Raw genomic sequence first — 72,089 nt, 5'->3', positions numbered from 1 at the left:
ATAAATCCAACAATATGGTATTGGTGAATTTCTCCTAAAGTGGACAGGCAAGAAGTTATAAGAATTTCTTGTCGGTAAGCCAAAATGCAGCCTTCCAGTGGTCTGTCCTGATTGGTCAGAGTTAAGGTGATTAGCCAGACTCCTTTGAGGTGATACATAGCCCCTGGGGTTAGTCAGCTCTTCTGGGAGGGCAAGGTTCCACCACATGGGAATGCAAGAGCAGGGGCAGGGGTCGAAAACCGTATTCTTCAATGGAAGGAGGAGATAGGCAGAAGAAGTCAGCCTCATTTACACCTCTCCTCTTTGAACCCAGCCTAATGGTGGGATTAAGGAAGGAATGAGCAGATGCAAGGGGAAGAGTCTATGGAGATTAACCATCCTGGGGGGGTGTTTAGCCAGCTCTTCTCTACATGCTGTAAACTTAGCTATGAAGAATTTTAGAGAAATGGTGCTCTCTGGGAGAAAATAGTGCCACACTTTGGAGGGCGTGGTCATACCCTTGGATGTTGCCCTGCACCTCATTGGACAGGAGTGCCCTCCTGCTTGACCCAGACAACTTGAAATATGTATCTGAGAGGGGCAGAGTCTCTCAGGTCTGCTACTTGAAAGTTAAGAGAGGAGACAGGTCCATGGTGAGAAGTTTGATTAGCACCAACCAGGCCCTGTACTCTGAAGCCGGCGCCTGCTGCGCAATCCAGAACTACAGCCCCTTGGACTACCTTGCTTCAAAAGGATTAAAGAGTGAACTCCCTGCATGCTACAAGTTAACAGAGCTCACCTGGTATATCACCACCAAGAAGTAGCCTGGCATACTATCAATGGATATGTTAGGGTTTTGTCCAAGTGGATTGCGAGAACTGAAGTTTCAAACTTTCAAGGACAATCTTGGAGCTTCCAGACCCTTGGGGTGAGTTTTGGACACTTTGAGGCCCTTTGGGGAACTTCAGGAAGAAGTTCTAGAAGTTTGGAGAAGTTTGGAGCAACTTTGGAAAAAAGCTCCATAAGTAGACCGACTCAACCTAGCCAGCCAAGTGGCAACCCTCAACCATAAACCAGCATGCCGTTCAGGTTCATCCTATTGAAAAGCTCCAGAGGGTCGACTTCTAGAGTTTGATCGGGAGTAAGCGGAACCTCAGTCCGGCGAACCCTCACCAAATCCAGCCTGGTGAAGAGCATTGAGGGTCCCCTGCAGAAAAAGCTCTGCAAAAGATTCTAAGTCAGAACGTAGAAAAGGTGACTGGGAATGCCGTGAGAGCTAAGCCACCCACCTTTAACTGCAAGCCAGCCTGGATCCCTGGTTCATCCCGCTGGAAAGCTCCGGAGGTCAGACTTCCACAAGTTTGCCCGGGAGCTTATCGCAGACCAAGCCGGCAAACCCTCACCAAATTTGGACTGGCTAACAGCTTCGAGGGACCCCGGGAAGAAAAGCTCCAGAAAAGTTTCTAGGTGAGAAGGTTAATATTTTGACTGAGACCTAACACGAGGGGTAGCCGCGCAGGGCTCCATCGCAGTCAGGCTGAAACTTTGCGCCAGGCTAGCACGACCAGGGGCCATATTACACATTATCACTGTTTGCGCCCGGCGCACCTTTCAAAAGGTGCACCGGGTGCAAACAGTGATAATGCGCCCCATTACGGTTTATGCGCTGCCCCTAGGGCAACTTGTTCATGTGAAAATAGGGGTCAGCTGCTCTGTGTTTTCACAGTGAAGGCGGCGTCTGCCTTGCACTTTCGAAGGGGTTTAGAGATCCCCTTGCAGGCGGGTGCAGTCAGTGACTTCACCCACCTGCCAGGGGATGTCTGGTGTCCATAGGACCCCCTTTACAACCTGTAGAGGGCTGCTGTCAGAAGTCGCACTAACAGTGCACCACCTTTTAAATGGCGCACTGTCAGCGGCCAGCTGAGGGCTTCTTTGACTTTGCTCCCATGTCTGTAATACGGTGCAGGCAGAGAGTCAAAAGAAATTTCCTCATTTGCATAAGGCATGGCCGTATACAAATGAGGGAACACCCTCTGTTGATAGCGCTGGTGCTTTAAATGCGCCAGCGATATTGATATTATAGAAGGGGCTGCACAAGCGTCTGCATCCCCTTCTATAATACCCTGGAGGCGTGCCAAGCAGGCACAAATGCCCATTGCACCCCCGGGGCTCCATCTGTAATATTGCCCCAGATGTCCCAATAGGTGTGTTCTCTGGTCCCCTCCCAGGGCCTGCAGCTGACCCTTGCTTCTAGTAGTTAAGGACGTACTGTAGGAGCAGCTAGGTTTGTTTGGGCGTATTTTATTAATGTTATAGAAAAGGTCCGAACAGAGGCTACTGAAACCTCCAGTCAAAATTAAATGAACAAAGAAACGAAACTAAAGTCCTCCAGGAAGGTAAGTGGGCGAAGCCCCAGGTCCGGTGGTCACTTCCTCGGATCCCTCTCCTCCCGTCCGCTTTACGTCAGCTTCTTAGGGGTTCTCTTGTAAAGGAGGCGTCCCCGGGAGACAAAGGAAACAAAAAAAACAACCTCCCGTCAGTAATAGGTCTTTCATGGGATGTGATAAACCCTCCACCTGCTTGTGCTATCACCACGATTTGTGAGGGCGGGGAGTCGTGAGGGACAGGCCGGTCCTGACTAGTGCCCTGATTCTGGTGTCCTCCCTGCTTTCCCCCTCCCAGTCAAGCGCTTCAAGTAACTCAGGAAAGGCACTGACCTGAAGCTACAGTCCTCCAGGACTGTAGCATGGGGTGTCTCGGCGTCCTGATTCTCCCTGGGACGACTGGACACGAGAGCGGTGTCTGCTGGAGCCCCACGGCCCTTCTGCTCTTCCTCTCCGGTGCTCCCTCGCTGCTGCCTGTTACACTGGATTCTCCCTGGGTCTGCTCCGCGTCCTCCTGCTTCCCTCGATATCTTCCTCGCTTCGTCCGCGCTCGTCTCTCTTGTCCCTGCGCGTGACGTCAGCTCCGCACTGGCCGGGAGGACTAGAGCGCTTCCCTCCTCAGGGTGGGACTCCGACGCCGCCATCTTGAAGGGCACGGAAGACGAGTCTTCTGCATCGCCAGTATTACAAGGTGCTATAATTTTCTATATGCTATATAGTGCTAAATATTTTAAAAAAAATCATATCTCTGGTTCCCTATATTCTTTTCTTTTCTCGTTTTGATGTGATTTTCAAGGTAAACATATTTCCTATTTTTATACATTGGTATTGAATTTTTATTGTGAGTCGTGCCTTAATTATTTACTGAATTGGTGTTTTTAAATGCTTTACATACCTTTTTTTGAAGTTAAGCCTGCCTGCTAGCAGCCAAGCTACCAAGGATTTGCATGGGAATAATTTTATAAGACCTGTTTCAAGCCCTACATTGTGTTAGTGGCCTTATTGCCAGTGGTAGATATATATTTACTGCTGCTAATAACCCACTTTCCAACAATCAGGAATAACTAGAGTAGGAATAGAGTGAGAAACAGGCATATTAGCTTCTATTGTGTTGCAGCAGGCAAAGGAGTGGGCACAATAGAAAGGCCCAGCAAGTCTAATCCCAACTTCATTTGAATTTCACAGGCAGAGCACTGACTCCTCTGAGCAGGAAACAAGTACTGCCAGACAAAAGTTACCTCCTTTTAACTTTGTAATTTCAAGAAATGCCCTTCTTTATGATTCAAACCATGGTCATCTCAAAACCTGGCCATTATTGTCTGTATCATCATTTCCTGTCACTGGCTGACTACTACTTCTTTTTATCACCTCCTTTTTTCTTGTTTCCCCCCCCTCTCTGTTCATTCTTTCTTCTGTGCTTATCTGTCGCCCTTCTTTAGTCTTTCTCTGTTTATCCTCCTTTATCATTCCTGTCATCAATCTCATTGACCTACCTTCTTTTGCTTGCTCATTCTATGTAGCGTAGCTCTCGTCTATTTGCATTTATCGCTTTTTAAATCATTTAACTCCATATCTGGTAAGGATCCTGAAAGGATTTCTCTTCCTGGTTTTGTCTATTAAATTGCTTTTAATTTCAACTATTTCTCACCTATTCAGAGGCTTAGATGTGCTCTGCAAACCTACAAGACATGCAAAAGGCTCTCAACAGATATAGTGCAAAGTGAGCATGACCAAATGGTATCAAGTACAGAAAGGTGCACATCCAAGACACTTGGTCTTGCCACTCGAGGTTATTGTCCAAGTCTGGATTGTCAGATCCAGCAATTCCAGGCCCAGCAAATAACCACAGGCAGGGCTACTGGTTACAGGCCTAGCCTTAAGTGCATGAGCAATAAATTTGAGGGTGCTGTGATATTCTATTCATCATAAAGTGAGCATTTTCAAAGTCACATGAAAATGATGTGATAAAATTAATTACTTTCTCTTCATAGCTCGTGGCTGTTGCATATGGATTTTAACCAATGAGAAGCCTAAAGACAATTATCATATATTACAAATCATATCGTATTCAGGACTTATTGCTAGTGGTGGTGTGTTCTGAAAGAAAAAAGGGCCTTTTTACGATGGCGTTGGACGAGCGTCTGACCGCCATAGCAGCTGGAGTGGGACCGAGTAGTCGGAGTTCCCACCCACCAAATTATGATGCAACCGCCATGTAGGCAGTCGGAAACATGGCTTTTTCTATTGTGGCTTGTGCTGTGGCCCGGAAATGGGCCGCAGCATGAGCCGCAATAGAAAGAGGGATGTTTTTAAACCTCCATGCACCAACTGCCAGGCACCATATGGTGCCTGGCACATGGTGCATGGATGTTTGGGGCCCACCACATTTGCCCCCCCAACCACATACCAGAAGCCCATGGGGGCCTTGCTAGGGGCCCCCAAAGTCCCTTTCCAACAGCCTTTCCATGGGACCGCCGTGAAAAGGCTGTGGGAAATGGACACAGTAATCCCTACGGCGGTGCCTGGGCAGGCACCACTTTCATGATAGGGATTACAGTCCGACCGCTGCCCTGATGGGCTCCTTGAGCCTGCAGGGGGTGGCAGTCTGTTCCTATGACCGGTGCAGTCCAACTGACTGCATTGTTATATGACGGTCAGACCGCTATTCTAGATGTCGGTAGGAGCGTCACCAACAGCCTGTCACTGGCGGTCCCACCGACATCATAATAAGACCCAAAGTTATTTTGAGTGAGCATCTGAGAAACTTGAGATGTGAGATGTTCATGGTTTTTTACAGCTCAAGTAGGAGGCCCTCACACATAAGACATCCTGGTTCTCTTGTTGAAAAGATCACTCTTTTGAGCTTTTCTGAGCAACCTGGTATTGATCTGGGGCAGTTGGGGTTTCGTTTCACATTGGCCAAGTTTAGTAAGGAAAGTTCTTCAAGATTTCCAGGATGAATCAGTTGGACATAATACTACTATGTCTTCACTAGACCTAATAATCAGCTAACTTGCAGCTGCATTTTTCCTGTTCTGTAAATTTAGTGCAATTTCACTCCTATCATTTTTGGTGTCTGAATGCAACTGAAACTGCATCTTCGTCACCTCAAAGGTTCAAAACCACACTTGAAGCTTACTACAGCTGTATAAATTTGCCACAGCAACGCCATCCCCATTCTCACTTTCATTTCTCTAGCATGATTGGCATCCTAGCTTGAACCTTGGTAAAGTGAAATTCTTCACAAGCAGTGCACAATCGCAACAAAACGGTTTTTTTTAAAAACAAACTATTTTTCAAATCTTAGCATGACACTTGTGTGGTATGGCATCCTGTACTAAATATCATTCTCTGTAGTTGTTATGATGCTGGTTCTTTTGGTCATGTCATATACTAGCATAACATTCACATCTGGGGATCCAGAACGGGAGAAAGAGCCTTCTCCTGCATCACAGCCTAGCCCTGGAACAAACTCCCCCTCAACATCAGACAAACCCCCACACTCAGGGCCGGACTGGCCGTAGCGGGCACCGGTAATCCCCCGGTGCGCCGCACGGGTGGGGCCGTATTTGGGCCCCCTGGGGCCATTTTACTACAGGGCCGGTTTTGCAGCATAGCTGCAAAATCGTCCCTGTAACAAAATCGGCCCAAAACCGGCCCTGGCAAAGAGCTCGGAGGCATCCCCCGCCCCCGGGGGGGGGAGAGACGGCCGAGCTCTTTGCCAGGGCCGGTTGTGGTTCCCAGTCCGGCCCTGCCCACACTGCAAGCATTCAGGAAGAGCCGCAAAACCTGGCTCTTCGGATGACGTGGAGCTGCCCGATATCCTGCCCCCCAGTGCCTTGAGACCCTCACGGGTGAGCAGTGCGCTACATGAATCCCTGATTGATTGATTGATTGATTGATTGATTGAGCATGCTCAATTAAATTTTGGTTGAGGATAACTATGGAACTCTTTTATCTCCCAGCTTCAGGAAAAGTTTCCAATAAGAGACAGGAATGGAGCAAGTATAATTTGCTCCACCGACAACTTTTTTTTGGTTTTTCACTCCTCAATAGGACCTTATTTGCAGCTCACCAGAGTGATATGGCACTCTTTGATGTCTGCTCCTAATGGTGCAATAAGGCAGGCAGTAGTGCTTCACTTATGATGCTTTTGAATGAACTCATTATAGGTCCCTAGAAAACTTTTAAGTAATTCACCAATACTCACAACATGTGAGATGATTTCATGCATTATTTGGGAAAAGGTATGGTTTACATAGTGCTATTTTTTGTATTAGAAAGGCAATTCAGCTTATTATTTTCAGTATTTTAACATTTTCCTTATTTTGATATTGTAGGCTGTATCCACTCTAACACTAACTTTCATTGACACATTGTTTTTGATTAAAGAAGTATTAAGGGTCAGGTGTACAAAAATTAGGAATTGTGATTTCTTACTGAATCACAATTGGGATATCGCAATTCCTAATATATGAAAACTTTGTACTATTAAATAGTGATGCCTAGTGGGCCGCAAATCACCGTACTTCATGAATATTATGAGGTAGGTCTCAGTATGCGACCGATAAAGAATGATAGATATCAAACGGATAGTAGCCTGCTGGGGTCAGCATACCACCATGTCTGAGATTATTTTTAAATAAAGCAATCTTTTCTTTTTAGGTGCAGCCCATTTTCCTCCAAGGAAAACGAGATGCATTTAAAAGAAAAGACAATGGCACTTGTAAGTTTCATTTTTTAAGAGCAGGCAGTCGTCGATGTGACCACTGCCTGCACTTAAAAAATATTTTTCTTTACATTCTCCAAAGGGAAGGGGTTTCTTGGGAACCCCTTCTTATTTGCGAATGGGTTACTACATCTTTGTAAGAGGTAGTAAAATATTAATGTTTTTTTTTTTTTTTTTTTTTTTTAAGTTCAAAAGAGTTTTATTGAGCAATGAAAAGGTAAATGCAATACAAGATATCAATTGGGGAGATAGGGAGGGCAAAAAAAAAAGGGGGAGGAAGGAGGAGGGGAGTGGGATTACAAATGAAACATATAAGAGAAATTGCATATGGAAACAATGAACATGGGCATTGAAAGAAATAAAGAAATTGTGTCAATCCTGATCAAACAGTAAATTACAAAGAGCATGAAAATGAAACAACAAGGTAAAATATGCAGAACATGTGAAAGGGTATCATGGGGGCTTGGGAACTTCTTGTTGGGCAGGCAATGGAAGGGAAGAACGAGCAGCACATTTATCTAAATATAGCGTAATGGGGAGCCATAAGTCTGCACGTTTAGCTGCCAAGTGAATAGGGAAGACAAATGCATTATCAAGTCTATGATTATAACAGACATTGTACCACCACGCTTTAAAGGAAATGTTAGATGCATTTTTCCAATTGACAGTAATCTGTTGAAAAGCAACAGCCAATAGCAGATCAACAATGCGAGCAGATGTGTCTACATTATCCCAGCTAGTAGACAAACTGCCCAGGAAAAGATGAACAAGGGAAAAGGGGATGCTGGTGTGAAAAATAACATTGATTTGGGCCCACACCTGTAACCAAAAGTCATGTACATGCTTGCAGAGAAATAGCATGTGTGGTAGGGTAGCATTAGGAGCATCACAAGACCAACACTTGTCTGGGGTAGTGGGAAATCGCTTATGTAGTGTAGAAGGGGTGTGAAGTAGCCTGTTATAAATAAAAAACAGGGATTGTGTCAACGAAGCCGCTCTGGAAGTTTTGCGCAATTTTGTCCAAATTTTGTCCCATAAGGAAATCGGCCAATCCATCCCAAGGTCATCTTCCCACTGAAGTTCAACCTTGGATTTAGGCCTGAGTGACTCGGGTGTATGAAGGTATTTATAAAGAAGAGATGCCTTGGGGGCAGTGCGGAGGAGAGAGTGAAGTCGAACAGCAGGGGTGATAGGGATAGGGGGAGGAGAAGGAGAAGCCGAAAGTGGTAGATAAATCTCCAAAACAGCAGCCTTGAGGAGAAGATACTTAGAGAAAAAGGATTTGGGTAAGCAAAAGGAGGAACACAGGTCAGAGAAAGAAACAAAAGTGGAACCAGAAAAGAGTTGCGAAATCCAAATCAAACCACGGGATCTCCATGATTTCCAGTAAAAGGGCTTATTACCAATTAGGAGATATTTATTATGCCAGATAGTGGAAGAGATAAAATCAGCCACGGTCACAGGGGGGCCGGGAGCAGCAGATAATAGAAGCTTAAGAGTGTACTTGTGGATAGGAGTGGGAGTCGACGAAGGCTTACGAGAAAAAGTAAGATATTCTGCAAAAGAGAAGGGGGAAAGTAAAGTACGCTCAACCTTAAGCCACAGGGGGCAAGGGGAGGTGGAATCTTGTAACCAAAGGGAAGCTTGACGCAATAAAAAGGCCTTCTGGTATGCAGGGAAGTCGGGAAAATTAACACCACCTTCAGAAGCTGGACGTATGAGCCTAGCCCGAGACATTCTTGGTTTTTTGGAATTCCATAAAAACGAAGATAATGTTGAGTTAATCTTAGTAAAAAATTTCACTGGGATAGGGAGTGGAATATTGGAGAGTGTATATAGAATAATAGGAGATATCATCATTTTGATAGTGTCGAGGCGTCCCCACCAGGAGAGGTATAAAGGATGCTATCTTGTCGTGAGGTCTGCAATTTTCTGTGAGCATTTGGACATACACATAGAGATAGTGTCTGAAATTGAGGGAGTAATATATAAACCTAGATATTTAATGTGGGACGGACTCCAGGTGAATCGAGATTCAATAGATTCTTGTTTGAAAGTAAATTTGGTTAGGGGAAGGATCTCACATTTATCGTGGTTAAGTTTATATCCAGAGATAGAGGAAAACGTTCTTACTTCAGTCATGAAAGCAGGGATGGATTCTGCAGGTTTAGAAAGAAAGAGTAATATGTCATCTGCATATGCAGCGAGTTTAACATGCAAATCTGCAATCTGGAAGCCATGAATGGCAGGGTTTTGACGCAACCTGGAAAGGAAGGGCTCCAAAGCAAGGTTGAAAAGAAAAGGGGATAAAGGGCAGCCTTGGCGAACGCCTCTGCCTAGGTCAAAAAAAGGTGAGATTTGACCATTAGCAAAGACTGCTGCTTTAGGATGAGAATATAACAGGGAAACTAAAGAGATAAATCTAGGACCGAAACCAAACCAAGTGAGGGTGTGGAAGAGATAGCACCATTCAACACGATCAAAAGCCTTTTCGGCGTCAAGGGCAATCGCTGCAAGTGAGTGCTGATATCGGGAGGACTTTGATAGGATATTAAATAAGAGTCTAGTATTGTCCGTAATGTACCGGCCCTTAACAAACCCAGATTGCTCCTCTCCTAGTAGTTCGGGGAGAAGGTGGTCCAATCGAATCGCCAATGTTTTAGCGAAGAGTTTGTAATCAATATTGACTAGAGATATGGGCCTGTAATTTTTGCAGTGTTGGGTATCCTTTCCGGGTTTAGGTATGAGGCAAATATGGGCATCAGCGAAAGTTCCTGAGGAGGCACCACGAGAAATAAAAGTACGCAATAAAGAGTGAAGTCGTGGGATTAGGAGTTTAGAGAAGTGAAGGTAGAATTCGACAGTAAAACCATCAGGCCCTGGGGCCTTGTTGGGTTTGAGGTGTTGCAATGCAGTGAGTAGTTCCTGTTGTGTGACTTCTGATTCTAAGGAGGAAAGATCTGGAGGGAAGTCAGCTGGTGTATGAATGGTGGAGAAGAAATGGTCAAGGGAGCTAGGGGTGGGTTGGGTTTCAGAGGTATACAAAGTTTCATAGAAACGTGAAAATTCAGCAAGAATATCAACATCAGTATGCTTTAAATTATCATCAGAGTCATAGATAGATTCAATATTTAGCTTATTGTGCTTAATCTTCAAATAATTAGCTAGGAGCTTTCCAGCCTTGTTCCTACCCCCGTAGAATTTAGCAGTAGATTTCAGCAGGCACAAAGAGGCATCTTCTGTAGACTTCTCATTAAACTTGATTTTTGCTGCAATGAGGGCTGTCAAGCTATCAGGAGAGTGTGAGGTAAAATACGCATGTTCCAGTGTTTTAATGTCGGAAAGGAGATTTTTGGTAAATCTTCGGGCGTTTTTACGTTTGTTCGCAACATAACTTATAATAAAGTCACGTGCTGCTGCTTTAAAAACATCCCAAATAGTATGATCAGGGAGGGTATCATCATCATTGAGGAGGAAAAATTCATCAAAAAAGGAAGTAAAGGTGGCTGTAAATTTGGGATCTGTGAGGAGGGAATTATTGAAACGCCATCTCCTAGGGCCAATAGTTTTAGGGAGTACATCAACACTAGTGAGGACGGGGGCATGGTCAGAGAGCAAAATCGGGACTATCTCAGAGTGTAGGAGTGACTGAGCGAGGTTATGGGAAAGAAAGATGTAGTCAAGTCGTGACTGGGAACGGTGACAGGGAGAATAAAAAGTATACTCCCGCAGCTTTGGATTGGAGAGGCGCCAGGAATCTACAAGTTTGTGTTGTGAAATCGCATGGCTAAACAGCTTGTGGGGCTTGTTGGGGACATAAGGGGCTTTGGACTCTCTATCGATAAAGGGATCAAGGGGTTGATTACAATCCCTCGCCAGGATAAAGTTGTGATCCATAAATTTAGTTAGAAGTGGAGAAAAATCAGCCCAAAAAGAAGGTTCGCCTGTGGTAGGACCATATACATTGAGAAGAGAGACTTGAACACCTCTAAGGGACAACTTAGCGTAGACCCAACGACCAGAGGTATCCGACTCATGAGTGATGACCTGTAGGGGAAGAGACTTACGACAAAGGACTGCCACACCATTGCGCTTGCCATCGCCTTGTGAGAAAAACAATTCACCCACCCAACCACGCTTAAGCTTAACAGATTCAACCTCAGTTAAATGCATTTCTTGAAGGAATGCAATATCGACATTCAATTTGGCAAGATGTGTCAGAATCCGTTGACGCTTAATCGGAGAGTTAATACCCTTCACATTCCATGACATAATATTCAATGACATGTTATCAACTTATTTATAAAAAATGTACATGACAAATCCAATGAAAAATAAGCCCATAAAGAGTAGAAAGTCGAGAAGGAGAAAAAAAGAAGAGTTGGTAGAAACATAGTGAAGACAAGAGAAGCAAACAAGTGACCATAAATATGAGCCATATCAAGAAAAGGAGAATAGAATGCAACAACGTCGTACGTGACCCAGAAAGCTAGGAGTAAAAAAGAAGTAGAGAGAAACATGGAAGCAGGAGGACAGGAGATGCAATTCCTATAAAAGTGCAAAAGCAGTAGCAGAAGACAAAGAGTATAAAAGGAAAACAGAGATACTGAAATAAGGAGCTAGAAAGGGGAAGTAGATTGAAAAGCGAGTATAGCGAGAGAAAAGAAGAATGCAATCCTCAAAAGAGCAACGAGTATCGTTCAATAATAATAAATCAACGTGAAAATATGTGGACAGAAAAACAAACGTAAGAGGAGATAAAGGGGAAGGGAAAGGAGAAAAACCAACAGATATGCCGGAAGGGTAAATAAGGAGATGGAGGAAAAACATACCTACATAGAGAAGATACGAGAAAGGGTGGAGGGAGGAAGGAACCACAAAGGTGAGGCAGCACATCAAGGAGTAACGAGGCTGGGGTCGGGAGACATCTTCAAAACACGGGGATAAACTCCTGTAAGACGAAAAAAGGAAAACAAAGGGTTAAAATGTGCAGGAAGTCAAGATGGAACTATGACTGAACCCGAAGATCAGGGAGCAGCCATAATGTTAAGCAATAAAAGGAACCTTAACGTCGCCATCTGAAGACGCAGAGAAATACAGGCGAGCTATAGCAACAGGATAATCTAAGGAAAAACAACATAACATGCAAAGCCATATAAGAATTATAAAAACAATATTCATCCGAAGGCAGAGGATGACAGTCTGGAGGCATCCATAGCAGAGGAGCGGTGTGCATTGATGAAACTTTGTAGGCGCACTGGGTCCTCATAGGTTGTAGTCTTGTTGTTGTGGGTGACCTTGAATAGACACGGGTGATAGAGGCCATACCGCGCCCCCATCGCCCGCAAATCAGCTCTTAAATTCAGAAAAGCCTTTCACCGAGCAGCAGTTGCCTTGGCATAATCCTGTGCGAAGAACAGGGACGAACCAGACCAGGTTAAATTCGGAAGGGATTTGGCCGCCGCTAAGACCAGCAGAAGATCAGTGTACTCCAGAAAATAGATGATAACCCCTCTAGGTTTCTGAGCGGGGGATGTAGAAGAAGGCGGTCGGCCCAACCTGTGAGCACGTTGAATGTTAAGGGTCTTATCTTGTGCCAAGTGTAAGAGTTTGGGAAGGAACGACTTGAAGAAGGCGATTGGGTCAGACCCTTCAAGCCCTTCAGCCAGGCCATAAATGCGAAGGTTGTTGCGCCGATTCCTGTTTTCTAACTGCTCCACTTGCTGTTGAAGATCTGTGACCTGTGACCTCAGGTGGGAAACTACAGAGGATGTCTCTTGGAACGACTGAACAGACTTTTCAATCGACGTTACCCTCGTTTCCATTTGCGACCAGTTATCCGTAAGAACCTGGAGTTTGGTATTGGTCTCTTCCATGAAGGGGCGTAAGGATCTTATCTCGTCTAACAATAATTCCATGGAAACTGGCCCGGAGTGCTTTGGAGGTGAGAGAGAACTTGACTTGAGTCTTTTCGTGTTAGACTTAGAGTTATCATGTGGGTTCCTGGGGGGATCCATTGATGCCTCTGAGCCAGATGAATTAAGAAAATCTTCCAGTTGTGAGAAAGCAGAAAAAACTCTAGAATTTTTCACAATTTGAGGTTTGGTAGGACGAGGCATGCGTGGCGATGATGTAAGTCTACTCAGGTAGCAGAGCCGTGGAATATTGACAAAGTGCAGGCCACAAGAAGCAAGGATGAGGGCAATATATGATGTAGCGAGACAAGAGCACGCTGATAACAGACTACTTCGAGCAGGGAATGTAGCCAACATCACAGCATCACAGATGACAGAACTCAAACGCCCGTTCAAAGAATATTAAAAAAGCGGAAAATCAGCAACCGCTTATTACACAGCATGAAGTGAGTCAGTCAAATTGAAGAAACCACAGTTAATGATTATGCTGACAGCAGAGAGCCACCTGGCAAATTCCAATGGAACTAGGCGTTAAATAGAAGGGAAGCCAAAAAGAATTCCATACAGGCAAGGCTATGTCTTGAAAAAATGGCATAGAAGCATGAAAGTACAAGTAAAGGCATTTCATCTGGTCTGTAACTGTGCTTTTTCCTTTTTGTTGAGAGGACGAGCGTTTAAGGATGCCAAGGTCACACACGAGAGTAATAAAGTGAAAAAACGGGTGAAACATGAGCCATTGTGATTTATGGACGCCAGGCAACAAAGCGCTGAGTAATTAGCAGAGAAATCACAGCGTAGAAGTCACAGCGTAGCGCGCGTCATTTGGCGGCTCAAAATGGCGGCCGCACCGGAAAAGTTCCAGTCAGGACTTACGGAAGCCAGTGCATCGATGTAAGGCCACAAAAAACACTTCCTCAGCGACGCGCGTAGTCAAGACATCTTCCAACACATCTGCAGCTAAGTGTCTTCAGGAAAAACGAGCGGGAACCGGCTCGTCTCCCAAAACAGCCCCGGAGCCTCACATCAGCGCCGCCGTCACCCGCGGGCGCCAAGCCACGCCCCAAATATTAATGTTTTAAAAGTGGAATTTTGTCATAAAACATTAATGCATATCACTGCGATTCGGTGTTTGGAAGGGGTGCGCTAAACACACCCCTTCCAAATACTGAATCGCATAACCAAATTGCAATTCGGTAACAACTAACTGGAACGCAATTTGGCATTTGTACATTAAAAAAAGGCTTTTTTGCAGTCTCAAATAGCCCGATTCTCAAAATCAGGCCATTTGCAACCTCAAAAATATATTTGTTCATATGACAGATAATTTTATATTGTAAGTGCATTTAAATAGCGCTTACCATCCCTGATGAGATGTTAAAGGGCTTTAGGGTGAATAGTTCTACTTCTGGAAACCAAGCATAACGGTTATTCAAGTGGAATATTGGTAATTACGTTTAATCCATTAGCAGAGATTCTGGCGCTTGCTATATTCGATTTTGTTATTTAACAGCATTGTCATTTTCAAGTTGACTGCCATCAAATTGCTGAACCCATTTTGTTAATTCCAGAAGGATGAAAGACTGGGATGTTTCTGAGGGATTTGGAAGGCACAATAGTGGTCATTATACTAATACCATATACACAAACATGCACTTATGGATTATAGGTGGGAAAGCCACTAAAAGCTTGAGCTATGCTCGAACCTGAAGCCTGGTTCTGGCTCAGCTCCAGATGATTTTGGAACCTCGAGCCCATAACGAGCCAAGTTTTCATGTGCTTCTGCTTCAATCCCTCCACCCAGGACGGGTGTTATTCCAATGCTGACTAGGGATGTCAGGAAATAGGTTCGAATCTCGGCATCGGTTCAACATCATCTGATTCTAGGCAAATCACTTAATCTCCCCATGCCTGTAAACTATGCATGTGACCTTGTGCAATGTTACTGGTAGTCACGTAAAGCACTCCAATATTCTTGGGTCGAGTTTGCGCTATATTTTACAGACTGTAGAAGGAAGCACTAAGAGGTAAAAACAAAGCCTTATCGTAAGGAATGATTTGTACAGAGTGAAACCAGAAGACCTGGATAAATCACAGCTATCCTGAATAAATTGTGTGATCTTATGAGAATATTCTATTTCACCAAATCTTTTTTCCTCATTATTGTGTGTGAAAGCACTTTTGAATATGTTAGTTCAGACTACCAGTTGTACAAAACTATTACTTTTAATAAATGCTTTTCAGTGCAGTAGTATAATGTGCCCTAACAATGTCAAAGCATTCACGTGATTAAAAAAATCACTTTTTTCAACTTTGAATATACGTTATAATAGTTTTTGTGTTTTTTTTTGCATTATTTCCAAAAAGCCTAGTTTTAGGGCTCAGCTCATATACGGGCTCTAAGATCGTAGCTAGGCCCTTGGCTCAAATCTGGCTCTGCTCTCCTTGCTAATTGGTTGGCTGGCCCATCGCTAGTATGCAGGAACACAAACGTGCATGTTCAGTAATAGAAAGGCTGATAGAAAAGTCTTTGAGAACAGCAAGTTAGAATGCAACATTTGTTGTATTATATTATGATATGGATGGACTCACAGCACTGATTAAACAAGCATTAGCATAGCCAATAGGTCTCGCTTTTGGGACCTTATAAGTATTTAGTTATGCAGCACAATATCCTTGGTGCAACAACATCAACTGTTGCATGGCTAAACACTTATAAGCTCCCAAAGGCGAGACCTATTGGCTATGCCAATGCTTGTTTTTTTTTGTTACACTTGTTCATCTCTAGTCTGATGGTTTCCTTTCTGCGGGTGTGAGCCACCGGGAGTCATATAGGAGGGGTACCATTCGTGATAGCTTTAGCATCACAGCACTGTCTGAAGCCTCCGCAGACCTTGTCTTACGTTTGCAACTTATGCAGATGTCCCCCTCGTTACACTTTATCCAGAATCCCCATGCACATGCACAGTAAATGTGTGATTGTCACAGACTGCCTGTTAGATGCACATAGTCCAAAACACTGCTAGCGTGAAACGTCATCAAGGAAAATCTATGGTGTAGCCTTAAGTTAAATCCCCTTTTTTCCTGAAATAGAACACAATTTACATGGCAAGACTTATTTTTCTCAGACCCACTTACAATAGGTTTGGCGGGTGGCCCGCACTCGCAAAAGAAAGTTCACGTCATCACACAAACAGAAGCACAAGAAGGTGCACAAAAACAGAAACTGGCACACACAGAAACAAGGAAGCAAGCAGGGGGGTAGTGGAACATATAAATAAGCACACACAATGACAGACACACAGGAACGGACACAAGAACACATGTAGACACAAACGGGGAATGAACACAGGAAAATAAACTTACATTCATAAACAGGGACACATCCACACACAATCATGAACAAAGTCATAGATGAAAACGCACATACACAAACAAGCAAGGACACTTACACAGGGGCAAACAACACTGCAGAGACGCTCGCAAGCACAACCAAATTATCCAATAATAGGGACATCAGTACATACACAAACACACAGCAGGAAAATAGGGATGGACAAAAGAAGAAACAGCCACACACCGGATGGACACGGACAAATAAGGGTACCAGCAAACAAGAAATCAGACAATGGCACATACCTACAGACACAGACAGGTGCATTGAAGGAGACACGCAATGAATGCACACAGAGACAAGAACACACACAATAAGAGCGACACAGAGGGATGCACACATGCACACACAGGGACAGGCTTGTGCACAGAAAGAAATTACATAAGGATCAATACATATAGAAACGCACGCACAGACATGCAAACAGGACAAGAACACACACAGTAACAGACACACAGGCGGATGCACTCAGTAACCTTCAATTGCAGGAAATACACACCCTTTCAGAGAAGAATGTTTCAGGCTTAAAAAAGTAAACAAGTGGGAGGGGTGGGGGAGTGTGCGCTAAAAGTAAAACAAAATGCACCGCCGCGAGACGCGCTCTGTGGTGGGGGAGGGGCGGGTGCAGTGTACCTGGCTGAAGCGTTAGTGGCAGCATTTTACCAGCTGTGTTTTAGCCGGAAGCACTAGGGCCGTGCGGACTCCTCGCCTGCGGACGTTGGCCAGCAAGTTGCTGCTAGTGGGCGCTGTTGCCATGCACAAATACAGCAGAGCCAAGTCGCAGCCGCGAGGACAAGTGGCGTGTAACAATTGCAAGCAAAACAATTTAGGAACATTGATTCTAATATAGTGGACCTGAAAAGCATACAAAAAAATGTGTGTACATATACTGATAGGTACAAAAATATATATTTATTTTATTAATTATTAAATATGATTTCATATATTTTATCAAAAGACATGATCATTTTTTCTAAACACGAAGAGCATTTAAATTCTGGCTTCAATCTCTGTTTGGTTCTTAGAAAACAATATATTCATATATACATGGTTCTGTAATTGTTGAATCCAAACATGAAGAGCATTTAAATTCTGGCTTCAATCTCTGTTTGATTCTTAGAAAACGATATATTCATGGCTCTATAATTGTTGAATCCTACGCGCGTTTCGGCTTGGAGCCTTCATCAGGATGCCATGTATCTCATGTAACCTAAACAGATATAGATATAGATATATATAGATATAGATATAGATACAGATATAGATATATCTCATGTAACCTAAACAAAGTATATGTAAACAAATGTAAATATCAAAGTTGCAGATAGGTCCTATTTACAAAGATATTCCCAAAATTTGGGGAGTTGGCGAAATAGCTCATAATTATATATAACAATTAATATACAATTTAAAAAACACTAGTCCATCAATTGCACAGACACCAAAAATAATTATTTAGTTTAAACATCTTTGGATAAGTGGATGTGACTTAGACACCTTATAACCATCACCCCATGTGAAATTTCATGAAAAAAGGAAAAATGTGAAATATAGATAGCTGAAAACCTCAGCTTGGTTTTCAGAACCACCCAAAAACATGTAAGATGTACCTTTTCTAACATGTTCAGAACTTGCAACTTCTAAACCATGAGGATAGTAGCAAGATAGTGGTTTATCAACGATGCTAAAAACATTATAGAGTAAAAGATAAAATTAGACAAATTAGTAAAGGTATAGGAAAAATCCTAAAAAATGTTCCTGAAATATATTGTCCGTTAACTTTTTTCCAAATGAGAGGAAAGGTATGTCAATTATGTATGACAATGGATATGATTTAGACCCTGGATGTATGTTCTGATCAAAATTTGTTAAGCTCCCTGCAGAAACAGCAACAATGTATAGAAACACTCAAAATGACGAGGAGAGCACTATATTAGTTTCAAAAGGATGCCAATGAGATGGTCCAATGTTGGAATAAAGAAATCCTGCCACTCAAATTCATGTTATAACAGGTCGTGCTCGATGGGGGTATATATATACAAAAGTATGCTAGAAATCGTTTATCTATCCTATATTTAGGTTAGTATGGAGAATGCCAAATAACGGAGGGACGTGTTGACCTGTATGTCTAAACTATAAGTTGTTGGGGGGACATGTTGATCGAGCTGATCAAAAGAAGGGGTGAACTGTACCTCAGATGTTAGACAGCAATGTGTTCCCCTCTGGCATCTGCTTACAAAAAGTGTTTGATGTTGTAAAATCACGTTAAACTAGAAGAAAAAGAATAGACAAACATCCTGTATGACTATGTCGGTAATGATCTAACGAATAGTTGTTGTACGTAATAAAACAAAACGCTTACCCGCTATTATGTTTGTAGCAACCAGATTTAAAGAAATGTGGCCCCAAAGCAAGTGTGGGCTTCATCAATTAAGAGCGGAGGGCATTGGCCTACAATATGTTAAAAAACGAAAAAAAACGGAAAAAAAATTGATATGAGAAGCTGCTGTACCTATGTAATAGAAAGTTGTGGCTTAATTGATGCATATATATATATATCTAGAGCAGAGCCTTGAACTTACTTGGTAGCGGCAAGAGGAAGACCTTCAAAAAGAGGGGGGACAAGATATAGGTGGACGGAGAGTTCGTCTGGCTATAATCTCTGCTCGTTCGAACTAGCAATGAATGCACATAAAATCAGTTCTATTTATACTGCCTGTTAAAGACTAAGATTGTGCCTGTGTTGGAAAACGAGGCAGCATCTGTGAGGCCGGTACAAATAACATGACTACATTTGTCCTTCACTGGGAACCAAACACCCAATTGTAGCGCCTGACTCTCAGAGGGTAGCGTTGCAGAGCAGTCTGAGGCTTACTCAAGGGGGGTGGTGTGGGCTAGTAATCGCCATTTGCAGGTGCACAAAAATAACACTCAATAATTGATTGTCCAGTCTGTACTTTGCTTTATAAAAGTAAGAGTACATTTATTAAACACACACACTACTCAATACTATGCACCAATTTACAAATATACATAAGCTGTTGGAATTACTTTGTGACATTGCATAATGTGGGGTCTAGTACCACCACTCCCATGTATGCACATCAACTTGCCCCCAATGCAGATAGTTGAACATAACCTGGAGCGAGGGCCCTGCGCACTGGCACCATCCCAGTGGCGACCCACCCCATTACCTCAACAAGCATTAAAAAGGGGTAAACCTGCCTTGGTGACACATGACCCTGACTGAGCATCTCCTACTGACCATAAAGTATGCACCTCTATATCTTAAGGGCTAGCAGTCTGGGGTCTTCACCTAAGCGCAGCAGCAAGAATCCATGTTTACGCACACTTTAGAATGACAGTACTCATCACCTTGGTTGATCATTTGAATGCCTTGCAATTACAGCCCCTAAAGGCATCACAGATGAAATCACAGGATTACGCATATACAGCCAGACACCCTAGCAGGACTGTCTGGACACATAGCCCCACTTGGCTTATGACATCTCCTTACACATGTGACTTACAGTCCCTTCAAAAGAAGTACTCCTGGCAACTACACTTCTCCTGCAGTGCGCCTCTTCACTTTAAAAGGAATCACAGGTAAAAGCATGGGATTACATAAATACAGCCAGACCCCCTAGCAGGAAGGTCCAGCAACATAACTCCATTTAGCTTAACATCACCTTACACAGGTACTTCACTTTACACATGTGACTTTCAGTCCACCTAAAAATAAATAACCAATAGTAAATGCATTTCGGTGCAATTACACCACTTCACCTCCAGGGGATGCCCTTCTCCAGACATCCCAACTCAGCCCTTCACTCCATGATGCACTTCATAGTACACCCTCAGCTGTAGAACATACGTTCCAGCCTAGAAGGTGTTAAAGGCTGGCTGAGCCCTTGAGGGGTTATTCTTTCAGATGCCCCGTTAAACTTATGGGTGGACTGTTCTTCTTTATGCTGGGGGAGGCTGTGGTGCTCCTGCAGCCCTCCTGCACCCCTTTTCACACATGAGGGTGACCCCCTCCTCTGGGGGCCACCAGGCACCAAAACGGCAGATTTCTTCATGCTGGGGGGGGGAAAGACTGCGCTTCTCCAGCAGCTCCCCCAGCACCTTTTCACAAGTGAGGGTGACCCCCCTCCTCTGGGGGCCACAAAGCACCAAAACGGCAGATTTCCAAATGCCTGGCGAGGCATTATGGGGCGCTTAATGCTCCTCTTTACCAGCCCCAGCCACTGGGAACACTCTCCTCCGCCCTCGGGGTCTCTGACTCAGCAGGGTGCTGTCTTCACTGGCTCCCTGCGCCAGCCTTTCGCCTGGCTCTCCTCCGTGGCCTCTCTTCTCCCTGCGCAGAGGCCACTGCTCCTGCGCACCGGTCCTGGGCTCTTCTTCTGGTGCTGTTAGGGTTCTGGGGGCAGTCAGGGGGTCTCTCCTCCAACTGCCCATTGCGCCAGGCTCCAGCACCTTCAGTCTCAACAGACCACACCCCAGAGAGAGCTTCTCTTCCTGTGCAAGCACTGTTTAAAAGTTGAATAGGGGGCTGGCAGGAAGTCCCTGTTGGTCCTATCAAACAGCGACACATCACTTTCCTGCCCCTGCTCCCTCCTTCTTGTCCAGCCTCTGGGTTTGTTAAAAATGGCTTTGTCCAGTGTCTCTGGCCACATGGCCTCTGAAACCCAACTCCTTCCCTCCTTGGTGCAGCCTGGTGCCTGGCACCTAGTGATGGATGAGTCTGTAGCCCCACCCATCATCTCTTCATGGAGAGGAGGCCCTCGCTTGTGGAAGAAAGGTTATCAATCCATCCAGCTGAGGTCAGCCCTCAGCCTGGGTCTGGTCATGGCTGGCTCAGAGAAATATGACAGTTCTGGATGACCCAAAAGCAGTACAAATATGACTTTGGACTCTGCAGAATACTTATTTTCACATTCGCTACATTGGACTTAAGTGCGTGTCTGGAATCTGTAGGCCTAACGGAAGTTAATCTAGCCATGGGCCCCACATCCCCATAGGGGAATAATGAAGTGAAAACATAGTAAAACATACTGACTTTCCCTGGCATGTTTCTTTTCAGTGTATAAAGCCTATTCCATGTCACCACCCAATACTGCATAAGTCCTGCCACACCATTCACTTTGTAGCTGCTCCTGGACTGCGCACGATAGGAATCTCCCCTGCGCAGCCCGTACACATGTGCACACGCATGCACACATGTGTCAGCATGTAACCAGCCCGGTGTCCCTTACTCCAGCTGCTGCGCAGTGGCCTGGTCAAGCCAGGGGAACACCAGTAAAATCCCCATGCAGTCTCTTACATCCTGAGTTCACTGTGGGTGAGTCCCAACTTATGAGGCTCCCCCACAGTAAAAGCTCAACAATTAGGTGCTCAAAAAACAAAAAATCCGGGTGGCCTATAGTGTCAGAACCACCTTCTAACAGCCTGACATCCCGGAAGCGATCAATTTAATCCAGAAGTTTGAACTTTAGGGAATAATGTGCTCTCTCACCGAACTGATTTTATGTGCATTCATTGCCGCTACCAAGTAAGTTCAAGGCTCTGCTCTATATATATATGCATCAATTTATCCACAACTTTCTATTACATAGGTACAGCAGCTTCTCATATCTAATTTTTTTCCGTTTTGTTTTGTTTTTTAACATATTGTAGGCCAATGCCCTCCGCTCTTAATTGATGAAGCCCACACTTGCTTTGGGGCCACATTTCTTTAAATCCGGTTGCTAGAAACATAATAGCGGGTAAGCGTTTTGTTTTATTACGTACAACAACTATTCGTTAGATCATTACCGACATAGTCATACAGGATGTTTGTCTATTCTTTTTCTTCTAGTTTAACGTAATTTTACAACATCAAACACTTTTTGTAAGCAGATGCCAGAGGGGAACACATTGCTGCCTAACATCTGAGGTACAGTTCACCCCTTCTTTTGATCAGCTCGATCAACCTGTCCCCTCAACAACTTATAGTTTAGACATACAGGTCAACACGTCCCTCCGTTATTTGGCATTCTCCATACTAACCTAAATATAGGATAGATAAACGATTTCTAGCATACTTTTGTATATATATACCCCCATCGAGCACGACCTCAGTTATAACATGAATTTGAGTGGCAGGATTTCTACATTCCAACATTGGACCATCTCATTGGCATCCTTTTGAAACTAATATAGTGCTCTCCTCGTCATTTTGAGTGTTTCTATACATTGTTTCTGTTTCTGCAGGGAGCTTAACAAATTTTGATCAGAACATACATCCAGGGACTAAATCATATCCATTGTCATACATAATTGACATACCTTTCCTCTGATTTGGAAAATAATTTAAGGTAACGGACAATATATTTCAGGAACATTTTTTAGGATTTTTCCTATACCTTTACTAATTTGTCTAATTTTATCTTTTACTCTATAATGTTTTTAGCATCTTTGATAAACCACTATCTTGCTACTATCCTCATGGTTTAGAAGTTGCAAGTTCTGAACATGTTAGAAAAGGTACATCTTACATGTTTTTTGGTGGTTCTGAAAACCAAGCTGAGGTTTTCAGCTATCTATATTTCACATTTTTCCTTTTTTCATGAAATTTCACATGGGGTGATGGTTATAAGGTGTCCAAGTCACATCCACTTATCCAAAGATGTTTAAACTAAATAATTATTTTTGGTGTCTGTGCAATTGATGGACTAGTGTTTTTTAAATTGTATATTAATTGTTATATCTAATTATGAGCTATTTCGCCAACTCCCCAAATTTTGGGAAGTATCTTTGTAAATAGGACCCATCTGCAACTTTGATATTTACATTTGTTTACATATACTTTGTTTAGGTTACATGAGATATATACACATGGCGTCCTGATGAAGGCTGCAAGCCAAAACGCGCGTAGGATTCAACAATTATAGAGCCATGCATATATGAATATATCGTTTTCTAAGAATCAAACAGAGATTGAAGCCAGAATTTAAATGCTCTTCATGTTTGGATTCAACAATTACAGAACCATGTATATATGAATATATTGTTTTCTAAGAATCAAACAGAGATTGAAGGCAGAATTTAAATGCTCTTCATGTTTAGAAAACTTGATTATGCCTTTTGATAAAATATATGAAATCATATGTAATAGTTAATAAAATTAATACATATTTTTGTACCTATCAGTATATGTACACACATTTTTTTTATGCTTTTCAGGTCCACTATATTATAATCAATGTTCCTAAATTGTTTTGCTTGCAATTGTTAGATGCTCCCTGATTTTGGAATTTTTTCAGGGGTACCCTTATTTCTGATGGCGTGTAACGTCAGTGGCTGCCGCTTGGCTGTTACTCACTGGCAGGCATTCGGGAAGGTGGGGATCCCGGTCTCATAGAGCGCCACTCCACGTGGTAATGTCTCCGCTGCAAGAGATGGTCAGAGACCCCAGTAGGCAAGGAATCACAGGCGCACGCTGCGTCTCTTCACAATTATAGTCCGACACTAAAAGGATTGGTGGAGTGCGGGGGCAGGGGGTGATAAAGCACCACGCAGAAGCTTCACAGAGCGCACCATTCTGTGCAGGCAGCCAGAACACGTCCAATGTAGGTGTGTACACTATGAGCAGAGCACTCGTCTAGCTCCAAGTTCACAAGACATGTCCAGTGTACAGTTGCAAAACAGACACAAGCTTAAATCAAAGCAAACAAGATGTGCGGCCGCAAGACGCGTTCTGTGGTGGGGGAGGGGGAGGAGCCTTGAAGAGCGCGCTTGGGAGAGCAATCGAGAGGAAATCCAGATGGCGCCTGATCGAGCAATGCGAGAAATGCGCGTTACTGCGCGTGTAATCGCACACTCTAGGCCAGCAAAAGCTTGTGGTGGCATTTCTAAAGCCCACTCACTAAATATCTCGCCAGGGCAGCGCATGAGCTGGCTCAGGCGAGACCTAAAAGCGGCTAAGAATGATATAATTACATTATAATGTCATACATGTTTTGTTAAATGTCATTGAGAAGGCGATACTCCTATATACTGCTGTAAACTTGCATTCTTTATTGTGGTGTGACCTGTTGATTTCACACACATTTAGCTTGCTTTGGTGTTTTTCTTTTTAAACACAGATATCTTGATTAGGCAGAGAGATCCGTCGCTGAAGGGGAATGGGGTGCAATTCAAAGAGAAAATAAAGGGTGGATGAGCTGTAAACGGCCTCTAGAGGATAGGTCAGATTAGCTCCATAGGTGTGATTGTATTTGGTGTCTTGACTGCCAGGCTCAGCCCAGTCATGGGAGGCTCACAGGGGTCAGGGGGAATTGATGGGGACTAAATCCCTCTTGGCCCAATGGGTGTTATGTGCCCGTTGAATAGTAGGTTAATAAATTAGAATATTACGGCCTCTTCTTTAGATTACATCACAGCTAGTACCTCAACATGTAGGACAGAGAGTTGCCATTGGTGCCCCCACTTCTCTAAAAGAAATTCCTCAACTTTTCAATGATTCAGACTCAATGGCTTTCAGGCATTTACTTTGAATGGAGAGTGGATTTTCTGTTTTGTGGTACAGTTCCAAGCAGAGGGACTACGCTTACCCCCAAAGCAATGTGAACAATGCAATGACTGGTCTAAAGAGGCAGTACTGACTATATATTGAACTTCTGGGAAGAAGGCTAAAGGGCCCCTCTCCAGGCCAAGAAGGGATGCGTTGAGTCACCCATGTACCAATTGTACGGTTGATACAATGGTAACGCTCAGCTAGCCGCAGCCTCCAAATTTACAAACCATCACTCAAATGAAGACATTGCTGTCTAAATCTTATATTCTGTCTCAGCACCCTTGCTATTGTAGTGGTGACATTCTTGCTCAGATCTTTCATTTTGACTCTAGTCTGCCCAGTAGCAGCCTCTCCACTACAGGTTATTGACTGTTCTTTACAGTATGATGCATGGAAGTAGTAGGAATATATTAAATTAATGGCAATATCTGACAAACTAAAGTGGTGATAATAAACAAACCCTTCAAGAGCAATCATGGCACAACTTGAAATCACTGTTTGTTGCTGCAGTGTATGAAAGTTCACTGTGGCACTTGGCTCTGCCCTTATTGAAAGACGAAGACAACACTCAAAAATGCTCAACAACAAAGCAGTATCTTTTTTAAGAATAGGGTTGTGTGGTTCAAATGACTAGACGAAACTCATAATCCCTTTCTACTGTGCGGGCAACATAGAATTAGTGTTCATGTCCAGGATTTTACACTTACACTCAGAGACATAAACTCCTATTGATATCCACTGGAGTAAGCAAAGTTGTCCAAAAGTGAGCAACCTACGTTGCCAATAAGACTGCAAAATTAAGTACAATCTTACACTTTTCAGACGATACCTGCACAATCCCACTTTTGACATCTGTGAAATTTCGAAAATTATGGGCAACCATAGTTTTGATAGCAGCCACCATGACACGGTATCTGTCCCTGGCAAATGCTCAGGATCACAGGGGAAAGTACATTTGTTATAACACCTGATTTTGCTGCATTTTTGGCAAAGCTAAATAGGAAATAATATTCCATTATGGCTAGAACATAAAGGCTTATGCCACATTTCTCACCCTGACTCTGTCAGAGCAAGGTCAAAAAGATGAGTTTGGGAAAAGTGTGATACAGGACTTGAGTCATAATATCTAATATGTATTTCCTAGATCATGCACAGGGTGTTCTGGAAGTTCAGGCTAAACATGCCACCTGTAATCCCGATGGCTCACTTTAAGAACAATTGGTTCTTGCTTGAAAATCTACAATTATTTTAGGCTCCCCCAATCAACATACCAGTTCACCAGGATTTTCCATTGAATATAGGACAATGTAATACTAATTTGAACATAGAGAGGATTCTTTAGATGTGGGTATTCAAGCAAATACTTGGGAAAGCCTTCCTGTCCTCTGTGGAAGGATCACTGCTAAGGCATTTGAATTTGTTGATGGTGCTTTGAAATAAAGACTTTTTATATTTAGAGATTCTTAACCTTCCAAACTGCGTTTTTCTCAGATTGCCTGTATAAAGATTGCACAAGAACGAATTGTTACTGACAATTAATCCTTTGGCAAGTTCTTACTTTCCAGTACTTTCTCCTTGAAATTATACTTCTAACACAGATTGAAAGTTTCACAAGCTGACCGTAAAAGAGCTTTCTGTTCTTCCTGTGAAGTGGTTTAACTTTTACTGACCACAAAGTAACTATTTTATCATCGCAATGCAGAGCAAAAATTGATTGGAGGCGATGCCACACCTATACAGATTTTACATCACACAAATTATTTTTAAAATATTGCCAATGGAGATTTTTCAAGAGCCACTTTGCAATGTTAAAAGCACATTCCTGCCTTTTGTGGAAGAAGCAATACTACTAGATATGTGGGCAATGATAGATTTGGTTTTGTGTTGAGGTGGCAATCATGTATTGAGTTTGGTTAACATAATGTGGTCCATTAACACGGAAGAACTGTGTTGTGATGTTGCTATTGTTGTAACTTACTCTTTCCAAGAAAATGAATCGGAAATTACAGTAACTATCTAAACATTGCAAGTTTGCATGCTCCATGAACTGAACACAGTTGTCCTTCTGAGTTCGTGTTGGTCAAGAGAGACTTTGTGGCACTACAGGTTTATGATCTAATCTGCTTAATAGGAAATGGTCACTCTTCTTCCCTTTGGTGTTTTGGTACTTACCAACCATTAATAACAAAACATCCAGGAGCGTCCAAACTGAGGTGTAATGCTGGCTTGAACAGAGAATGTGGTGTAGTCCACCATCTTTGCCAACAGGCACAAGAGTCTTCTTCGTGTCCATTTATTCCTAAACCATGTGATGCGACTGTCCTTGTTTGTGTCCTGTGTCAATCAAGGCTTTTATCGTGAACCCTGTACTTTAGACAACCCATAGAATATTATTTTTAAATCCTGAACAGCAGGTAAATAGAACTAGCTTTCATATGTTACTTGCTGTATCACTGTTTTCATCAATTACTAATACAACAAGCAGGTGAACCTGAACCACATTGGCAAATGATTTCACTCTAATTCTTCGCACCTTCTCAAAGTACTCTCATTTATTTGAACTCAAGTGTTTTGAACTTTAAGACCTCAGATATTAAAGGAGGGATTGATTCATGCAGTCTATGTAACCCCTTTGAACACATTTCTGTTTTTTCGGACAAACGACAGACCATCTATGTGATAGTTTTTCATTTTATTTAGAAATAATAAAATAAGACATCATATATATATATTTATATATAAAAATCTGTACAATCCTTGATTTGTGCAGTACATTTAGGAAGACTTCGATACAAAAGGCTGCAAACAAGAAAAATAGAAATTTACAACAATTGTCGAAAGCCAAGATTGTTCACGATGCCAAACCTGCAAGCCAACATTGTAAGACTGATTTTGATTGGCTGTGAGATGTGGATGCTGTCCTATCCTACCATAAATGGTCGAAAGCAGCCATAGCTTCAAGACATTACAGTACATATTGTTTTGTCAAATTATAAACGAACCCATCCAAGCAAAATACCGTACAAACCCTTTGTCTTTACATTAGATATGTTATAGAAAATATCCAGAAACACAGCATAGGCGGAGTTTGTCACTTTACCACAAGCGCACAGCCACACACTGGAGTCATATATTATATAATTTATCAAACCATTGCATGTGCTGTACCTCATGCCCCAAAATTGGTGTTTATCAGAAGCAAGTGCAATAAACTTGTGATAGTCACAAAACTGACCTCACAAAAACTGGACTGTGATGTCACAAGATATTAAGGGGTGGGGATGGGTCATTCCGATTAAAGGAATATGTGTTTTTTTAGGATTAGTGCAGAGTAACAAACTAAACTGCATCTTATGCGGGTATGCTTTCGGCTGGTGGCGGGATGAACTGTAATTAACACACCTGAAGAGAAGCAACTTCCATTGCAAGAAGGAATATATTACTTGGCTGGGCAAAGCTTTTCCCTCAATTTCCACTGACAAGTAAACTTTGCCCAGGCTGGTCTCCACTCCCAGTTGTGCTAAGCATTGTACTATGATGAGTCTCACGGGTAATACAGACAAAATGTGTGGATAAACCTCAAAGGCAATAAAGAACCTGTCTAAAATTGACACAATAGACCTATTCCATAAGATTACAGAGAATCTGAAAAAGAGGTGAAGAGTAGGCACTAATGATCTGTTAGCCACAGCTACCTGAGAGTCACTGCCAAAAAAGCAACAGTCAAGGGAAACTAACAAAAAGACTTCTGTTGCAGAGAAGGGAGAAGGGCGGGTCAAAGGAAAACACAAGTTTGAAAAGTTCTATGTGCAGTGTTTTATTGTTCTGTCTAAGACATCATTAGAATGCTCCATTCAAGTATTTTCAGGAAGGACTGAAAAATGCATGTAGCCAGCTCCCTCCTCAATTACCATTCTGTTCGTTTTAACAATTTTGTTTCTAGAATAGCATCCCCTAAATATGATGTTGATGGTAGGAGGAAAGCCTCAGGCATCTTGTGCTTCACAAAGTCATTTTCAAAAAAAGGGCATGCAGGGAGCTAAGCAGGTACCATTAATCTGTTCAAAAGGCTGTAGGCCTCTGTCTTACTCAGAGGCTTAACTTCCTCATCCAGTAAGTGCAAATCTGCAAATTTAAGATGCGCTCAGTGAAGACAAAGGGTTGTGAAAGTCCTTTCGGTAGAGCGAAAAGGAATCTCTGTTGATAAGATTCCAACAATCCGAAAGCCAGTAATTGCTAACATGCCAAGAGCTACACACAAATAAACAATAAAAAAGACCATGCTCGAAATAAATAACCTATGTTTATAGCGGTGGGAGCCTTGCAAGGCTTGTAAATAGTTGCTAAAACCCTGCTACCCAGTAGCATCTAGGCGCTAGCCAAACTACTGTAATGAATTTATACTTTGTATGGCATTTTTTGTCTTTACATAATTATATTTACATTTGGCATTAAATACGAAAATATTTGCGCTGTATAAAAATGTACACTCGAAAATAACAGAGTTCTATAAACACGTTGATTGTCTGGAAAAGAGGTTTTGCACCACAAAATGTAGCTTGTTTCCTTCCCTTTAAAATGTCTGCCCTGCAACCAACCCGCCTACCATCCCACATCACTGTGCTCAGTGTTCAACAAGGTGCATTTTAGACGGTTTGAGATTCTCATCTCTTCCGCTCGCCCATGCACACATAATATTACTTTTTGCATGCCACTTGCTGAATACTCTTTGGTGTACAGTTAGTTATTATTCTTTTTGGAAACATGGCACCAGCAGTACATGTATTACCATTCAATTTAACCTTCACAAACACCGAGAGTCTGTCTGTATCTGGTTTTCACTTCATAACGCTCAATTGTAAACTAGGCTCTCTCAAGCTTTTGATTGGCCGAACACCATAATCTTTTCTAACCCAACTTTGAAAGTGTCAAGATACTGTGATCCATTTTCCAACATTACCAAATTGGTGGTGATTTCTAATCAATGAAGAATGCCACCAGGTGACTTCATTGCAGCATTGCTGATTCCCAACAGGCTCCAGACCCCAGGATTTAAGAAACCTCGTTTTAAGGTGGGCCACTGTGTTTGGTTTGCCCTGGAAAGGCACAAACTGCACTGCTGAGTATCAGCCCTTGTCTGAGGTCCACCATAGGAGATTAGTCATGCCCAAACTGGAATCCACATTTGTATTTGCTCAGTTTGCGGGGTCTCATGAGGTGTATGCCCTCTAAAGCGCCTGGGTGCCCTCTCATGTGATAAGCCACGGTATATAAATCTACAAACTTTAACTTTTAACATTTAAAAGGGTTCAAGCACTTAATGTAACCCACAGGACTCACCAATGCAAAGGTGTTGCTAATGAAGAGGTGGGGGCAACATTGGTCCCTTAGGACTCGGCCATGCCAGGTTTTGAAAATAAACACTATCCACGTAACGGATTCTCATTTCCATCCATTGTGTGGACATTGATATCAGGTGGATATTCCAAAAATGTGTCGTGGCTCTGGCACTGGTCAACCAACATTGGACACCCCAGAATGCAAAGTGCTGGAAATCAGCCTCCACAGCCTCCACTCAGGAACACAAATCACAGAACACCGAACCTGGAGTTGTTTTTTAGGAGAGCAGGTCATTGCACTTTTGCATTCAGCCACCCTATGTGCATTTTGCGGTGACAAAGAAAAACTCCAGTACAGACTGTAGTGTGATTCCTGTTATTATCAGACGGCGCCGCTATAACAACACACCCTTTAAATACAAGCATTTTCTACCATCGAGGCGGCTAGATGGCCCTGCGCCTTCACATGTTCCAAATCCAAAAGGTATTTGATTTGAACAAGCTGCTTTTTTAATGGCATATGGTGATCTAATACTGTAATAGAATTGTAGTTACATTATTTTTTCAACCTAACAAGAGGATTCTCAGGTAAAGAATCTGCAATGCAGGAAGGGACACTTCATTACTTAAGAAGAGAGGGTACTATTTTTATCAAGAAAAACTATAAATGTATTTATGTTGCCAAATTCACTTATGCAACCAGGAGGTGGCGGGCAGTTCATGACATTTTTTATTTTTTTATTTTATTCCAAGACTTTGGAATAGACATATATCCTTCAACCTTTCAACAAATACGAATTTGGGATTTAAGAACAAATCATTTGTTAATGAAAGTGCAAATTCGTTTACAGTATCACCTGCTAGAAAAGGCTTTTGTTTCAAATCAATGACTGGATCCAAAAGTATTGCACGGCCACATAATGATGATCGTGGGTGCAGAGTGATTGCTTGTGGTCTTCTTGCTCTTGTCTGTGCATGATTACCCAGACGCCCTAAAGCGTGATACACAGTATCAGCGTGGGGGCTCCTGGGCACGAGGACAGTGGTGGAGGGTGAGGCCAGAGCAGGGTGCACCCTTAATGGCTCAGTTTTCAGAGTGCTAACTTGGCTGCACGAAGGCACAAGTTGTAATATGTGTAGAGAGCTGGCCCGTGGCATTTTAGTCTCAATGCAGCTAAACATGATACTTCCTGTTGACAGGACACATTCTGAGTAATTCCTATTTTTAAAGCTTTTATGAGTAAGGTGCAAGTGAGGGCATGCATGTCCACGGTCTGTTTTCTGCAGTCCCTTTCAGAGGAGTAAAGCTTTTAGGTGCAAAAGTGTGCATTTTCTTTGGTATCTAGAAAGGTAGGTACATTTAAGCAGTACTCGATCAAATGCAGCGCTACAGGAAAAAATAATCTGTTTTCAAGGCTGTCGTTTGGCTTATGATTGCATAATGCCAGTCAGTAACCAAAAGAGGAATTAAGTTTAGCCGACAAACCACTACCCTGATGCATGCTGGTATCGCTGCCTTTTGCCACTGACTGGGTACAGCTCTGCCACTTTTAGTAATTTTCTGAATATGGCAGATATAAGTGCAACACTGACTTTTAAATATTTGACGTACAAATAAACCACAGCCAAAATACAAAGTCCAACCACTTAGCAGCAACTAGAGATTGAAGGCAATGCTTGTTGCCTTTGGTTATGCCATTAAAAAAAGCATCCTTGTTCCCTTCATGAAGTAATATTACAAAAATGAATAACCCAATCTTGCCTGCAAGTTCAAGTTTTGTCATTAAAATAGTAATGTTTATATGATTTGTTTTGTACATCATATTATGTGCCTTCTGGTCATGCTTAGTTCATTGTCTTCATTCTATGGTGTCTGTCCATTCATAACTCCCGGGATTCCGTCCAGGTAGTTCAAAACTTCTTACTAGGACACTTTTGGTACCACTGTCTGCAAACAGTGTAGGGCCCTTTTTGACCTCAATGTGCCACGGACCGACAAACTTTCAACAATAACAAATGGCAATAAGTCAGTCATATTTCGGACTCTCGTCGTAGGGGTCTAGAGGCAGGTTCGAGTGGAACTACTGCTTGATTATGAGGGTCCATGTCAAGATGCATGTGTGTACTAAGGCTCTCTGGGACACGCTGAACATTGTTCTCTTCCTCTTTGCTCGTGAGTGCCACCTCATTCTCATAACAAAAAGAGTTTCCATTGGAGAGAATATATTTCTTCTCAGCCAAGTCTCTTGCACTGCAGTGGGGCGTGTTGGGCACTTCGTAGGTTTTGTGGAACCTGGAATAGTCTACTTTGTAATAGCTCTTTTCTTCGAAGAGTACAGGCTCGTACCGATGCCCCCAAAGAATTTCGTCTGCTAGATACGAACTCCGACACTGGGTAGTCATTGCAGTGGCTTCTACCATCCCTTCCAATATAACCACAATTTCAAAGTCAGAGTTAGCTAAGTCTTGCTTGCTTAAGTCATACAATGGACTCTCTTCATCAATTTCATGGACTATTGTGATAGGTGAAACAAGAAATATTCTATCAAAGCCACTGTCAAAGCCAACGTTGATGTCGATCTGATCCAAGGGAATATATTCTCCTTCGGATGTGATTCTAGATTTCAGGAGCTGAGCCCGGACGTGGGCTTCCACCAGATGACTTTTTCTCAGGTTTCCCACACGCCACATTAAGCAAAGCTTGCCATCTCTCATGGCTATCACAGCATTGTCACTGAAAATTAAAGTCTCATTTCTCTTCTTTGGCTTTGCCATCTTAGCCATGACAGCACCAATGATGAAGGCGTCGATGATGCATCCGACTATAGACTGGAATACCACCATGAAAACAGCTATGGGACACTCGTCAGTGACGCATCTGAAGCCATACCCAATTGTTGTTTGTGTTTCAATGGAGAAGAGGAAAGCTGCAGTGAAGCTGCTGACTTGCGAAACACATGGTTTGTTGCTTTCTGGAGCATCCAGGTCCCCGTGTAATAGAGCAATGAGCCAAAATACACAGCCAAAAAATAGCCAAGAAAGGATAAAAGCGAGACAAAAGATAAGCAACATCCACCTCCAGCGAATGTCCACACACGTGGTGAAGATGTCTGACAAGTAGCGTTGACCTTTTTCGCTCACGTTGACAAAGTGGACGTTGCAGTGTCCATCCTTCTTTACAAAGCGGCTCCTACGCTGCTGTCTAGTATGTATCTTAGTCTTGCCATTCCCATAGCCATTGGCAACGGCCATGGTTGCCAGCTTCATGCCGTCCTCCTCAGATGATACAATACTGTAGCGGTTGGTTCGCACGCTGCCCATCACTACTGTTGTGGACTGCGGTGCTTCTGCTTTAGAAAACAGTCTGAGCTTCTGCCAAACCCGTTGGAGAAACAGTTTTGAAAGTTCACGAGAAACAATCAGACAAAAAAAAATGGAGATGGCAGTCTCCAACGGCCCTTGGGTTTTACCAAGGGAGGTCCTCTGGCACACACAACAGGGTTAGTGCGGTGTCATCTGTCATAGGTAAGACATGTCCTGCAATAAACCAAAAAGTAGACATCAGTTACAAGTTTATGCATCTAGTCATGTGCATTACAAATGTTCTTGTTACTTTCCCAAAAGTAAATACGCCCAGTGTGTTACTTTTTTTTAATATCTCCAAATATAACCATGTACCAATGAATCTAGAGTTGAAGAAAATGTAACATAACTGAGAGGATCCACTTGTGTTAATACGTTTTCTTGACTAATTTGCTTGAAAAAACAACATTATGAAGCAAGTGCAAACACATTGAACCCATGAAACACTTGAAAAGTGTGATACCTAAAAATAACACAAAAATGTATCTTATAATTTTCTGGCCATGAGTTCAAGGATGTGGGGACTTTACATTTGTTGATCTGTAACAGGTGGATTCTAACCAGACCATGGTAATGTAAAAAGTAATCTACTGCAGTCTGCAATACACTGGAAGCAACCCCGGTGATCTGTCTCCCACCACACATAAATCTATTCTGTTAAAATGTAAAGGGTATCCTTCCAATTAAGGGTTCCATTATACCAGTGTTTTTAGACAAACCCATTCAATTTAGTTTGTCTGCTGCAACAGGTTTTACAAAGTGTCCGTTAACAGCCGGTGAACTCACGAACCTGGTATTTCCAAAGCCTACATTTTGAACAGATGCTCAATGTCCTTGAGGGCTAATCCATGACAAAACTTTAGTATAACCAAAGAATCTGCAAACAACCCCTGCCTAAAACCCCTACGTGTAAATCTAACAAATATTCATTGTGGAAAATCTGAACCCCTAACTGGATTAAGCCCTTCACTACCTCCAGAGAGCACCCATTAAGTAAGCATCAGCTGTGGCACCCCGATAGATACCTGAATGCGATCCGGAATATTTCTGTAACAAAACAAAATATGTAAACTTCTGAGGTTACCGATGGGTGATGGAACAAGCCCTATCGGGATGTTGATGAACTACAAACATTTGTCTCCATTGACTTGCACTCACCAACACCCTTTCACCTGAGTATATCACTGCTCTAAACTTTCTATCGGAACACTCAATTTACAACAGCTAACCTTTAGGACACGCTTCCGCAAGACATCAACGTATGTCCATACCATGTAAATTCCACACAAAAACAATGATGAAATCAAATGTTAGATTAACAAGTGAAATTGAATTCCCCACCTTATTCATGGTTATGTAAATTGCATGTCATCTCTGATTGCCTGCACCTTCCACTCTCTTCCCCAAGGAGAAGACAACATTTAAAGACAAAGGAGTTAATTATACTATGGAACGGATGCCAAGGGATGCGCATTGTCCATTGCTTGACACCACCAGCATCACACAATTCAGTCTATCAAGCGAGTCCCCGTGTCACATTCACTAGCTGGCTCTTCCTGAATGTGCTATCTGCCACCTGATATTTCCTCCTTTGAGGACCACCCACAATCCCTCACACATCCACAGTGACATAATGATTGTTACAGCAGCATGTGCACTAGTATCAGGTGTGAGGGGGCCGACTGCATCCCATTTCTCGCTGTCCTTTACTACCCAAACAGATAGAAGGGAGGACTTTTGGGCCCATTACAGGAGGAGGGCAAAATTGTGCATTAAGGCTACATTTTGCAAAAATTACACCTATTACGTAAATTATACTTGGCGGTCATCTGTTTGAAAATTGTAAGTGAGATCCTCTTATGCAAAATTCAGAACAGGTACTTGCTAAATGTACTTCCCATACAATTTCTAAATTTAGGAAGCTCGTGCAGCCCTGGTACACATTCTGTTTCAGGGGTTCTTCCTGCACGTTTTCTGCTCAAACAAGTCTACTGAGGGTAAAGACAATGAATAAGGAATAAATCGGCAGAAAAACATAATCTTTATGAAATACACGTAAACCAACAATAGGCAAGACCAGGCGCGCAACACCCATTGGACTCAAAGGGGATCAGCTCCCCCCTACCCCCCGTCGTGTGTGGCAGCCCGGGATGAGACACCTTCCCGGGCAAAAAAGCAGCCGCACCCGAGCACTTCACAGGTCTTTAAAAGACCATTTGCATGTTAATGAGGCCTTGCTGTTGTTTCACCCCTTCTAAGAGCCCCTGCAGCTCCACTCTGCCTATTGCTTAAAGTTCAGCCCCCCCCCCCCGAAATTTTTGCTCAGTCCCCCCTCCCCCCACCCGAAATTTGGCTCTAGTTGCGCCTCTGGGCAAGACGTAGTGTCTTTGTGAAATCCTTATACTGCACGTTTACGATATGATTAAGAATTGTTTGGCATCATGCAGGTTTAATTTAGCAGAAAGAAAAGGGTAAAACATTTTTTACCATTTGTTAGGGACACGGGCTCACAAAACATGCCTCAGAGCCCCCCAAATCATTAAGATGTCACTGGTCAGGGGTGCAGCACAACCTGAAACGCATGTACTTTTGCCGAGCCCTACTTTAGGCCCGCCTGCTCCCCTCTTTCAGCGCTTACGCTGCGTCACCACGCACAGAAATTGAAATGCACCCCAAACATGTGCACCGCTGTCAGAGAGCTTAATAAAAACCGCAACAACGGCCGACTAAAAATAGCCAGACAGCTGTGTAGGAAAAATGGCATTAACTAAATGAGTCTGAACTCGTGCCAGAAACGCGGTACACGTTGTTAATGACGGCTGCGAATAACACACCATAAGTGTTTGAAAGAAAATGCAGTACATATATCGATGGAGACGAATAAACGACTGCTCTCAAAGCGATCAGCATTTCAGAATTCTGGGGGATTCCTCTCAGATGAGTAGATGCGGAGTTAAACATTTTTTTCAAAAAAGATCCATCGGTGAGGAGGATTAAACGTGTTTCGCGCGGGCAGAAGATGCATTCTCCTGCCTCGGGAGCGGCTTTCAGCAATTATGCAAGTGTGCGTTCTAACACATATTTTCTGCGATTAGTCATCTGTAAAAACTCGAATACATTAGAGGGTTTTGGCAGTGTCTGACAGCTTCGTGATAGCCAGTTTAAAAATGGCTCCCAAAAGACTTAATAAAGAAATGCTCTAGTCCTTCTACGTTTTACACCTGTTTGAGTATTTTGGCTCCATTTTTGGAAATATAATGTTTTCCACTTACTATGAACCATAATTTCACATTCTTGCCAGAATGCCACATTTAAGAATTGGAAAGCAGTTGAAGCTATTTCTTTTTTTTCCTTGTAATTCTCATTAATACCCTGCTGACGTGTGTGCTACACTTGCTGGGGATTAGATTGCTCAGTGAATTAAGCCCCGGCTGCAGAGGGGTTACCCTGCTGGTCACAGGCTGGAAACTAGTAAGGGTTGACTCAAGCTCCCAGCTCTGTTAACTCGATGCAATGAATACCATTGTGTAATCGAGAGCCTACCTTTTCTCTTCATTGGGTGCTAAATAAGTTACAGTAAACTGTGGTACCTCTTTGCTTGTTACAGGAAAAATGAGTGGCCCTTTCAGCTAGATCAGAAAGACACCTGAAAACTTAGAACTTTTGTATTTCTAATAACTCTATGGTGTGTAATATTGTGAATGCCTCCTTATGGAATTCAGACCACCACGTTTACCCCAAGCTAATTATTTTCATTTTTATATCCAATTTCAAAAGTTCATGTGCATAACCATTGAATACTTCACAAACTGCTAAGCTCTAATGTTTTCATAAGTGGTATTTGTGTCATCATGGAAGCAAAATGGTATACAAATAACGGGCCAACTCACTAGGCCTAGGCCACTTTGTGATCTCTTTATGTGCCTCCTTTGTCTTTCTCTACTCAGGTGGAGAGCATGCGGGCAAGGAAGTATCTCAGATACTTATAGTCCACTGGCACAAAAGTGATTATGTTCCTGCACAAAACATGTGAATCTGTTTCAATGTCAGAAATCCAAGAGAAGGTTCCCCGCTTATGAATACTTTGATCTGTCACATCCTGAATTATTTTACCTGAAAATATATTTTTCCGCAGCGAACAATCTTTTTCAGATCTGAAGGAAAAGATGTCTTGACCTGAGCTTACAAGTCAGATGGTGAACAGAGATGTTCTCTTCCAAGCAGTCACTCAGTGCTCTCTTGAAAGTGTGCCTTGTTTCTTGAGATAGAGGTGCTCACTGTATGATAATAGCAACACAGTTTCTAGATTGACCCTCAGCCATGTAGCAAAGCCAATGATGGACAGTGAGTGTGTGTTGGATGTAATCATAGAATGTAAACAGGAGATCTGGCAAGCTCATGTTTGTATCCCAGGTTGTCGCTATTACAGACAGCGAAATGTGTAATGATATTTAAAAGTGTACCAACCGGTAAACACTAAAACCATAAAGAAGGAGAATAGATGTCACATCATGACAAAACAGCTCAAAGTCAAGGCAACTAAGTAGTGAATATAGTGACTAGAGGAAGAAGTAGAACAATGTTTAACACAAACACAGTTAGACAGGTGGACAGGAGTGAGAGCAAAAATAACCAGGCGTGTGCTGTTCATGACCTCCATGACTTGTGCCTTGTCTCCTATGCAACGGTTTGTGGCGGATGATAAGCGGAAATCTTAATGGCTTCCACTGAACATATTGACACAAATGATATATTATTGTCAGGCCATCATTTTTCCAAGGTTCGCAATTGCTGCTTGAGTTGTAGGAACACTCCCTATTTTGTGATGTTCAATGGTATAGCCCCTTATCAATCTGTCTGTGTGTATATCTATCTCTCTTTCCATTTCCCACAATTCTATCTCTCTCTCAGTTCTTCTGTAATCCTCTCTTAAGGAGTTATTAGATATGTTTCAAACAGTGCATTTAGCATAGGTCATAGTGCACCAGAAAGCTTGTCTTCTTTCTGTAAAGTGGTGTGATACTTCATGTTCTCTTTTTACATTAAAACATGAGGAACAACCTAGAACGCGATGTGGAGCAACTCCAATTTCTGATAAACCTGAGCATAATGAGTTGGATAAAGCTTGCCTGACGACTGCAGTGCTTTGGAACCAGTCATGTTCTGCAGGTTCTCCAACATGTAAGCCTTTTCATAATAACATTATGGGCTAGAATGTATGCATGTGTTTAGTGCTGTACTTGTGTTTTGATAAACAGTATGCATGGTAAGGTGGAAAATCTGCAAATGTCTCAGTACAGGGAAAATGTGGTCTTGGTAAGAAAGGCTTGAGAAATGCTGCTTTCTGACTCAAAATCGATCTCACATCATTGTTGTAAGAGACAGAGAAGTCTCAGAAGGATCTAAGAAGCTCTAACAACTGTCAAAAGTTCCCCGAATGCACTTGTTGCTCAAATGTGAAAAACAAATTGGAACTATGAATGTTGTCAGGGGCCTGAAGTTCAAAACCAACTACTGCTGGACCTCTGCGCCCCTTCTGACCTCAGATATAAAACGTATATATATTGCTGTTCCTTCACCTCTTCAGGGAGCAACTACCTATTGGCGAATTATTGCTTTAGAGATGATATCCCATAGCCCACCTCACACATACTGCTCTGGTTTACACGCATGTATGTACAGAGCGGAGACCTAATGAAAAAAGGCAAGGCCACACCACTTAGTGATGGAGAGAACGTTGCTGTTTGTTTATCATTTCATGTGTAGGTAAGGCAAGAAATGGGTTAACTTAGGCGCGATCCAAAGATGGCCAGCGGAGGTGCAACATACGCTGACTGCCCACCTGATTAGCCAACACACCATCAGGCGCCATACCTTTTGGGATTTACCCAAACTCTGGACTCCATATTTCAGGAATCAGAACTCAGAATGGAACCAGGTGGCACCAGATATTTAATACTCCTCCCTCTACCCCACAAGAGACCCTAACAACCCAGAAGGTGTGGGGGTAGAGATAGGCTCTTTTCCCTTGCTGTACTTCCCCCCAATGGTGACGGTCATAGTGGGCAAGGGTGCGCAGTAAGGTAGGGAAATGTGGTGCTAAGCTCCCGCCTGCCAAAATTTCACACTGCGCTGCGATGCGGGCAGCGCCAGAATTCCATTAAATGCCTCCTCGCTTCCTCACCCTGTGACATCTCCAACCACTGACCTATGCAAAGACTTCCATCATGGCTCCATAAACCACTAATGATGTGCACTGTGCTTCCCACCACCCAAACCAGCGTGCAGCAAGACAGATGCCAGAATTCAGCCTGGAAATGAACTGCACACTGCAGATAAACTATCGTCTTGCATGAATATTGCTTTTGGAAAATGGAAATAAAGTAATTAACTTTGCAAATTATAGACTGTATGCAATCAATGAGTTTACAGAAGGGCAAACTACAATCATGTGACATTCTTCATACAAGAAAATATGTATATCACAAAACTCTCAAATTCCAGCATAATTCGGTTATTCTGTGTCAGAAAGGCTGATGGCCAGGCTGAGGCCCGAGAGCACAGGAAGAATGACTCCGTAACGTCACAGGAGTCTATGGCAACTGTAAGGCAACGTTCTCGACCTCCAAATTTTAGATATGAGACTGAGGGTACTTTATGGCTTATAATACAAGGTGTCCTGTCTCCGACTCCCCACAATTTAAACATACCAGTGTGCACCCTGTTTTACCTGATAAAAAACTGCCTTCCACACTGACAGTATGGGGTTGATTTATAAACAGGTTCAGTGTAAGATGGGGTTCACCGGCACTTAATTTCTGCCCAGTTGTTCTCGTGCTAGGGCCGTCACAGCTCTCTGTGCGTCACTCACTCATTTATCTTAATTGCCACAACTGTGAACACATTGTTTGGTGCTAAGGGCTGGATGTGGGCGCTATATCAATACCTGGCCGACCTTCTTCAAGGGATATCATACCACCTGAGCTGTGCTTCAATGCCGTGCTGATTACAGACTGCTTGTGATGTCATGACCAGACCATTAGGAAACTCTCCAGAGGCACCGGCTCACATTGTGTGCCTTGTTATTTGGCAGGGTTGTGAATATGTATGAAATGGAAAGAGAGTCAGCGGCGCGGCTAAAACTAGTTGAGAGCCCCTCTGACTGAGGCCCACCAGTGTACAATGTAGAGCCGCGGAGAGGAACTCTAAACATTAAAAGGATGTTCCGGCTGGACGAGCCAGACATCACAGGCCCAGCCCAAGCTCGGAGCAGCGCAGATGCTGCAAGCGGCCCCGGAGACCCAGGACGCGGCGCCTGGGGACTGCTAACGAGCGCACTGTGCTCCCCGGCTGACGCCACCGCCTCCGGGCACATGTTGCTATGAGAGCAGAGCTGCTACTGTAATGCGCCTCCGCGAGGCGGCCTCTGCTGCCCTCTGTAAACACACACACAGCTCTCTGCGCAGCCACAAGACACCGAGCAGCGGCTAATGCTTTTTATATGACCGCTGCAAGCTGCTCATGGAAAAAAGGCGAAGCTCAATTTTCCCAGGAAGGCTTACAATGTGCACCACCCCTCTCCCTCCCAAACTTCCCCATCTTCAGTTTTCCAATTCAGCCCTTATCTGGGCTCCGCTCGCGCACAGTTAGGAAGCTGTATGGTTAATGATTCTGCTGAAGAGGTTTGTGTGCCACCTCGAGGCTGCCGGTTGCACGACATTCATCCTCGTGATGTCGACAATACAAGCATGATGTTTTCATTGAAGTGTAAAGGTTGCTCTGTCGTCATCCCCCGAGCCTGTCCCAGGGCACCTTCCCGGTTCCATCCAGAGCTGCACTCCCACCCCCCAAGACCCTCACGGGTGAGTAGCGCGCCTTATAAACCCCTGAATGATTGTTTGTTTGATCCTTCTCTAAAGGTCGCGTGCAGTTAGGAACCGGCGAGGCAAGCGCTATATCACCTGCCTTGAAATCCACGTGAAACCGCAGCACAACGGATTTACGTTTGCACAGTGGCAGAGCTTTCCTGGGAGCAGCAGGTGCAGTGGCACCGGGGCCAAGAGGACTTAGGGGACACTAAACCAAGATTATTGGTCTTTTATAAGAAGAACAGCAGATAAGGGGACAATCCCTTACCTTTCCCAAGAACCCATGACGCACTGGCTTGCCCCAGAGTTCGCTAAAAGCAGCACATAACGGGTATAAAACCGCAAGGGAAAGCAACCAGCGCTATAAAGATAATGCTTCGTATTTCCATGTTGGCATTGACACGTTTTAAAGTATACACCCTTATATGAAAGCCTAACATCTAACAATCCTCTGTTCTTCCTGGCAGATAAAGCTAGTGTATGTGCTAGTGAAATTCTGCGAGCTGAATGACTATCAGGAATGGTCTCATAGTGCCTAGAGGCAACTCGCACACTGTGATATTTACGGGTTATCGCATCAGAGGAAAGAAGGTACAGGTCGGAGAGCGGGGTTGAGGCTGTGCTGCCAGACAGCTCTGACAAGTAAAATAGAAACTGGGGGGATATATATATATATATATATACATACACACACAGATAGAGCGCTCAGACCCCCGCACCAGCCCTGTTGAAAAGTCAGTCCGCGAGCCCGCTGCGCACCTGCTGCTCAGCCTGGCGAGCGCCGAGCTCACACTGGCTCGCATTCTAGGCTGATGAATAAGTCAGCTATTTCCTATCTCTATTTTATCTGCAACTGTCACGAATGATGCAATCTTTCCAGAGCACAAAGTCGGAGCCTGGAAGTCGCTCGGACGCCCCTCGCTTCCGCCAGACCCAGGGACACTTGTTACCCGGTCACGTCATATATATGTGCTGCCTTAACAGGTCTGCGTGCCTGCCAGGAGGCAGTATCTATACGCACATAGCACAGTTCGAAACGTTACACCGTGCATTTCTCCTTACGTTCCCATGCATACCCTTGGAGTGCATAAGATGCCAAGTGCCGGCATAGGGCGGGGGCATACATTTCTTCTCGCTGCAGCTGGTGCATGGAAAGTTATGAGCACAAACAGATGCTGCAGAGAGACTCTCGTATTGCTCAACGGTTCCAGGCATGCTTATATATTTTTAGCTATGGCATTTAGGAGCCACGAGAAAACGAGCTGCTGCTGGCTCCCCCCAAAGACAGCTGGCTCGGATTCCCAAATTCAAACTGAAGCTAACACTAGGACCAACGACAAGCTCCTTGCTAACGTGCTCCACGAAAAAAAGTGCTAAATGATGGAGTCCAAATTTAAAGTGTCAGCGATCCGCCAGAAAGTGCTTAAAGTAGGAATGCTCCTTACCTCTTTTCAAGGGAAGAAAGGAAACAGAAACGCCAGATCCACTAGTGATGAATATGAACCCACAAATCCACGGCGCATCCTAATCCACTGGTACATTTGTTCTCTGAAACGCTCTTTGAGAGTCTCCGGCGCTTTTGCCTCTGCCATGTGATTTTAATGCCTGTCGGCTACCTCCGCCCATTGGTCTCTCCTTCAGCCAATCAGGAGAAAGAGGTTGGCTCGCTTGGCAGTCAGTCCTACTGAGCTGCAGGCAAAGTGGGCATTCCTTTCAGGAGAGAGTGAGGAACCGTGATCTCCATCGAGCTATATTTACATGAGGGGACGTGCCAGATCACCCCGCCTCCCAGCCCCCACCACCTCCGCCCCCACACACACACAGGGTACCACCTCTTCCTCAGTCATTAGCAGCACAAGGTGCACGGAAGTCCACATACAAAGGGGAGAGGATCCGAATTGGATCTTAAAAACAAGAAGCGCTGTCTTTGTGGAATGTGAGATTTACATCGTTTCTTCGTGGGAAACTAGTTTTTCCATGTTTATGGCTTGCATGTTCTTATACTCAATGTAACAATATGCAACTGTAGCATCCGTGGAAGAGAAGATTTAGTATCTACGCAGATGCGTTTGAATCCAAAAGACTCCCACAGTTTTCCTATCATCCAAACTTTGTCACCTTCGGCCAGGCACATGAACTTCAACTCCCCATGCATTCATTGCCGTTTCACCCCCAGGTTGCTTATTCTTAAAGCCATGTTAAACACCCGCCTGAAAACCTTAACATTTACATATTAGTATATATCAACTTAGACCAAGCTTATACTCCCTTCTAACAAGGCACCTTCCATCCTGTCTAAGCCAATTTCCTCTACCCTTCATCCTTTGTGGTCCCTTCATATATTACCCAATACCCACACATGTCCGTCACTCAGGTGCTTTGCAGATAGTTTTGCACTCTATAAACATCTGCACTTACACAGCTACATAGAATGTTTTGAGAAAAAGCCGATGCACACAAGATCGGCACTGCAGGTGTCTCCCTTTACAAAAGTGGTGCTCGTGGATGAGGGTAAGTGGGACAGTAGTTAATCATACACTTCAACTGCATGTGTCCCACGGGACAAGGAGGTGCTGCAACTGGTGGCCGTGAAACTGGAAGCTGTAATCTTGATGTTGGAGTGGTTCAACTGAATGTGTCTAGTGGGACAATGATGCAAGGAGGTGCTGCGAAGGGTGGCCGTGGCACTGGAAGCTGTAAACTTGATGTTGGAGTGGTTCAACTGAATGTGTCTAGTGGGACAATGATGCAAGGAGGTGCTGCGAAGGGTGGCCGTGGCACTGGAAGCTGTAAACTTGATGTTGGAGTGGTTCAACTGAATGTGTCCAGTGTGACGATGGGACAAGGAGGTGTTGCGAAGGGTGGCCGTGGCACTTGAAGCTGTAAACTTGATGTTGGAGTGGTTCAACTGAATGTGTCTAGTGGGACAATGATGCAAGGAGGTGCTGCGAAGGGTGGCACTGGCACTGGATGCTGTAAACTTGATGTTGGAGTGGTTCAACTGAATGTGTCTAGTGGGACAATGATGCAAGGAGGTGCTGCGAAGGGTGGCCGTGGCACTGGAAGCTGTAAACTTGATGTTGGAGTGGTTCAACTGAATGTGTCTAGTGGGACAATGATGCAAGGAGGTGCTGCGAAGGGTGGCCGTGGCACTGGAAGCTGTAAACTTGATGTTGGAGTGGTTCAACTGAATGTGTCTAGTGGGACAATGATGCAAGGAGGTGCTGCGAAGGGTGGCCGTGGCACTGGAAGCTGTAAACTTGATGTTGGAGTGGTTCAACTGAATGTGTCTAGTGGGACAATGATGCAAGGAGGTGCTGCGAAGGGTGGCACTGGCACTGGATGCTGTAAACTTGATGTTGGAGTGGTTCACCTGAATGTGTCCAGTGTGACGATGGGACAAGGAGGTGCTGCGAAGGGTGGCCGTGACACTGCGAGTACTAAACTTGATGTTGGAGAAGATCTACTGAATGTGTCCAGTGGGACGATGGGACAAGGAGGGGCTGCGACTGGTGGCGGTGGCACTGGAAGTGGTACTCTTGATGTAGGAGTGGTTCTTGAGGGATGTTATGAAGACATTCTGTGGAGCTACCCTTAAAGTGCAGTAGTGCCAGATAGAAAATGTCCTGCATGCGGTCTATGAGGTGGTAGCTGGCCATCCAATGTGGCTTTGATATATTTGTATGCTGATTGCTGCTACTGCGTGCCATGGCCCATGGGAATAGTGTTTTTATTAAACAGTGTTCTCCTCCCAGGAGAGGACTGAGGGTCTCCTGTGGTCCCATATGTATGTCTCCTCCGTAGATTTGCATACCTCACACATGATCTGTGCAGCGGTGCGTCTGAGGAGCTAGTGTCTATCTTCGAGGTGTAAAAGGAGGGAGGCTCCGAAGTCCTAAAGGTGTGTCTGAGCACAGCTTTAGTACTAGACATGCTAATAAGGAGGAATGTGAATACTTGGTCCAAAACCAGTAGGAAATCAGACCAAGCATTGACACAACCCAGCCCGAATGGTGACACTAGGGACTTAATAGTGTCTTCTCCTTTTCACCCACTTCTTTCACAACACCAACCGTGTTTTGGAGAGTGCTGCTTTCCCTTGTGCGGAGTCTACATTTTAGGTGAATCTGCATTAAATGTTCCATTACGCTTAGGGCAGTGTCTAAGAAAGAGCTCCGCCACCCCACTGAGTCTATGCGGCGCTTTGGCAGCCATCTTTTACTTAATTTTGTGTTTTTCAATATGTCTAGCAATTAATGTAGTTAAAAATGTTCCCCACTGTCTAATATTTGGCGAGGCAGAAAAGACATCAGGCTAGGAGTTTGAAGTACACTAATTTCATCACACAAAGAGCGCAAGGACATCCAGCCAACGACTGCACGTCACTGTGTCTTGCATCTCATGTGCTGTAGAATCAATTTTCAGAGGGAAAAGGTGCTGTATGCTTGAGTTAATCTGCACAATTGTTAATTTCCTTGTGAAGCATTACTTTCTCTTTTTTTGTGCATGTGCCATTCCAAATAGGGACCAACTATTCACAAGCCATTTTTGACCCAACGCCATAAGGGACAGGGAAGCCCGAATTCCCCTCCAAACGAGAACAAAAATGCTATTATAGGCACAAAAATGAAAACCCTTTTTTCACAACTATGCAGGCACCGTAATGAATCAAAACAATATTAGGTGCTCGCAAAGGGTACTTAAGGGTACCAGACTGTCCCTAAAAGCATTAATATCGCCCAATTGCCAGGAAGGTGGATGGTGAAATGTCACTTCTCATAGATCCCCGAAAACCCTAACTCCATTCCTCGGTTTAAGGTCAAGGGTGGCATTAGTGCATTTCATCACTTTCAAATGAAAGGGGCCCCTGCTCCCTTGGGCTCCGGTCACCTCCCAGAGATTGGGACCACTTACAGCCTGCGGCTCTAGACACAGGCGGGTGCACAGTATTCAGAGTATGCTGTGTTCTCCAGCCCAGGACCTAACACTGCTTAGAATTAACATTTTTATGGCTTCATTTTTTTGGGGTAATATGTTGCACTATCATATTCGTATATACAAGGAGTCAAGCCTCCCATTGGACTATTGAACCAGGTGGAAAGGGAAATTCGAATCCTCGTTTTCAGCCGGGCCTAACTGTGGGTGCTTTGACCCCCTTTTTTAGGTCTCGCCTGACCCAGCGCATGCGCTGGTCTGGCGAGACTTATTGAGAGGGTTCCAAAAAGTGCTACCAGGCCAGCCTAGAGCTACAGTGCATGTGCGTGGGCGCGCGCTTTACCACGATTACTTTCACTTTCGCGGCTGCTTTGATGTTTGACCGCGATCACTTTCGCAGCCCTACGGCCGCTTGGCATAGCCAATAGGTCTCGCTTTTGGGACCTTATAAGTATTTAGTTATGCAACTGTTGCATGGCTAAACACTTATAAGGTCCTAAAGGCGAGACCTATTGGCTATGCCAATGCTTGTTTCTTTTTGCAGATGTATATAGCAGGAACTCGACCCGAAGGTATTAGAACGCTTTACATGAGCACCACGGACTTTACACAAGGACACATTCATGTTTTGGTAAGCAGGGGACAGTAATGGATTTGCCCTGAATCACAGGACGCTGAGCCGACGCCGACGCTAGAACCTGGTTCCCCTGGCCCAAAGTCGGCAGCTCTGGCCATAAGGCCACAACCTCTCCCCACTCTCTGGTGACAGGAGACTGAGTACATCTTACATTGCATCGAAATCTCCCAAACGACCCACACAATAAAACGAGAGCCGACAAAGCACAACCCTGGAGAGTGTCGTCATTATAGGAGTTTATGACCTACAGGGCTCTGTGCAATAAATAATAAGCGGCCTTACTAAAATCAGTGAATTGTGACCAGAAGCGAGCATCAGGGTGAGAACAGCCACGAGAGGGGTGGGGAATCTGCAGAATGCCCGAAGCTTCTTTCTGCGTGGCGGGGGCGAATAGGGAAGCCGTACATACAGATGACCATCCGTGACTGATTCCCTCCCAGCCCCTCTGCCCGTTCAAAGGCACAGCGTCTTCCTGTCTGCCGATAGCTCCAGCCTCATCAAACGTCTACGTATCTCTCGTTGGCAGATGCGCAGCCCAAGGAAGGTGCGGTTTCTACTGCTCGTGGGACGCGCGAGGGAGTGAGCAGGCTGGGCAGACGCCGTGTGGGGAGTTGCCCGCAGGCTACGAACTCCCACAGCCTGCAGCACGATTAATGTAGCCGCGGGCGGTGATGGTCTGCGTGTTGTGGGCGGGTGGAGACGTACTCAACGGCCAACCCACGGACCAAAAGCAGAGACTGCATGCTTTCTCGTCCCCTGCCGGGGAAGGGGAGCGACGGGAAATCCTGCCGGCGCAGTGCAGCCCATAGTAAGAAGCTGTGCGGGTTCTGTTGGAGACAGCTGCATCATGGTCTTTGAGCAGCCCGAACCGACTGCCAGCGACCGGGTGAGAGAGCGCAGCTCCAGCTCTGAACTGTAACTCCTCCCATTCAGAGAAATCTGGAGCGCAGGCAGCACTCAGCTGCTCTTCATTGGCTCTCCGTGGCCCAACCCTTTGAGGAAGGGTGCTAAGTCCCGCCCTTTGATGAGTCTGAGTGAGCTGTGTGGCCACACCCCTGCGAGTCTGACAGGAGCTACTCCTCTCACAGTTCGGAAACTTGGACTACTAGGAAGCTGAAATGGCTGGCTTTGAATGCGGGAGCAGCAAAGGAACGACTCAATTATGCACTAGCCGGTAATCTTCATTACAATGCTGCCAGGGATCAGAACCAGGAGAGTGGCGAGCAGTGGTGTGGCATGTTGCGTTGACCTTATGGAAGCACGGAAAATGCCCCCGCTCCTAAACACGTTTGGTAGTATTAGTAATTGGGTTCGACGGGTCTTTCACATCCGTTTGCAATGCCACTGCACCTGTTGCTTTCCTGTTAGGTTCACACCTGGCGGCGAGAGAAAAGAGCTAATTGGATTTATTATGCAGTATAATGCAACATTAAACGTGTTACGTGGTGGGGGCGGTGGGGGGGTGGGGGGATCACCTTATATTCACCTAAGTCCTAAGTGAAAGGTATTCCCAACTACGCCCCTCGAGGGCCTCATAGTTTTTTGTTACATAGTTATGCAAAGCCATCCCCTTCTCTTCATCCACAAAGTCCGGGAGGAATCCCCTCCCCCCATTACCTGCCTGCTCCCATCTCCATAAGGGAGAGTGCCCCTCAGTTCCAGGAATGCAGTGGCCATGCACACAGAAGATCCCACTATACCGGGCACTGGCTGCTTCGGGTCTGAAAGGACTGAAGGGGCTCTCGGGTTGCATGGCACCAAAGGCTCCCCCAGGAAGAAGAAGAAGCTCACAGGAGAGAAATAACGCTCCTCCGAAATGCCCCAAACTATGATCTGATAGAATATTTAATTCATTTCGCTATTTTATTTTCCGTAGACTTTTTAGTCAAAATCTCCACACAATTATGTTGTATCTTTAATCATTTTGCCTCTTCCTCTTTCAATGCTTTTGAAAGAAGCCTCTCCCCCATTCAGAGAAAAAAAAATGATTGCTAAATATTGGCCCCACGCAGAGTTATGCTGGACGGTCACTTTAGTGGTGAAACCTAAGTAAAGTATACAAACAGTATACAAACCGTCGTTAGACATTTTCAACTAGGCGCTGTATCCACCCCCTACCCCCACCCCCATCCTTCTGGATGTAGACGTCCTAAGCTCCCTCGTCCACTAGGGACGGGGTGATATTTCTTTCTCTGGTACTGCTCTGAATTGCAGTCCTGCTCACTTCTTGACCGGGAACTCCCTCGACATAAGGCGGCATCTCCAGCCCCCCCCCCCCATCTACGTCCTCCCTGACGTGTCCCTGTCCTAACACATTGCTGATAAGAAGTGGTAGTAATGCTTCAGCAGGCAGGTGCTGGCTCTTTCTGGATGCATGTACTCAGCAGTGGGGAGCATCTTCAGTTATGTGTTTTTCATTTTAGGTGGGCGAACCAGAAAATGAATAGAACCGATCTGAGCAAACAGCCTGGCTTGGCGCTAGTTATTACGAACCGAGTCCTCGACATATTTTACTTTTAGATCATCGTGTAAAACGTGATAACGACTATTTATCCAAAAGTATACTTTACTAAACGTGGAAGCGTTTCCCTTCATGCATTAGATCGCGCAATAATCAGTCCACGCAAGGTACTTTTAGCGTAAAAGGCCATTTTATTAGGACAGGGTTGGACAATCATAACCAGAAACATAACACAAATCCCCAACAATCCCCAACAACAACATTCCTCACTACCCATACTCTCCAAGACTCCAACTACTCCATCCCCACTTCACACCGCAACCTTCTCACTTCCATTCGCTTCCTCACTTCTCTTCCAAAACTCCACCATCATCTCCATTCGTCGTCCACTGCTCTGACGCACCCCCACGTTTCCCCAGTATCCCCCTCCCCGGAAGGGTGAGTATGCCCGTCATGGACTCCTCCCCCCTCCCCAATCCGCCCCTCACACACACAACCCGTCCTAAACTGGCACGCTGAAAAAACATGACCTAACTAGTCACGTAATTGCCGGGTGGGCGGGTGGCCAACGATCCACTAACTGTCCCACCCTGAGGCGCTGGGGAAAGGAAGAGGAAGGACTTCCTCTTCCTCCCCCTTTTAATCCCTACCTGCGACCCCACCCCTTATCCCACCCCTTCCTCCCCTGTCCTTTCCTTGCGCGAAATCCCCGGGGGAAGACTAGACCGCTGGTCTTACTTCCCCCGGGGGCCTCCTTGTATCACTGCATTGAGTGGCATTAATCAAAAGTTTCTAAAGATGCACTTGGAAACATTCATGCCCGACCACCCACCGCCCTTACTACAATGCCATTAGTAAAGCAAGAGGCAATTCCGTTGTAATGTGTATCCTGCTTGCTTCTTTAGGTGATATTACAGGTGGAGCAACATTAAAGACTTTTAAAACATACAGAAGGTTTTTTGTACACGCTCATTATAAAATGGTGTGATGATAAGGAAAAAGAAGGCCCATTGAAATCAAGTAATTGCTCAGGCTCATACAATGTGTTCAAATAGGGAAGCCAGGGTTGAACCCAGCTTACCTGGCTTCACATTGTGCGATGGTGATTTTGATATGGGGAGGGTGGCAGTAGCCACGTCACGGTTCTGTTTGTGTTTTGCCCGAGGTTCCAAGAATATGTCGAGCTGCACCAGAGCCATGTACCTGGCTTAGCAAAACAAAAGCCATGTATCTGGCTTGAAGTTGGTTCGAGGATTCAGTGGCTCTCCCACCCTTATTTTCAATTTCTAGAGCTGGAGAAACAACAGCAAATTAGTTAAAAATAATATAACAATACAAATAAAAAAACACTGCTTCCAGACTCCCTCGTCTTCTTCACTTCCCATGTTAGGGCCACCCAAGGCCCTCTTTTAACAAGGCGAGCTGAGGAGTGGTGTACAGACAGTCATGCAGTTTTAAATCTATTTAAGCGTGCCTCTTCAGTGCAGGGACCCATCACTTCCAAAGGCACCTCCGGGGTCGCTATTCGTGAAATAGCGGACTCTGTATTAAAAAAGAGAATGAAGAGCTACCCGGTGGCACAATGCTTAGCTGTCGCAGCTTGTCTGAGGTGGTCAGCTGGGCCCGGTAAACCGTGAAACACGAGACGAGAGGAGTTTCTCCTCAGAAACATCCAAAACAGATCAGTCTTGGATCTGCCACTAGAGATGCATTAAAAGGAAGTGAGATTGGGCGAGTCTCGTCTCTCCACGAAGAAGCGACTCCTGCGTGTTCACATTATCCTATAGCCACAGTAAAGAGGTTATCGTTGAACTATTGCTTTCTTGGTACCTGCGTTTCTCACCTCACAATGCACAACAGATGGAAAGCGAGAATGTGATGCATTCTTACGAACACACTTCTTGAGGATTTCTATTAACCTCGCTGCTTTTCTGCACCAGCAACCTCGCTCTTTAGCGCATGCGCAGGCACGGTGTAAAATGAAGGAGTTAACTGATACCTAAGAGCTGACTGCCCTCTTCTGACAGAGTCAGAGCGATGCCAGTTTGCCAGTCAAGCAGAGTTTGTGAGCCCACGACATTGGCAATGCTTAATTTGCAAATAAATAAATAGTTGCCATTTAAAAAAAAAAAATAAAGAGCTTTCTTCCCTATTCCAATTCCTCGCACAACTGTCATCGCCCAAACTCTGAACTGTCGCGATCGAGCTGTCTTCCGACTGGGTGGGGTTCTTCCCGAGGTAATTTTGAAAGAATTTGGGCAAATGGTGGCGGTGCAATTTACCGCACAATGTTTACCTCTATTTGTTAAAAAGCGATAAGCTTGGAAAGTGCTCTCCTGCAAGATTCATGTGCTTTCATGGTCCATTTGAGCATTAAAGGTTCTTGAACAGATTTTTATGACTTGATGTTCTCAGGCTGGGGAAATCAAGCAGCAGTACACTTTTGTTTGTCAGTGATGCGCTATATAAATGGTATAACAGAATACTCAATTCCTCTATTATTTATCAGACGTTTTGTACTAGCAACATGCTCTGAGAATAAGTGATCAACAGTTCTCAAAATTGATCGTTAAGTTAACCGTAAAAGTAAGTTATCAGAGGTTGGCACAATCAGCTCTAAATAATGAGCTTTCAATACATTGGTGGCCCTGCAACATCTTACTCAAGATTGCTGGTGTGTGCACATTCACAATTTTGCTAAAGAGGGTGTCACCTGTGTGCCTGTCTGGAGCAAAGATACTTAGGCTGCAGCTGGCTGGCCCCAAATATCAATGACCTGCTTGATAATGCCCCGGTTACTTACTGGTAATCTTCATTAATCCAAGACCTAGTCTTCCTTGCCACAGTATTTACTTTATCAGCTTTAGCCTCCCAAAGAAACTCCCAAGTCAGAAGTTAGCATACTAGCCCCCCATTCCTCCAATATGGCCAACATCCTCTTCCTCCTATAAAGAGGAAGTCTACCCACAGCACATCCTGTCACCAAAGCCACAACCAAGAAAAGATGAAGCCATACACAACAGGGCAGGGAGGGATGGGAAACTATACTGTGGCGAGGAAGGCAAGTACTCGAAATAATGAAGATTACCAGTAAGTAACTGGGGCATTACCTCCTTGCCGTCTTCCTCCCCACAGTAATTACATAATGAGCAGATACGAAAGCAAGAATCGGCTTCATCAAGAACGTAGTGAAAACGGAAACTAAAGGCAGAAACTGTAGAACACATTTAAATCCAAAAAGAGAACAAAACGGTCCGACACAGAAACACAACACCAAAACACAGTGTCGAACAAAATCAGCCAATGACAGGGATGCACCCCTACCAACCTCCAATCGTAAGAGGACCATAAGGTAGGAGAAGACGTCCAAGGGCTGCAACACAGACACCCACCACGGAGAACCCCAAGACTGCAAGCCAAGAAGCAGCCACAGAACCAAGAGACCATCCCGAAACTGACCACAACGTGCCCCAGGGAAGCAGAAGTCCAACATAAGAGACCGCGTAATCAAACCCCAAAAGTGGAGTCCGAGGGAAATAACCCAAACAACAGCACCATCCAGGATAGACAAAACAACCAAACCTGAAAACACGCCTGTTGGACAGGCCACACAGAGGGCTTGCTCCCCCCCGCACGACAGGGCCCGAGCTCCGGCCCACCCGGCATATCCCCACGACAAGCACCTGTACTCCGTCTCCCGACGAACCCTCTGCCCTCGGACCCCTACTCATCACGGGGTCCAGCCCCACCGGCTTCCCCGGCCGGGTCAAGCCGCCATCTTGGGCCCTGCACCACGCGGCCGCGTGGCCTCACCTCGACCCTAACCCCGGGCCTGGCCGGCCCCGACATCCCGGCACCACCATCCACCCAGGAGGTGAGCGGACCACTTGGCAGGTCAATGGGAGAACGAAGCGTCAAGAGCTCTTCCCCCGCCAGGTGCCGATCGCCTCCAGCAGCCCCCAGGCGCTGGCTCCACCCCCTGCTGGGTGTCTGGACACCTTCATCCCGGACCCTCCGACCTCCAAGTGCGAGGGTCCGGACATCAAAGGGCACCAGCCCTATAACTAAGACAGCTCCGGAGCAGGAAGGCAGTTGTATCCTGGAGTCGAGAGACACCGAGTGAACTCAACCCTGACGGTCTACTGGCGCTGCCGTAGCCCGTTCTTGTGAACCATCGTCCTGCCTGCTGGCGCTGCCGCGGCCTTCTGCTACCTTCATCTTCCTGGGACCTGCTGGCGCTGCCGCGGCCCGTTGTAACGACCATCCTCACCGGGACCTGCTGGCGCTGCCGCGGACCGTCATCTTCCTGGGACCTGCTGGCGCTGCCGCGGCCCGTTGTAACGACCATCCTCACCGGGACCTGCTGGCGCTGCCGCGGACCGTACATCTTCCGGGGACCTGCTGGCGCTGCCGCGGCCCGTTGTATCAACCATCCTTACCGGGACCTGCTGGCGCTGCCGCGGACCGTACCACCTAACCACCAAGCTCGAGGATTGTGAGCTCATCATCATCTCATCCGAACTACCTGATTGGTAAATAGACTGACCCGCTACCCCCTTCCCTACCTTACGAGACTCTAATCGAGGGGACCCCGGCGTCCAGACCTCCTTGTACCATTCTACCGTATCATAACTAAGTACCTATAAAGAACCCTGAACCTTATCCGTGTGTGATTCCTGTCTGTGGGGGGGAAGTTACTTGTCTGTACGATCGCTGGAGACGGCTCTCCCCGGAGACCTCTCCCCCTGACCCCGGCCGGCCCTCCCGGTCCGTCTACCTTTTCTAACATTGGTGGCAGCGGTGGGATCCGAATCAACGCGTAAGCGTACAGAGAGTAGCTCACCCCACGACAAAAACACGATGTCGACCAAAGATAGCAGCTCCACCGAGAAATTCCAAATGGAGAAATTAGAAGAATACAACCACCGCGAACTGAGACAATTTTGCATAGAACTTGGCATTGCTACCACCGGCCTGAGTACCAAGGATGATCTAAAGCGCGCTCTGGAGTCATGGACAGAAACGGGGGTCACAGGACCCTCCGACCAAAGCAGCGTCACCCCAGACCAAACCAGCAGCACACCAGAGGGGAACGCCACGGCTCCCGAGGAGCGGGGAACGGGCCTTCCGCAAGAGGAGATCCGAGAAAGAGACAGAGTCAGATTACACGAGTTGGAGATGGCACGACTCAAGATGGATGGGGAACTCAAGTTAGCTGAACAGAAACTTAACCTCGAGCATATGCGGCTTCGAGAGGAACGAGAAGAAAAGCAGAGACAGAGAGAGCTGGAAGAGAAAAAAATAACGCTCGAGCACGAGCGCCGACTAGCGGAAATAGAACTGCGCAAACAGAATAAGGAACTGGGGGTGCCTGAGCGACCACACACCCCGGGGCCAAGTGAGAAAAAAGTTCACATCCCCAAGGATGTTGTCCGCGAATATGTCCGAGAAGACGACATACAACAGTGGTTTAAAGCCTATGAGATCGCAATGACCTCCCACCGAATCGACCGGAGTGATTGGGGAGCCGGACTTTGGGGGAGATTTATCAACGAGGGTCGCGATGCCCTGCTGCAGCTCCCCGATCACCAAATGTCGTCCTACGACCACATGAAGGCTGCCCTCCTCACCCGCTACGGCCTCACGCCCGAGATGTACCGCCAGAGGTTCAGAGATTGCACCAGGATCCCAGGTACAACGTGGGTGGAATACGTGAACTATTTCAGCCGGGCATTCGAAGGGTGGATCAAGGGAAATCAGGTCACCACTTACGAACAACTCTTCAACCTTATGGTATGGGAGCACCTGTCAAACAACTGTTTCGTCGAGCTCCGGCAGCACCTACTCGACAGTAAGCTGACCGACCCCCGGCAGCTCGCCGCCGAAGCTGACCGGTGGGAAAGCACCCGAGTGAGCCGGAGAGGGCCCCACGACCAGAACAGAGGCAACCAAGGCCAGCACCGTCCTCGGGGAGGAGGAGGGGGCCAGGGGCGAGGGAGAGACGCCTTACCAACAACACCCGTGGCCAGCACCCCGCCTCCGGCCGGCCGGGGCAACCCCCCGTTGCGGCCCGGGTACCGAGCCAACGTCACGTGCCACCGGTGCCAGCGACTAGGCCACTACGCCAATGACCCGAACTGCCCGCTAAATCAAACACCCAAGCCCCGCCAGGTAGCGGCCGCTGCCCTAGGGGAAGAGCAATCCTCGGAGGGACCCGAAGAGTACGAGCCGGCCCAGCAAGGGTGGGAACCGGCCGCCATGGTCCTGGCATGCCTAGGGGGAAGAGACATGGTCCCGCGGGCTCCCCTACCCGCCAACACCAGAAAATACGGTCAGTGGGTGACCATTAATGGACAGAGAGCCGAGGCCTTGCGTGACACCGGCGCCAGCGTGACGGCCGTCCGCTGTCATCTGGTGAAGCCCGAGCAGATCCTGCCGAACATTCTCTGCCCCGTCCGCTCGGCAGATAACTCTGAGAGTATGTGTAAGATGGCCTGTGTCCCGTTTGAATGGGGAGGGGTCTCCGGCCTACTGAAGGTGACGGTCCGGGACGATGCCCCCGTGGACTGCCTCCTGGGGAATGACCTCGAGAGTTCCCCGTGGGCCGCCGTCGAGAAAAGAGAGCACCTGGGGATGCTGGGCCTCCCGGACTGGGCCTGCATCACCACCCGATCCATGACCGCCCGGGCCACCCCCCGATCAGAAGAAACCGAATGGCCGGCACCTCCGCCCCCGGTTGCCCCCGTCGAGGACAACAGCGAGGCCGACCTCCCGGACCCGACTATCGAAGCAGACGCACAACACCAGGACCTTCCGGATCTGGCTCAGTGGCGTCAAGAGGGGGGGCCCACCCAAGAACAGTTCCGCCAGGAACAAAAGACCTGTCCCTCCCTCGAGGGACTCCGCCAACAAGCCGATACCCAAAACGCAGGGGACACCACCGGAACCCACTGGGTCTACTGGGACAACGACCTGCTCTACAGCGAGCAAAGAATCGCCGAGCTGGGGGCCGGTCGAGTTCTGGTGGTACCGCTCCGCTTCCGAGACTTTCTGCTCAACCTGGCCCACGATGTCCCCCTGGCTGGACACCTGGGCCAGGACAAAACATACAGTCGCCTGGTGACCCACTTTTTCTGGCCAAAAATGAGGAATGACGTCCTGAACCACTGCCGATCTTGCCCCACGTGCCAAGCCAGCGGGAAGAGTGGTCGGAAGCTGAAGGCCCCTCTGCAACCCTTCCCGGTGGTCACCACCCCGTTCGAGAGGGTGGGGATAGACATTGTGGGGCCTCTGGACCCCCGCACGGCACAAGGACACAGGTTCATCTTGGTCCTAGTGGACCATGCCACCCGCTACCCCGAGGCGGTGCCCCTACGGACAGTGACAGCTCCGGTGGTTGGCCGGGCCCTGATGGGGATCTTCTCCCGGGTAGGCTTCCCCCGAGAAGTCGTCAGCGACCGAGGTACGAATTTCATATCTAAATACATGAAGTCCCTCTGGCAACAATGCGGGGTCACCTACAGATTCACGACCCCCTATCACCCCCAAGGGAACGGACTAGTGGAGCGTTTTAACCGCACTCTCAAGGGGATGATTGGGGGATTGGAAGAGCCTCTCCGTCGCCAGTGGGATGTGCTGCTCCCGTGCCTCCTCTTCGCCTACCGAGAAGTCCCCCAGAAGTCCCTCGGCTTTAGCCCTTTCGAACTCTTGTACGGGCACCCTGTGCGAGGGCCCCTCAGCCTAGTCAAGGAAGGTTGGGAGATGGCCCCCTTAACGACCCCTCCTGACGTCTTCAAATACATCCTGGCCCTACGAAACCAGACCCGGCGCTTCAGGGAGATGGCCAAGGCGAACCTCGAGGCCAGTCAGGAGGACATGAAAAGGTGGTATGATCACAATGCCTCCTCCGTTAAGTTCGAGCCTGGGCAGCAAGTATGGGTGATGTCCCCCACCGAACCATGTGCCCTGCAAGACAAGTGGACGGGGCCCTTCAAAGTGGTCGAGCGTAAAAGCCCCGTCACTTACCTCATCGACATGGGGTCCACCCGGAACCCCCTGCGGGTCCTCCACACCAACCGGCTCAAACCACACTTTGTGCGCTCCGAACTAAGCCTCCTGATGGCGACCGACAGTGGTACAGAAGAAGACTCCGAGCCCCTCCCGGATCTCTTAAAGACTCAGGAGAAGGACGGCTCCGTGGATGGGGTCCGGCTCTCCGACGCCCTCACTTCGGAGCAACGCCAGGACTGCCGGGACCTCCTGCTGCAGTTCGCTGCCCTGTTCTCCCTCACCCCCGGGGTCACCCCTTGGTGTTTGCACGACGTAGACACCGGGGACAGTCCCCCTGTCCGGCACCGGGCCTACCGCGTACCAGATCGGGTACGGGCCTGCATACAGGAGGAAGTGGCCAAGATGCTCACGATCGGGGTCATCGAGCCCTCGGACAGTCCCTGGGCCAGTCCGGTTGTATTAGTTCCCAAGGCCGCTGCCCCCGGCACCGCCCCTGAACTGAGATTCTGCGTCGACTACCGGGGCTTGAACGCTGTCACCCGGACCGACGCTCATCCCATCCCCCGAGCAGACGAGCTGATCGACCGGCTGGGGGCCGCCCGCTACCTTAGTATCTTCGACCTAACGGCGGGCTACTGGCAGATCGGCCTCACACCCAGGGCTCAGGAACGGTCAGCCTTCTCCACCCTCGATGGCCACTATCAATTTAAGGTCATGCCCTTTGGCATGAAGAATGCCCCCGCCACATTCCAACGTCTTGTGAACCAGGTCTTGGCAGGGCTCAAAGAATTCAGCGCTGCCTACCTGGACGATATCGCTGTATACAGCCGCCACTGGTCCGACCACCTCCGTCACCTCCAAGAGGTCCTCCAAGCCCTCCAGCGGGCCGGCCTCACCATTAAAGCCGGCAAGTGCCAAATTGGCCAAGGGTCTGTGACCTACCTTGGGCACCAAGTGGGAAGCGGGCTGGTGGCCCCACTACAACTTAAGATTGCTGCCATCCAGTCCTGGCAGCCCCCTGTCACCCAGACCGAGGTCCGAGCCTTCTTGGGGCTCACCGGCTACTACCGGCGGTTCGTGAAGGACTACGGCAGCATCGTGGGGCCCCTCACGGGACTCACATCCAAGAATCAACCGAAGCGGGTCCACTGGACTCCTGATTGTCAAGCGGCCTTCGAGGAGCTGAAGGCCGCCCTGTGCACCGCCCCGGTGCTCCAGGCCCCCGATTACAGTCGGGAATTTGTAGTGCAGACCGACGCCTCCGACCACGGCATCGGGGCCGTCCTCTCTCAGCTGAACCCCGAAGGTCATGACCAGCCGGTGGCCTTCATCAGTCGACGTCTCCTGGCCCGAGAACAGCGTTGGAGCACAATCGAGAGGGAGGCATTTGCAGTAGTGTGGGCCCTCAAAAAGCTCCGACCCTATCTCTTCGGTACCCACTTCCGGGTACAAACCGACCATCGACCCCTGCAATGGCTGATGCAGATGCGGGGGGAGAACCCAAAACTCTTGCGCTGGTCCATTTCCCTGCAGGGAATGGACTTCACTGTGGAGCACCGGCCAGGCCAAGACCACGCCAACGCGGACGGCCTGTCCCGCTTTTTCCGCCTCGACGAAGAGAGTCCCCAAGGAGATGGGTGACTCTCCCCGCCTTCAGCTGGGGGGGACGCATGTTGGACAGGCCACACAGAGGGCTTGCTCCCCCCCCGCACGACAGGGCCCGAGCTCCGGCCCACCCGGCATATCCCCACGACAAGCACCTGTACTCCGTCTCCCGACGAACCCTCTGCCCTCGGACCCCTACTCATCACGGGGTCCAGCCCCACCGGCTTCCCCGGCCGGGTCAAGCCGCCATCTTGGGCCCTGCACCACGCGGCCGCGTGGCCTCACCTCGACCCTAACCCCGGGCCTGGCCGGCCCCGACATCCCGGCACCACCATCCACCCAGGAGGTGAGCGGACCACTTGGCAGGTCAATGGGAGAACGAAGCGTCAAGAGCTCTTCCCCCGCCAGGTGCCGATCGCCTCCAGCAGCCCCCAGGCGCTGGCTCCACCCCCTGCTGGGTGTCTGGACACCTTCATCCCGGACCCTCCGACCTCCAAGTGCGAGGGTCCGGACATCAAAGGGCACCAGCCCTATAACTAAGACAGCTCCGGAGCAGGAAGGCAGTTGTATCCTGGAGTCGAGAGACACCGAGTGAACTCAACCCTGACGGTCTACTGGCGCTGCCGTAGCCCGTTCTTGTGAACCATCGTCCTGCCTGCTGGCCCTGCCGTGGCCTTCTGCTACCTTCATCTTCCTGGGACCTGCTGGCGCTGCCGCGGCCCGTTGTAACGACCATCCTCACCGGGACCTGCTGGCGCTGCCGCGGACCGTCATCTTCCTGGGACCTGCTGGCGCTGCCGCGGCCCGTTGTAACGACCATCCTCACCGGGACCTGCTGGCGCTGCCGCGGACCGTACATCTTCCGGGGACCTGCTGGCGCTGCCGCGGCCCGTTGTATCAACCATCCTTACCGGGACCTGCTGGCGCTGCCGCGGACCGTACCACCTAACCACCAAGCTCGAGGATTGTGAGCTCATCATCATCTCATCCGAACTACCTGATTGGTAAATAGACTGACCCGCTACCCCCTTCCCTACCTTACGAGACTCTAATCGAGGGGACCCCGGCGTCCAGACCTCCTTGTACCATTCTACCGTATCATAACTAAGTACCTATAAAGAACCCTGAACCTTATCCGTGTGTGATTCCTGTCTGTGGGGGGGAAGTTACTTGTCTGTACGATCGCTGGAGACGGCTCTCCCCGGAGACCTCTCCCCCTGACCCCGGCCGGCCCTCCCGGTCCGTCTACCTTTTCTAACAACGCCCAAAAGAGGGAACAAAACCTCAACCCCAGAGAGAGGATCAGGACAAAAAACACAGGGAGCACAGCCACTGCACACCAGTGGAAACAAGAGGCAACACATGAAACAAAGTGGAGGGAAGCCTCAATACCAACCCAGCAGCCAAAAACGCAAAAGAAGGTCCGACCACCGGAAGAGAACCCCTACACACCAATTCGTCAGGCATACAAGAAGGTCACACAAATACACCTACAAGGGCCTGGAACGACAGTGCAACTGACTCCAGAGGACCACACCGCCCCCCCTGCCAAACACAGCACCCCAAAGGCAAAAAACCCAAGGAGGTGCTGTCACCAAATGTCCAGGTGCCACATCCCAACAGAGACAAAAAAGTGGGACACAGGTGGCACCAGAGAAGCAACAGAAGGGCGCCCAAATGCCCCCAATAGCCTCACACAGAACCCGAAGAGAGGAAGGGGCCAACCTCAACCCAAAACCAGCAGACCAAAGAAAAGCAGCACTCACAAGGGTTCAACATCGTAAACCTCCAAACCCATCTGAGCACACCCAGCACCAAAAGCAACCCAATGCGGGGCAGAAGCGTGCAAGGTAGAAGGACGATGAGACAGCCGAAACAAAGCAGCCCTAACCCGGTACAACATCCAGATTTCAGGGCCAATCCTCCAATAACTATGCCCGAAGGTGCAATGGCTGCAACATGGTGCCTGGAGCCGTGGACCTAAAAGCGGGCACAAACAATCAGGAAGTACCCTGTAGGGCTAGACAGCCCAGAAAAACGAGAGAGGAGACCATAGGACTCCCGTCATCCCAAAACCACCAGAAGCACAAAGGCCCAGACCAATCTGATCACCCGTAACCCACAGGGAAGCAACGGAACTGGTGGAAACACATACAACAGACTCATAAGGCAAACAAAAGGCATTGTGACCACCCACCCAGCATTGAAAGGAAGAACAAAGCAATAGCAGGGCAGCCCAGCACATATTATGGAGGCGAACCCCAAAAACAGACCACGTAGCAATCGCAGGACTACAGACACCAGCAAGGAAAAAGAAAACATTGAGGTAAAATTCCCAACAAAACCATGCCGCCACTCAGCACACCTTCCAGGAAAAGGAAGGGCAAACAAAGACAACAGCAGCAGAACAGCCCAAAAACAAAGGACCAGAAGTAGACGACAGCAGGGACAACACCCAGGTGGGTACAAACACCTAGACTAAGATGGAGGCAGATTATTCCCAAACGTGACAACACAACACAGGAGGGGCAGACACAAGGAGCCCCAACTGAACATCCCCCAACCCCCAGGAGCCGGAAGAACAGACAGGCTGGACCCACAACCACATCGCCTAAGCAGGCAAATCTGACAGAACAGGACTCCCCACCCATCGGGGGCACGCATCGACACAACGTCAGAAGGTACAACATGGACAAGATGGGCAAGAACAACCACCAATCCAAAAGAGAGACTGCCCGAAGGACATATCAGAAGGGAAGCAGAGAAAAAATCCTGGAGAGAAAGCCAATTAGGCACCGGGGGACACGGCCGCGCAAGCCACCCCAAAACCCCGTTCACCAGGGACAACACTTGGGGCACCAGAAGGAAAACCAACCGGTCCAGGAATTGAAAAAGGTAGAACCTGCGGCGGGGCCAGACCAGACCACTCAAGGTGCACCAAGATATCATGAAAACATAACACAGTGTAGACCCCCAGACCAGGTATACCGCTGTCGAAAAAGAAGCAACGACCTGCAAGGCATCCAGAGAAGGAAGAACGAAATCACCAACCCAGGCGAAGTAGAGATAGGGGCTTGAACCACACATGATGGAAAAAGCGGATAACCGTCACAAATTCACCACAGGACAGAGAACACCAGAATGACCAACCCCAGAAAGAGAAGTGAACATCTCTGCCCCATCCCAGAGAAGGAGGGACAGGAATGAAGGCCCGTCGGCCAGGAGCAACTAGAGCCCATCTACCAAGGCCCGCTGCAATACGCATGACATCGCACAAGGAGAGCATACCGACCACCCACCGCTGACACTAGTCCAGGTGCTGGGGTGGACTGAGAGGCAAGAAAACAACTGCCCCACAACATCACAGGGTCGAACAGCATGCAAACGACAACTGCCTACACAAACATGACAACAAAGCGCAGGGGCAAACAACCCAAACCTAGAGAAAAAAAAGCCACCAACAATGCCCCTGGACAGCAGCATACCACCATAACAAAAAACAACACAGGTCTAAGAACGCCATGGGAGACCCTGAAGAAGAAACAGCTGCACACAGGAAGGCCAATAGTGACAGCCAACTGCCCAACCTGCAGTACAACATAGCCAGGGCCAAAGAGAAGCTCACACCTCAATCAACAGCACCGACAGGGACCATAGAAGTACAGCAGCAACAGAAGGGACCGTAGCGCGTGTGTAGGTATGAGTTTTTTTGTTTTTCACTTATCACGTGGCACCACATCTTTTGCCACTCACTTATTTTCACGGTCCTGAAGAAAGCCCCTCCTACATACCCCTGCAGTCTGAAACATGTAGACCCAACACATAGCCAACTACAAGATAATAATTTCTTCTCTAGTTGCATTTCACATACTTTTTAATCATATCCTGAGCCTCCAACAATAAATTCTAAGAGGCAAGGATTCTCAGAGATATTTTTATTCACACCACCTCACATTTCTGCACCACACCAGCTCCGCTGTAATCAGGTGTCGTAGCACAACCGGGGGGGGCATTCGGCCACCCGGTTGGGACCCCAATGATGAAGCATGACACCAACCAGGTTGGTGTGTGAGGGGTCGTTTAACAAACCCAGTGAGTCCCAAACACTGCCTACCAGTGAGAGTACCACACATAGATTGGGTTCGTCCATCATTGTTTAAACAAAGAATTCACATACGCCACCCACAAAACCACAGCCTTAAAAGCCTTACACAGCCTAGTGTGTCGGAGGACCACTGTAAAAACAGGACCTCACACACAACCAGCAAACAAAGGGGCTGTCCAGGAGCAACCCTATTAGACCATAATGCAACTGACAAAAAGCCACTGCAAGATACTCAGAGAGCATCACCAGGATAGGAACCCATGTCCCGGCAGGGCCCAAAGCTGAAGAAAGCACCCCGCATCTTTAATAAATCACACTCTCAGTCCGCTACCACAGAACTCTCAGACAAGGCCGCATAGAATAGCTATGGTGGAACCAAAACTCTTGGGGCAAAGGCAAAGCGGATCACCGCGCCTAAACAAGAGAATGTACCTATATACAAATATTTGCCTCTGAACCCATAGATCACCACAATGTTTTGTCAATCAGTCCTTTTTATTGACTGAGAATAACAATCTTATTTTCCTTTTTTACATATGCTTTAAACAGAGTTAGCTCTTCATCATTAGACTTCCTTTTATCTTACATTATTCACACATTTATCCTGTACATAATATTTACACATTTCGACAAAGACATAAACATAAAACAAATACTATAACGTTTGTGCAAATTTAAATCTCCACTGATTATGTATCTTCATAATACAGTACGAAATTGTCCAACTATTTACATCTTAGGGACCTTAAATGAAGTGGTCCTCAATTTCCTTAGTCTTTTTAGGTCCTAAGCAGGGTCAGAAACACTCGTTCTAATATTTTTATAAGATAACCTTACAAATGTTATGTTTCCTATTTTGGGGAAGCAATGAAACTTTATTGACTTTCCCTCTGTGTTCTGGTTCTCTGCTTGTCTGTTGCCTACGCGTTTCGACCTTCGTGTGTGGACCTGTGCGTTCTTGGTAAGGTCTTCCTCAGGGCTTGTAATGTTGTTGAGTGGACATCTTTCTCCGTAGTTCCTACTGAACAAATTTATCTTGAAATGGTGGTATTCGTTATCCCGGGTGTAGTCCGAGTTGAAGGGGATGCTACTTCGATTCAGTTCTGGCTTCCGCTCTATCTGTTCCTATAGTTTCTGTTAATTTTTCAGAGAGAGGGGATCTTCAACTTTCATTTTCTCGCCACTCGCTTTCTCCGCGTCCTCGCCGTTGTGGAGTTCCACAACGGCGAGGACGCGGAGAAAGCGAGTCGAAACGCGTAGGCAACAGACAAGCAGAGAACCAGAACACAGAGGGAAAGTCAATAAAGTTTCATTGCTTCCCCAAAATAGGAAACATAACATTTGTAAGGTTATCTTATAAAAATATTAGAACGAGTGTTTCTGACCCTGCTTAGGACCTAAAAAGACTAAGGAAATTGAGGACCACTTCATTTAAGGTCCCTAAGATGTAAATAGTTGGACAATTTCGTACTGTATTATGAAGATACATAATCAGTGGATATTTAAATTTGCACAAACGTTATAGTATTTGTTTTATGTTTATGTCTTTGTCGAAATGTGTAAATATTATGTACAGGATAAATGTGTGAATAATGTAAGATAAAAGGAAGTCTAATGATGAAGAGCTAACTCTGTTTAAAGCATATGTAAAAAAGGAAAATAAGATTGTTATTCTCAGTCAATAAAAAGGACTGATTGACAAAACATTGTGGTGATCTATGGGTTCAGAGGCAAATATTTGTATATAGGTATAAACTGATTCCGGCCTCCGTTACCCTTATTGAATCAATCCCCCCATTCTGTATCTAAACAAGAGAATGTGGCCGCAATCGATTGCCGCTAATCCCATTCCCTCGCTGAGCCTGCTAAAGCAAGACCACAAAGTGGGAAATGCGTGAGTGTCCCTGGCATGCCGCAACCTTCCTGCAATCCCCTGCCAAGTCTGCTAGAAGTAGGACCTCAAAGCAGGGGAATAAAAAGAAAGATAGGCCGCAACCAACCCCTAATTGTCTCTCCAAGTCTGCTAGAGCCGGCCTCACAGGAGGGGATTAAAAAGGAAGACATGCTGCAACTCTCCCCTGATTACCTCCTTTCTGCGACTAGAGCAGGACCTCACGGTAGGGGGGAAAAAGAAGAAGCACCACACTGCTCCCCCTAATACCTCTCTGAGTCCGCTAAAGCAGGACTTCATGGCGGGGACATCAGAGAACACGCGCTGATTGAAACATCGGTCCACATGCAGAACAATTCAGAGAAAAGGAACAAAAAGAAAAAGACATGTAGAAAGACATAAAAATAAAGCAGCATAGTCTGCCACAGCAAGACTTAAGGGTCCCATGGACTGCCTAATCAAGCTGCACACCCACTCACCCTGCTGCACATGAAATGGAAAGTTTCGCAGAAACTAAAAAAAACAATGTGCTGTGAGTAGACTTCCTCTTTATAGGAGGAAGAGGATGTCAGCCATATTGGGGGGATGGTAGGCTAGTATGCTAACTTTTGACTTGGGAGTTTCTGTAGGTGGCTAAAGCTCAATATGTAATTACTGTGGTGAGGAAGACGGATGAGGAGGTAATGGTTATTTCCCAATACCTGGAAAACTAATGAATCAAAACAAACAGCAGGTCTCCTAGTGACACAATGCTAAAACGGACAATCACCGTAGTGAGAAGGGTGCTAGAACTTACATATTCACTCACTCACTCACCTATGTATTAATCTCAGTGAGTTATTAGCATACACTCCAGAGATCTGTCTGTATTTACATTTCTCTCATATAATAACTGTACATGTTTTGTGAGCAATGGAAGCTTGTACCAATCTGCACTACTGAATATGTTCTGCAGGGAATTGAAGATTGCATTTTCTGCCTCTTGTAAGAGAGGGAAGCCTGCCTTTCTACTGCCTTGCTGTACTTGTTCTGTGAAGAAGCATAGCTTGCACTGCTACTAACTGATTTGTACATATCGTGCAATGGGAAAGATTGTGCTGTTGCTGCTGCCCAGCTGTACCTAGCCTTTGATGGAGGGAAGCTTATATTGTTTCTGCCCAATGTGGACCTGTTCTGTGAAGATGGGCTGTGTCCACTACTGTCCTGTCTTATGCAAAAACAGTAGATTTATCGAATGTGCTTGCATAAAATGCCCAGTAAATCAGGGACTGTATCACAATATTTAATAGGAGATACTGAGACCTGTAGTCAGGAGGAAGGAGCATCTCCCTGGAGCGGCAATATTTGAGTGCCAAAGCATGTAGACGGAAAGCAGAAGCAGAAGCAGGGTCCATTACTCAACCCTCCTGTTTTTAATCACATGGTAGGGAACCACCAATAGTATTGTGTGACTCTTCACTCGAATTCTGAATGCACAGCGTAAGATACAGTGCTTCACATTATCAAAGTAGAAAATCCTGAATAAAGAATAAGTAATTTCAAAAAGATTAGAACGTTTCAATAAGTATTTATTGGTCCAGCGTCAGTCTTGTGTAAAACATATTTGCTGCGACAATCAGGAGACAAAAGCATATGAAAGAAATCCCAAGTGCTAATATAGTAAACAGTAGGTACATTTCAACTATAGTGCTAAGAAGATGACTATACGCAGTTCAAATAAAACAGTAGCACTTGCAAATTCGCGCCCAACGTAATTTGCCTAAATGTACCTAGCCTAGATATGTAGGTGTAGCATGTGTACGTGTTTAGCTATATATATGTATGTAGCCAAGAAACCCCTAGGGAAAATCCAACCCCCTCTCATGATGGTAGAGAATGAAGGACCCCGTATCAGCTTCGAAGATGACACCCCCAAGGGATGTCAGACCACTGCGTGTTGAAGATTCAGCATGCAGGACCCTGTATCAGCTTGGAAGGAATTCTCCTCTAAATTGCAGGGGGAATAAGGGTCTTATATACAAGAGTGGTCACTCCAGGGTTTCTTCTAGAATCAATATGTTTTCAAAACAATCATGAATGTTTTGAAAACAATCATAAATGTTTTTCCAAACACGTGATCTTGGCCGGTTGGCCAAGGATGAAAAAAAGTGGTGAGCCCTTATACAGAATAATTATGCAGTGCCTGAGGACATGTTTATGTGCATCAGGTACAGGGATGCTGATAAACTACTAAGAGCCTGGTGTCAAAGAGACAGGAGCAAGCTACTAGGTAAAAGGTCACCTGTTCAGAACCGTTATTGTCGTTCGGATGGGGCAATGTATGTAAAAAGGGGGCATACATGACAGGACTATCCTAAAGGACATGACACCAGAATAGCAAGCAAAGCTGTTTGTGTGGAAATAACACATATTTGCTGGGTGATTGACATACTTACAGGCTGCTGCAAAAAGAACAATTGATGGATGAAATGCTGAACAATGCCAAACATTCACCCCCAGTCAGAGATCTGTGTCTAAGTACATAGTGTTTTTGCTCACTATGCCATTCCAGTTTGGGCCCACCAATATGCAAATCGGTCTTGACCCTGTTCCCCATTGGAACAATCCAGCCCGAACTGCCAGGGTCAGTCCTCCCTGGACTGGAAACAAGCATCCTTGGACCGGTTTTGTGGTATCACCCCATACGAGCCAGTATAGCTTGAATCCAGTGGCATGGTGAGCACGGGACCCACATCTGGGCACACCCCTCCCACATAGGGTGACAAATGCAAAAAGAACAAATTATAGACGGAATGCTGAACAATGTCAACTACTCACCCCCAGTACAGATATCTGGGCATAAGTCCAGCGTTTGTTTTTGCTCACCGCACCATACCAGCTTAGACCCAGCCATACAACTCAGGTTTGACCCTGCTCCCCTTGGGAACAGTCTAACCTGAACTGCCAGGCCAGGTCTTTTCGCTCACTTGGCCGAGCAGTTTGGGCTGGAATGTTCCCATTGGGAGCAGCGTAAGATTGATTTGCATATGTCTGGGTCCAAATTGGAATGGAGTGATGAGCAAAAAAACAATAGATTTAGGCCCAGATCTCTGTACAGCCGGTGAGTGTTTGACATTGTTCAGCATTCCGTCCGTCATTTGTTCTTTTTGCATTTGTTGCCCTAAGTGGGACGGGTATGCTCAGACGTTGGTCTCATGCTCACCATGCCACTGATGTCAAGCTATCCTGGCTGATGAGGGGGTGAATCCTGTGTGATGCACTGAAACCGATCCTAGGATGCTTCCTTCTGGTCCAGGTAGAACCTGGGCTGGACTGTTCCCATGGGGAGAAGGGTCAAGACTGATTTTAATATGGTTGGGTCCAAATTGGAATTACATTGTGAGCAAAGAAACAATTAATTTAGGGCTAGATCTCTTTACTGGGGGTGAGCGGTCGACACTATTGAGCATTCCATCCAACAACTGGAACTTATCCGCTCCCTCTCCGATTACGGTTGGAGTCCCCCAAAGTTCAACCCTATCCCCCACCCTCTTCAATCTTTACCTTGAACCGCTCTCAGAGGTGCTATGCACCACCAACATTGCCTACCACATGTATGCCAACGACACACAGATCTACATTAAAATCTCTTCTTCTCAGGATATTCGGTCCCTGAATGAGGCCTTGAAACTGACCTTGCATTAGCTCGCATCTAATGAGCTCAAACTGAACGTGAAAAAAATGGAATTTCTCCTTATCTCCCCACCCAAAACCAACCCAGACATTCAAGAATGGATCAAGGCTGTCACAGCGCTAAACTGCCCTCCTACTCTGCTAAATCCCTTGCATTAAACCTAAACTGCAGCCTGAATATGCGTGCCCATATCAACTTGATGGCTAAAACTGCCAGATTTCACCTGAACTACTTAAGACACCTGAAACCTTTCCTCGACACTCCCGACTTAAAAATGGCAACCCAGGCACTAGTCATCTCCAGACTTGAATATGGTTGCTCTAACCTCTCAGGTCTACCCAAGAACTCTTTGGCCCCATTGAAATCCTGCCTCAACGCCGCTGCCAGACTCCTAACTGGTTCAAAGAAATTGGACCACATCTCTCCTCACTTTAAAGCTCAAAACCGGCTTCCTCTCGAGGCCAGAATCCAACTTAAGCTGGCTTGCATCACGCACAAGGCTCTTTTCTCCGATTCTCCAGCATATCTCGCCCAGAAACTCGTGATATCCGGAGGAACCAGAAACTCATGGTCCGCAAGAAACATGTTGTTCCAACCAGCATGCTTACTGAAAAAAAAATCCTACAATCGCGCCTTCTCTGTGGCCGCCCCAAGAATATGGAACTCACTCCTGCCCGCCATCAGAAGACTTCCGTCTCTGGCTCGCTTCAAAAAGGAGGCCAAAACATTCCTAATGGGCAAATTCCTCTCCTAACGCTCACATTGCAATCACCTCAGCGACTCTGTTTCACATACTACTACGACATCACCCACAGCTTTTCCAGATGATATTTGCCAGGCACTTCTGGGCATCCCACCCGGGAACTGAGACTGCCTCTCTTGCATAATGTTTTTATCCCAAATGTACCCGGGATTTGTTACTGCCTATTCTTTTCTTTTGTTGTTTAATGCAGCTACCTGCTCTTCCTTAATTGTATCCACCCTTCCTAAGTCTTGTATATCACCTGCAATCCTGTAAAGCGCTCTGATACCCTCACGGGTCTGGTTCGTGCTCTATAAAACTTAAAAATAAATAAAAGAGCCTTTAGAGACACCATGGAAAAAGACTACAAACATTTGATGAGGACATCATATTGAGAAAACAGCAAGAATATTTGTTTGGCAAAAAAGCCTATGTTGCCTGATATATTTAACATATCCCAAAGGATTTTTTCAGCAAACAAATGAATTTGTAAAAGATGCAAACCAACAAACACAGGAAACTACCACAATAGAGTCAGGTTCAGCAAGGAGCAGAGAAACTGATTCAGAAGATCTTTTGCAGGCCGGCCTTATGAAAAAGATCCAGAAGGGTACTTGTAAACCCCTCCGCTGCTAGGCCTCCCCCGCGCTAAGCCACTTTTTGGCTATTTGGTGTAGTTTGCGCTTAGGCCCCTGTAACTTTTGATCCACATATGGTATCCACGCCAAATTTGAGTTCTTTATTTCCAACATCTTGAGGATTCTAAGGGTATCCAGGGTTTGTAGATACCTCTGGAGGGGACCGAGAAATTGGCCAAAATACTGCAAATTTCTGTTTTGTTTTCAGAAAAATTGGCAAAAAGTGCTGCAGAGGAAAGAGCCTCTTTTTTCCCTGCAAAATGTTTCAACAAAGAGTTTGTGGTGCTAAATTCATCATGTTCCCTGCTTTCAGGAACAGGCAGACTTTTGTTAGAAAACCAAACTTTTCTACACAGTTTTGGTTTTTTACTTGGACATAGCCTATTTTTCCTATATTTGTGTTTTCAACCTCCTTTCAGTTAGTGGTAGAAATTGGTGTAAAATCAATAAGGGATCCCAGAAAACTATACATTTCTAAAAGAAAAGACGGAATTCTGAATTCAGCAAGGGGTCATTTGCATAGACCCTTCAAGGTTTTTCTATAGAAACTAACAATTGAAATAAAAATATATTGAAATTGAGTTAAAAAAACAGCCATTTGTACCAAAGTTTTCACCTGTAACGTTTTTTATCTGTAAATATTTTTTCCAGCCACTTAATTTGTTTGAAATGTTGCAAGTGAATGTATAATGATGTACCATGATATCATAATTTCTGAGCCTTTTTTGAGTGTATATATATATTACATAGTTTTAAATGTCTATATATGTGTTATAAGTGTGTCTTTTGTTGTGGTTTATGGTGTTATTTTGTAGATATTGCACATTGTTTTTGTAGTGTTGTTGTGCAATGACATGTTTATCTAATTGTATAGTGGAGGTATTCATTACCCTATGTATAAGAAGATGATTAAATTTGATGTGTGATATTATATTTTTGGGATACATTCAATAAAGTGCACTGCTTTTTTCACATGCTCTGATGGCCTAAATCTATTACAGGAGCTTCCAATGATCATACTGGCTGCCAAGGGAATGTTGTTGTGGTTTGTATGGATTTCTCCTGCCCTTGGAGTCGATATCTATATAGAGTGGGTCTCTATTTCATGCACAATTCTTCTATATAGTACTTGTAGCTTCACCAAGAACCCTATGTGGTTTTTCATTGTGTACTGGGTATATAGCAATTCCTTTGGTGAAATATAAAGAGTGAAAAATAGGTACAAAGGAAATTTATATATTTCCGAAATGGGAACAACATGTAGAGGCAGTAGTCATTTACACATCTACGAAATTTAGGGTACCCATAACAGCATGTGAATTAGAGGACATTTTTCAAAATGACATATTTTTTACATATTGTTTTACATTTGGAAGGCAGAAATGCAAAGAAAGTCAAATGGTAATACCACTTATTATACTATGCTGTGTTCCCCTAAGACTGCCGATAAAAATGGTAACTCACTTGTGCGGGAAGGCCTAGAGCCTGTGAAAGGAAACAGCCCAACACGCAAGGTGGACACATTACATTTTTGTGCAATGTGCCTCGCTGTGGATTTTGGACCCTAGCTTAGCCGGCACCTAGCGTAACGTAGCAGACCTATAGATTTTTTCAAACTATTCACCCAAAGGAATCCAGGAAGGGGTGACTTGTATGGCTCTCACTAGGTTCTGTTACCCAGAATTCCTTGCAAACCTCAAACACAATTTTCTTCACATTTCTGTGATGGAAAGTTCTGGAATTTGCAGGGAACCACAAACTTCCACACACCCACCATTCCCCAAAGTCTCCCGATAAAAATGGCACCTCATGTGTGTGGGTAGATCCAGTACCCATGACAGGAAACAGCCCAAAACGCCACATCACA

The 72,089-nt window shown here is 46.0% G+C and overlaps 1 protein-coding gene across 2 annotated transcripts; it reads right to left on the bottom strand.

Moving 5' to 3' along the window:
* Positions 1–27,632: 27,632 nt before the first annotated feature.
* On the bottom strand, positions 27,633–47,882 carry KCNJ2 (potassium inwardly rectifying channel subfamily J member 2). 2 transcript variants are annotated; one of them, XM_085617330.1, is made up of 2 exons: positions 47,380–47,882; positions 27,633–33,831 (listed from the first exon to the last, which is right to left on the bottom strand). In XM_085617330.1, the coding sequence occupies exon 2, from the start codon at positions 33,613–33,615 to the stop codon at positions 32,326–32,328; it is 1,290 nt and encodes a 429-aa protein (XP_085473456.1). In that variant the 5' UTR covers positions 33,616–33,831; positions 47,380–47,882; the 3' UTR covers positions 27,633–32,325. The 2 variants fall into 2 exon arrangements, with proteins under 2 accessions (XP_085473456.1, XP_085473455.1); XM_085617329.1 differs by lacking the exon at positions 47,380–47,882 and adding an exon at positions 42,971–43,204.
* Between the last annotated feature and the right edge of the window lie 24,207 nt (positions 47,883–72,089).

The sequence above is a fragment of the Triturus cristatus genome, chromosome 7 (assembly GCF_964204655.1).
Source record: "Triturus cristatus chromosome 7, aTriCri1.1, whole genome shotgun sequence".
NCBI lineage: Eukaryota > Metazoa > Chordata > Amphibia > Caudata > Salamandridae > Triturus > Triturus cristatus.
Note: the sequence above shows the minus strand (reverse complement) of the source record. Positions and strands in the feature narration are given on the sequence as shown.

What these genes read in the sequence shown, in the direction of transcription:
- KCNJ2 (XM_085617330.1), bottom strand. Translation starts at nt 33,615, where the DNA reads ATGGGCAGCGTGCGAACCAACCGCTACAGTATTGTATCATCTGAGGAG.